Genomic DNA, 72,089 nt, shown 5'->3' on the forward strand with positions numbered 1-72,089 from the left:
TGGCTGCAAGCGGACTCGCGGGAAATTTTGGAGGTGATGGAAAAGTTCTGAAACTGGCTTGTGATGATGTTGGCACGAGGCTATAAATGTCCTACAAATCATTGAACTGTACAGCCATTGAACTGCATGGGTGAACTTTATGATATGGAAGATATATGTTGATAAAACTATAAAGCGTGCCCAGTGCCGGAAAGACGGACAGGTTTTATCTTGCCCCAGCAGCCACAGCAACGCCAACCACAGTGTGTGTGGCCGGAAACCAAGACCAGGGTTCACCCCCCCCCCCCCCCCCCCCCCGCGCCAGAGTTGAGAGAGGGAGCTGGGCAATGCTGCAGACGGCTCTGTTCTCCTGGCCTGAGACAGCCGACTTCCCGAAGGACCTGCCATTAGAAATGAGAGAAGCTTCTCCAGGAGTCTTGCCGACAAAATATTTCCTTTTCTTGCCTTGAAATCCAACTTTTCTGGGCTTCCACAAATAGACCGTGGTTTCTGTGCTAGCTCCCTGTTTCCCCCCAAATGATTACCGATGGCGAGTGGGGTATGGCCGCACCAATTCCTTTTTTTTTTTTAAGATTTTATTTATTTATTTGAGAGAGAGGGAGAGAGAGAGAGCACGAGCAGGGTGAGGGGAAGAGGGAGAAACAGACTCCCCAGCAAGCAGGGAGCCCCACTTGGGGCTCGATCCCAGGACTCCAGGATGGTGACCTGAGCAGAAGGCGGATGCTTTACCAACTGAGCCACCCAGGCGCCCCCCACACCAATTTCTTTTTTTTTTTAAGATTTTATTTATTTATTTGACAGAGAGAGAGACAGCCAGCGAGAGAGGGAACACAAGCAGGGGGAGTGGGAGAGGAAGAAGCAGGCTCCCAGCAGAGGATCCCGATGTGGGGCTCGATCCCAGAACGCTGGGATCACGCCCTGAGCCGAAGGCAGACGCTTAATGACTGCGCCACCCAGGTGCCCCCCACACCAATTTCTTAAACCAAGAAGGGATCACAGGTACCGCCGGGCCTTAACACCATCAAAAAGACCTTTTGTTTGCCTTCAGGAAGAAATTCCCATTTCCCCCAAAAGGACTTCTGAAGTTTTACCAGTACCCCAAATCTCCTCAGCCCCCAGCAGATGACCCATTTTACGGTATCCGGAAAAACGGGAGTTACCTTTCTTCTCTCCTTCCTGCTAAGTCCATGCCATCTTCACACCCGTTCTTTTTTCTTTCTTTCTTTTTTTTAATGAGAAGTTTGTTCCTCTTCATCTTCTTCGCCCAGACCACCCATCCCCTCACCCCCCCTCCCCTCCAGCAACCACCAGTTTGTTCTCTGTGTTTATGAGTCTGCTCCATTTTGTTTTGTTTGTTTTCTTTGTTCCTTTTTGCTTTTTAGACTCTACGTACAAGTGAAATCATATGGTATCTGCCTTTCTCTATCTGACTAATTTCACTTAGCGTTATACCCTCTAGGTCCATCTATGTTGGTGCAAATGGCAAGATCTCATTCTTTTTTATGGCCGAGGAATATTCCATTCTCTTTCTATACCACGTCTTCGTTATCCATTCATCTACGGTTGGACCCTTGGGTTGCTTCTGTATCTCGGCTATTGCAAATAACCCTGCAGTAAACATGGGGGTGTACATATATTTTCAAGCCAGTGTTTCCGTTTCCTCTGGGTAAATATCCACCAGTGGAATTACTAGAGTATACGCTTTTTCTATTTTTAATATTTTGAGGAATCTCCGTACTGTTTTCCCCAGTGGCTGCACCAGTTTGCATTCCCCCCCAACAGTGCACGAGGGTTCCCTTTTCTCTGCATCCTCGCCAACATCCGTTGTTTCTTGTCTTTTTGATACTGGCCATTCTGACCGATGGGAAGTGAGATCTCATTGTGCATCTGATTTGCACTTTCCTGATGGTGAGTGATGCTGAGCATTGTTCCATATGTCGTCTGTTCTTCACACCCATTCCTGCTGCCTTCTCTGGATCTCGAGAGCCCCAGAGGATGACATGGCTATATTCTGAGATTATGTCCTTCCTACTTTTTTATGCAAAAAAGTTCTTTCTTTCACAAAATGGTGGTGAGGATAGTTAGAGGTTGAGGCTTTGTCAGTTTGTTAATGTACTAAACTTGGCAAAATGGAGATTTGGCCAACCTCTGCCCCCTCCCACACACTCACGTACATGGCTACACCTGGTTTTTTTTGGGGAGGGGGATTCATTAGTCCATAAAAAAATGTGGCTAGTATCCACATGATATATCTAAATTTTCTCACACTTTAGAAACTTTTGTAATATTTATCATAAAATAATTTATAATAAAGTCTCCAATATTCTCCATATTTTCTCTCAAAAATGGCAACTTTTGGGGCACCTGGGTGGCACAGTTGTTAAGCGTCTGCCTTCGGCTCAGGGCGTGATCCCGGCATTCTGGGATCGAGCCCCGCGTCAGGCTCCTCCACTGGGAGCCTGCTTCTTCCTCTCCCACTCCCCCTGCTTGTGTTCCCTCTCTCGCTGGCTGTCTCTATCTCTGTCGAATAAATAAATAAATAAATCTTTAAAAAAAAATTTTGTTCTCTGGTGGCCCCGTTCTTTGCTTTCTACCTTTTTTTTTTTTAAGATTTTACTTATTTATTTGAGAGGGAGAGAAAGAGAGCACAAGTAGGGGGAGGGGCAGAGGGAGAGGGAGAAGCAGACTCCCCACTGAGCAGGGAGCCTGACATGGGGCTCCATCCCACGACCTGAGCTGGGGGCAGAGGCTTAACAGATGGAGCCCCCCAGGCGCCCCTCTATCTTTTTTTTTTTTTTTTTGAACTCTGTTTCCAGAATGTATGTGTCTCTGGTCGGATTATGATAGAGGGAACTAGTTTTCCCTGCCCCCGGGGGTTCAGAGTCTGCTCTTTATCTTGCCCAGGCCCGTGTCCCTCCCCGGTGATGAATTTCTGCAGAGGAGAGGCTGGGCGTTTCATTATCCTTACAACGCTGCCTGCGAACTGTCTTGCGCAACAAGGTCTTTAATAAATGTTTTTTGAAAAACAACTTCTGGAGGACAGCAACCAAGCAGAGGGGGTAGAATTCAGTGGCCGATGAAGGCCTAAAACCTATGCCATGTCTAGATTTCAAACACCTGTCAACTGGTTAGTAAAGGAATTAATTAAAGGGACGAGTCTTCAGCAAGATCCCAGTATGTTTCCCCTTTGATTCCAATCAAACATTGACTTTGGTTACTCATTTTCCCGGAGGGCGGCAGCAGGAATCGCTTCTTGGCCCAGACATTGCCAAGAGGGGGCCTTCAGGAGGTTACTCTGTGACGGGGGTAGCAGATGCAGTTTCCCTGTTAAAGAGCGTGAGCCTGACTTCTTCTCTCTTACAGGGGTGCGAAGGGGGGGCGCCTCACGGAGCTGTGGGGAGCAGGGGGAACAAAGGGGAACAAGGAGAGCAGCCAGGAGCCGGGTGAGTAGCCCGAGGAGCAGGGGAAGCAGTAGGGAGTAGGGGGAGCTGGGGGGGGAGCAGGTCTCCTCCCAGCTGTCACCCAATTAGAAAGCCAGCGATTTATCAGAAGGCAAGAAGACTCACAGGGCCAGGCCGAGGGTTCTCTTTGTTCTACCTCTTTTCCCACGCCAGAACCAGAGGAAAAAGACAAAACAAAACATGTTGAAGGACAAGCATTAATGGTGTCAAATAAATACCATCAGGGACAGAGGGTTCTCAGTCTGTGATAAGAGCTGTACGGCTCGGCCTGGGGCTGAACTTCATGGTGCCCTGGGCAGAGGCAAGCCGCTGATGCCTCCTGGAGTGACATCCAAAGCGATCAGACCAGAAAAATGTGAAACAGGGCCCGAGAGACAAACGCATCGCTGTCCACATTTATAGGGAAGCAATATATTATCCCATCAGACACCCATCCTCCTGCCTTCCTCCCTCTTTTGATCTGACCAGCCCCAAAGGCTATGGAGGGAACCCCAAAATATGAGTCACTCGTGACTCCTGTCCTCACATTGCTTCCAGCCTTCGTGGGGCGCTCACCCCTGTACTGTCCAAAGAGAGAACTAGCCGAGTGAGGACCGGAGCCGGAAGTCAGGACGAAGGAAGCAGGGACAAGGGGACAGCTGGCACACAAAATGCCTTGGAACCACTGGCAAAGACTAGATCACCTGCAATAATTACTCCCTTGTAAATAACAAATCACTCACAGGTAGAAGTGTGTGTATGAAGCCTATGCACCAGCATCTGACTCTAAAGGTGTCAGGCTTGGGGCGCTGGGGTGGCTCAGTTGGTTCAGCGCCTGACTTTTGATTTCGGCTCAGGTCGTGATCTCAGGTCATGATCTCAGGGTCATGAGATTGATCCCAGAGTCAGGAGTTAGGCTCTGGGCTCAGGGCGGAGTCCGCTTTGCTCCCTTTGCCCCTCACCCCCCCACCACTCCCGCACGCGTATTCTCTCTCAAACAAATAAATAAATCTTTAAAAATACATATATAAAGGTGTCAGGCTCAATTCTCCAGTTCATAATGTATATTCATATGATTGTTCTCATATTTGAATTGAGAACATTATTTGGATGAAACAAACTATTTGTGTCATCTCTGATGACCTCAGTTGATTTTCCTTTCCCCAGCTGCCCTCCCTCCACCCCATCCTCTGCTCCAGCTCAGGGCACTCTGCATTCCCACCATTTTCTGGAATGTCTCCCTAACTAGCAGTGAACCACAGGGGTGGGTCTCCTTCGTATCTGTACTCGGTCCCCCACCCCGGCCCTATGCAAAGAAGGAGACTGGGAGGGTGTGGAAATCTTTGGAGTGCACCAATCACACCTTCATTTAGTCACTCATCCACTAGCTATATTTTTTTTTAAACTTTTTTTTTAAAGATTTTATTTATTTATTTGACAGAGAGAGAGAGGCAGCGAGAGAGGGAACACAAGCAGGGGGAGTGGGAGAGGAAGAAGCAGGCTCCCAGCAGAGGATCCCGATGTGGAGCTCGATCCCATAACGCCGGGATCACGCCCTGAGCCGAAGGCAGACGCTTAACCCAACTAGCTATATTTTTGAAGATTTTATTTATTTCTTTGAGAGAGAGACAGAGCATGAGGCGGGGGGGGGGACAGTGGGAGAGGGAGAAGCAGTCTCCCCCCACCCCCAGCAGGGAGCCGAAGGCAGATGCTTAACCAGCTGAGCCACCCAGGTGCCCCAATACTTATTTTTATTTTATTTTAAGCAGACTCCATGCCCAGGGTGGGACTCGAACTCACAACCCTGAGATCAAGAGTCGCACGCTCCACAGCTCCACAAACTGAGCCAGCCAGGCTCCCCTCCAGTAGCTATTTCTCTAATGTCCCCCGTACGCCTGAAACTATGAAATAAGGCAGGAAGTTTTGCCCACTCACTGCTTACAGAGGGGGGATAGGTGAGTTTGTGGTAAGTATGCCAGGTCTAGGAAGCCTGGGGAGCACAGTGTGGGGGGGAGGCCACAATCTGGACTCAGCCTGCCCAGGAAGGAGTCCGGGGAGAGTGGGATCGCAGCCAAGATCTGAAAGCTGACTAGGAGTTTGCTAGATGCATGGGGTAAGAGGCTGGGTACTGGGAGCCAGAATTTAGAGGACAGGGGCCCAGCTGACTCTGTGCTGACTCTGTGGCCTTGAGCAAACAAGTCACCTGGATCCTCTGAATCTCAGTTTCCTCATGAGTAAAACGGGGACAAAATAGCCACCTCGTGGGTTTGTCGCGCAGGTTAAAGGAGAGAACGGTGGCTAGAGCACCCGACAGAGCCCGTAGCTTGTAGTAGTTCAGTAGACATCTGAAGGGGTAGAGCCCGCTTCTCCCTCTCCCTCGGCTGCTCCCCCTGCTTGTGCTGTCTCTACCAAATAAATACATGAAATCTTTCCAAAATATTTGTTGAATGAATGAATTTTGATTAGGAGGATCTAATGCATTCCATAAATGTTGTAGGTGGTCCTCTCCTGCCCCAGATCGAATCCCGAACTCATGTGTGGTAATGTCATTGAACTATTTGAGAAAAATAATTGGGTTTGGAGGAAGGGGGGTGTCACCTACCACATCACTTCAATCCCTCCACAATATAAGGATTTTCCCCTTGAGGCCCCTGACCAATCCGTGGCTCTGTGAGCCTCAGGCACACGTGCACACCCGTCGGGGCGTGAGTGTCCATGTAAAGTATATACACGCATTTGTTTGCCCGGGTTTCTGGAGATCGCTCGGCCTCGTGGTTCAGCTTGCCCTCTGCAACGTGGGGATGGATTTCGGTTTCCTATTTCAATGAACAGGGGACACAAACCTACTTGCTGCTTAATCAAAATGTGCGTTGGAAAGACTCAGCCTGAAATTCAATGTTCATTTGGGCAGGGAAAGAAAAGATCCTTTTCATAACATCGCATTAGAGAATGTCTTTGAAAGTCTTCAGCAGAAATCACATGTCCTTTTTTTTTTAAAAGATTTTATTTGTTTATTTGAGAGAGAGAGAGAGATAGTGAGAGAGGGAACACAAGCAGGGGGCAGGGAGAGGGAGAAGCAGGCTCCCTGCCCAGCGGGGCTCCATCCCAGGACCCTGGGATCATGACCTGAGCCACCCAGGCGCCCCAAAATCACGTGTATTTGTACGAGGAGGGATTTCCCCTCACCCGATGCCGATGAGTTGCTGATGGAAATTATGATGCATTTTAACATTATGGATTTGGTTTGAAACCAAGCAAAAATTCCGACTACTCTTTGGCAGCAGAAAGAGCTCTGTAATACACTGAGTGTATGTGTTCAAATAATCAGGCAATTTTTACACTTTCTCTCTAGATCTTGAAGAATGCTGTTTCTACATTTAAAATGATACAGCACCTTCATCTGGTTATTTGGACTATTAACTAGGTATTCAAATGATAACATTATCATTTGCCCATAATACACCTTATAGTGAACATTTTCCCTAGTGAAGCCTCATAATTGCTTAAAGAAACCTTTCCTGGGAGCACCTGGGTGGCTCAGTCGGTTAAGCGACTGCCTTTGGCTCAGGGTTCTGTGATAGAGCGCCCCCCCCCCCAAATCGGGCTCCTTGCTCAGCGCGGAGCCTGCTTCTCCCTCTCCCTCTGCTGCTCCCCCTGCTCGTGCTTTCTCTCTGTCAAATAAATGAATAAAATCTTTAAAAAAAAAAAGGAAAAGAAAGAAAGAAAGAAAGAAAGAAACCCTTTTCTGTTTTTGGACTTTCCAGTAGTTATCACCACAATTTCAGAGCCAGCAAAAGCTACTACTGAGTGGGAATCTGGGGAAAGAGAATTGAAGCTGGTAAGTGCTGAGTGTCACACTGGGGTTCCCAGCCCCCGTGGGACTGGGGGACCAGAGCATCTGCCTCCTTGCGCTAGTTCCGGGCCTACCAAGGACTGGTCTCCTGGCTGCCACAACAAGATCTGCCCTTTAGAAACATTGTGGGGTTCACTCAGCCCTGCTCAGGGAGAGGAGAATCCCAGTTTAGTTACTATTGCGGTGTAACTGCAAAACTTCGAGGCTTTGTATTACAACCGGGGATTTGCTCACGACCCCCTAGGTAGGCACCTGGAGCTGGGATCAGCGGGTGGTGCCTCTCTTGGATTTTCCTCTGCTCCATCCTGTGCCTGCAGCCAACGGGAGGGTCTGGAGGTTGGTGCTGGCTGTCATCACGGGTGTCTCAGTTCTCTGCCACCCCTCTTCCCATCCTCCCGCAGACCAGGCCGGCTTCCTCACGCGGAAGCCGCAGGGCCCTCCTCTAGGGCCAAGGCAGAAGCTGCATGCTGTTGGTCAGAACGAGTCACAAGGCCGGCCTCGGTTCAAGGACAGAGGTATTTCCTCTGGATACGGGAGCCGCACAATCCCATTGCTAAGGAGCATGGCGACGGATATGGCGGACTGTTGGCGGCCATAGATGAATGGGCTAGGGCTGCCCTTACAGAATAGCACAGACCAGTTGGCATAAACAAGAGAAATCCTTTTTTTATTTTTTTCCCCACAGTTCTGGAGGCTGGAAGTTCAAGATCAAGGTGTTGGCTGGTTTGCTTTCTGCTGAAGTCTCTCTCTTTGGCTTGCAGTTGGCCTTTTCTCTGTAAGCACACATCTCGGGTGTCTCTTCCTCTACTTACAAGGACACCGGTCCTATTGAATAAGGGTTCCACCCTTTTGACCTCAGTTATCTCCTTAAGGTCCCTCTCTCCAAATACAGTCACATTAGGGGTTAGGGCCTCAACATACAATTTCGAGGGTCACAGTTCAGTCCATCGCGTCATCTTGGCAAACAATCTACCCAGATGTATTTGGTTATAAACCGATTACGAGATATTTTATTCCAATTTGTTGTGTTCATTTCAACACATGGCTCCTTTCTTGTGGGAAAATTTATCTTTGGGATGAGGCTCAGAAGCTGCCTGCCCACTCACCACACTGTAGCCTCGCCCCTATTTTTATTCTCTTTGAAACCCAAAAGGCTAAGGCTAAGGCGTGTAGGGGTTTCACGGCAGACATTCAGAGCCCTAAGGCAGGAAGAGAGATTCTGTTTGGTACCTGGCCTCACCCAGTGCCAAACACCCTGCAGTACCGCTATAATTCTTTTATAATTCAAATTTTACACAGAAGTTCATCTGTCTTTGATAAGACTATTATGAATGAATCAGGGAAAAAAGCTTTGAAAGGATGAATTTTTTCCCTTTAAAAAAAAATCCCTGCCCCCCAAATGTCCCAGCTGCACTGCGCTGCCCCACCCCACCCCACTGTGTAGCTAGCCCCCATGCCCAGCCTCCTGAATATTTGTAAACATTGACAAAGTTATCTTTCAGTCACAAATAAAAAAATCAAAGGTGAAAAAATAGCTGTAAGAGATTTTGCTTCGATTTTAAAAGACCATCGGGTTGGCCAAAAATAAATACATTTTCAAGCTTCCTGACTAACTTGCAGGACTCCTGCAAGTTATGCTAACACTACGCATATGTGCATATTTATCACCCAACTTCCTGAAAGCTCCATTGATCATAAGGTTGTAAACACACACGCACTGTGTTTTCCCATAGTTGCCAAACGTAGCAAACTTAAAACAACTTTTTTCCCCAAGCTGCTTGTAATCAAGATCTAAAACTGGGGTTGCCGGTGAAGAAATTCGTGTCATTGAAAGGGCTACCGACACACAATACATTTTTTGGAGGTTTTCTTTCAGCATTTTATTGTTTTCAAACTGGCTCATTCTTTTGTTCATAAGGTGAAGATTTTCTTTTGTTTCCCTCCGCCTTTTTCAATTGTATCACTTTGGGGTGTGTTTCTGGAAAGAGACTATAGAGATATTGCTTGTTGGGCTACGCCACACTATAACCATCAGGGCTTGATCCCAGACAAATACGACGCACCTCTCACCAACCACGGCCCCTGGGTGAAGGTACGACACTGAACTATGTGTGGTACAAACCCAGCCACCATCAGAAACATTCAATGATGACAAAGTGCCCACACTTTAACCGAACCTTTGATTTGTTCTACCCAGCACCCCAAGCGCCCATACACACACTTAAAATAATGATCAGAGCTGATGGAAAGGCCAGGTTGTTTTCAGCAGTGGAGACAGCGCGGGGCATAGATTTGGAGTTTCCAAGCACACTAAGGGAAATTTGCCCCCACCCGGTGAAGGCAGGAGGCTCAGAGCTCAGGCTTCCTAAAATTGAGGGCATCACGTGAAATTATCAAGTTACGTGCCTTTCAGCGTGTGAGTGACCCAGGACAGTGAACTGAGGTCCCACTCCTCCATGTACATCATCTATATCCCTATGAATCATGTATTCAGTCATTTATATGTATTTTATAATGTACATAATATATACTTATATTTTAATTTACATACATACAAGGTAAAAATTACCAACTTTGAAGCAGGTAACTGGCTGTATCACCTACGATGTGTATGAAATAATACATACCGATCGCAACAATCCTGTCCCCTCTGGCCAGGCCTAATGCTCCAAAACCATCGCTTTGTGCATCGAAAACTGGGGAAAGTATTTCTTTTCTTTCTTTTTTTTTTTTTAAAGATTGTATTTATTTATTTGACAGAGATAGAGGCAGCCAGCGAGAGAGGGAACACAAGCAGGGGGAGTGGGAGAGGAAGAAGCAGGCTCATAGCAGAGGAGCCTGATGTGGGGCTCGATCCCATAACACCGGGATCACGCCCTGAGCCGAAGGCAGACGCTCAACCGCTGTGCCACCCAGGCGCCCCAAGTATTTATTTTCTTAAACACACTTTGTCAAATCCCTCGCCAGGAGGGCCTTTAACTGCTGTAAACTTTGTACCCATTTGTCAGAGGAGTAAAATTAATAACTTGAGTACACTGAATCCAAAGACCATAAGACGTTCACTCTGCAATTTATGGTATTGGGAGAGCCAGACAGCCCACCTGTGCCCGTCCTACTGCGGCTTAATTTTTATTAAACTAACTTCTGAAAGTACTTCCTAGACCCCAAACTCAAAGAACGCCTTTTATTTTGTGTTAACTAGAGAATGAAGGAATGCAAGAACCCTTGGGTGCAGGCACAAAAACCCTACTGGGTTTGTTAGGAGTTTACAATTTCGCCCCGGTGGGTCATCTCACTAACCCTCGAGGGGAAGCACCACCTTCTGCCCCTTCTAACAGGTGAGCCCCTCAGACCCCCGGAGGTGGTACTCGAACCCACGATCCGATATCTCCAAAGCCTCGCTCCAGCGGCCCGGCCCCGCGGTCTGCACCCACTGCACATGCCCCGAGCGCGTGACCAATGGGAGCCCGGCGCACGAGAGCGGAGGCGGGCTATGCTCTTCGCCGAGGCCCAGGGAGAATTCGGCCACCGACCAATCAGAGCCCACGGCAGTCTCCGAGGCTGCTCTCTGCACCCCTGAGCCAATTGGGGACGCGGGTACACTGACAGCGGCTTCTAAGGAACGAGGGGGGCGGTGAGAGTGGTTAAGATGGCGGATGTGAGAGATGCTGCGCGCGCGATCCTAGCGTGAGGCCCGCCTGAGGCGGGTGGGAGTCAGGAGGACGGGACGGGAATCTTGGGACAAGCAGGGTTGCGACATTCCCCTCTCTTAGGGATCGAGGCAGCTGTCGCAATCCTCCCCCACAAACAAATGGTGTGTTGCAAGGTGGTCGTCCCCTTCCTAGTGGTAGGATCCTGGCCGGACTGTTCCATTTTGCCTTCCTCCCCACGCCCCGCTGTGGTCCGTTTCAGGCTGCGGCTTTAACCCTCCTGGGGGTTCACACGGTCAAGGGTGTGGGCTGTCCTTGGGACCCACAAACCGGAAAGCGGATACTCCTGGAGTCACACACATGGGGGATTTGGACCCTCAAGAGGTCACACACACGCGGGGGTGCGCAATTCTGGTGTCACAGACTAGGGAAGGGACACTTGGGGTCAGAAACATTGCAGTCCAGGGAGGTAGCGAGCACGTGTCTAGGGAGAGTTGGTGACTTTAAGGGGATGGGCAGTGTAGGGACTACAAGAGGACCTTTGGCTCCCCGGCTGGCCCAGGTTTAGCAGCCGCAAACCTAGAAGGGAAGGGGAGGGCTGGCTGGCAACGTTTTTCTGCTCAGGTTGGGGGAGTAGGGCAGGAAACAAGTGGTGGGTGGGACCTCCAAGGTTGCCAGGGAGGGTTCCAGGAACATGTCACGGCCCTGGAGGAGTCCGGCTGGGGCCCACGGAATGCATCTCTGAGATGGTCTTTGCAGCAAGGGAAAGTAGAGAAAGGGCAGTGGGAAGGTGGTCAGGTGTTCTGGGTCTCTGACCATCCACCAAGGGCGATGGGATCTCAAAGTGCTACGGAGGAGGGTGAGGAGAGGGTTGGGGCGCGGGTGGGGGAATGCTGGGCTGAGGGATGATAGTTCATTCATCCAAGTTACTCAGCTATTTCAGAAAAACAACAATAATGCATAATTATAACATGTCCTAATCACTTTGCGCGAATTATCTCGTTTAGCCTTCCCAACAACCTGAACTGCCATTATCTTCACTTTATGGATGAGAGAAGGGAGGCACTGAGAGGTTCCCAGACTTTAAATGGCTCCTAAGTGGGGACGCCTGCGTGGCTCAGTCGGTGAAGCGTCTGCCTTCGGCTCAGGTCATGATCCCAGGGTCCTGGGATGGAGCCCCTGGGAATAAGAACAAGAATGAGCCCGCATCCCACCCCCTGCTCAGTGGGGAGTCTGCTTTTCCCTCTCCCTCTGTCCTCCCACCCCCACTTGTATACACACACTCTCAAATAAATAAATAAATAAATAAAATCTTTAAAGAAAAACTCCAGCTCGTAAGTGGCACAGCCAGAGCCAGGCTGTACGTCTCCAGAATCTGTGGTTCTAAGCACTGAGCCATTTTTTTCTTTTTTATTAAAGTAAGCTCTCTACCCAACGTGGGGCTTGAACTCATGACTCTGTGATCAAGAGTCACATGCTCTACCAACTGAGCCAGCCGGGTGCCCCTCCACTGAGCCATTCTTATCTTTCCAGGTGTCTCTGCTTTTCTGTGCGCCCCTATCTTCATTCTACCCCTACCAGAACTAGAAATCAGCCCCTCTCCAGAGCACCCCTAAAAAAGCACCCATTTGCCCGTAGCCTCCATGAACGGTTTAGACACCTCTGTGCGAGAGGCTGGCCCCTGCACTGCCTGAGTTCCTTTCTTCCCCCTTGCCCCAGGCAGGGGGAGATGAAGATAGGGCAGTAAATCACACCACAGACAGCTGGACTGTAGGATGGTTATTCCACAAATACTGATTGAACTGCGTGCAGGGTCTTGTGCCAGGGTGGTGGGCATAGGGCAACGAACAAGACAGACAAGGGTCACGTTCTTCCTGGCCTGGGGGTATGTTTTGGGAATTCCTGGTTGGCCGACTTCGGTCGTCATGATGATGGGGGTGCTCTGGCATTGAATGGGCAGGGGCCCAGGATGCTGGGGGACAGCCCCACACCGCCAAGACTTGGAATGTACCTGAATGTCATTCCAGGATGGCCAAAGGATTGGGTCAGAGTGTTGGGAACTGCTGTTTCCTTCGGCGTGTCCCTAGGGAGCTCCGCTCAGTCAGGGGTACAGAGGACCACAGGAGGCAGGGGGGTAAGGGGAGGAGAAGGATGGGATGGCAAAGGAAATGTTGCCATCTTGGCCACAGTTTGGTCCTAGAGGACAGCAGTAGGACCCTACGTGTGCCTCCATCTCCTCCGTGGACTCAGTCATGTGGTAGGACCAAAGTGTGGAAGACACCCCCATGTCTTCGACTGTGTCTTATTTCCTACTCAGGGCTTGAGGTGTGGCAGTCAGGATCTTGTAGGCAATATCCTCTCAGAATAAAGCAAAATAGGCACAGGATATAAACAGGAAATGGTTCTCCATCTGGTGGCCCTGGGGTGGGGTCGGGGGGTGGGGGGGGGAGGGCAGAGGAGGTGGCCGAGGGACATCAGGATGGTCTGTTATTGGCTATATCCTGGGTCTTGGGGGTTTCTGGGTATTTACTGGCTTACTAAGAACTGAGCTCGAAGGAACTGCTGCTCCCAGCTGTGGTGGACTGACTCATATTCGACCTACCCTCCTGCTGAGAACCATAAAAGCTAAATTAAGGTTCTTGTTCTTGCTTTTAAATCTATTTGAAGGCCCTGGAGAGCAAATTACCTTTGAGGTCATCACGTCACCAAATACCGTCATCCAGTGCAGAAAAGCAAGAATCGATGGGGATACATAAAAGTGAAATAAGCCAGCTCCCAATTCTTTATGCAGGTCAACAAAGTAATTCAATGATCTGGATAACATGAAAAATGATGACTAAATCCTATATTCCTATATTCCTATATTCCTATATTCCAGGGTGGGGAAACTCATTCCACTAGGGACTAAAATATCAAAACTCTAGGTTTTTTAGTTAGAGAAGAATTTTAAACCTGTCTGCTACTTAGAAGAACAGGAAATATATAACTTTTTAAAAAATGATTTATTTATGGGCTCCTGGGTGGCTCAGTCGGTTAAGCATCTGCCTTCGGCCCAGGTCAGGATCTCAGGGTCCCGAGATCGAGTCCGGCACTGGGCTCCCTGCTCCACAGGAAGCCCGCTTCTCCCTCTCCTTCTGCCTGCCTCTCCCCCTGCTTGTGCTCTCTCTCTCTCTCTCTCTCTCTGTCAAATACATAAATAAATAATCTTAAAAATTTTTAAAGATTTATTTGAGAGAGAGAGAAGCAGAGGGAAAGAGAAACTTCAGCAGACCTCGAGCTGAGCATGGAGCCCCACACGTTGCTCGATCCCATGACCCTGCGATCATGACCTGAGCAGAAACCAAGAGTTCCACGCTCAACCGACTGAGCCACCGAAGCACCCCGGAAATATATGACTTTTAAATGTTAATATAAAAAGTAACTAGCAAATGTAGCAGAGGCTTTAAGGCCCCCTGGTGCAGACTTAAGGGACACAGATCTAGGGGTAGAGAAAGAAGGAAGAGAAAGGTGGAAAACAAAAGACAGAGAAGAAGCAGAAGAATTTTCTCTGCCCCCATGTGGCACTTGAGAGATGAGGAATCATTTCTCACTTATTTGGCCTCCACTCCACCATTCATGAGCTCAGTGCTCTTGGGCAAGTTAGCTTGTTTCCCTGGGCCTCGACTTCCCTATCAGTAAAATGGGGATAAGAGTAGTGTTTACCTCATGAGGTCATCTGTGAAGGTGAAACGGTTAATAAATGTAAGGCACTTAGAAAAAGCTCGGAAAACACTAAATCCAATTAGACACTAATCCCTCAGGGATTCCTTCAGTAAACATTTATTGAGTGTCTAGTTTATGCCAGATACTGGACAGAGGTTTGGTCCTCGGCAGGAGCACAATGAGCCGTATTAAAATGAATGGATGCAATGACTTTTTAAAGAACAGAGCAGGGCCTTGCCCCAAGAACAGGCTGGAAGGCGCTCCAGGCCCAGACGTACAAAATTGCCTGCGGAGCTGTGGGTGCCAGAAGCCGAGTTGTGAGGAGGGGAGGGGAGGGAGGTTGGAATTGCCATGCCAGAAGGAGCTTCAAGCCAGGTTTCCAGGCAGGACTGTGGGTCCCACCTTGAGACGTGCTGTTGCCCTTCAGGTACCGGGGATGGCAGTCGCACCCCAGACTGCTGTATGTGGCCAAGAGCTTCATGTCCCCAAACGGTACACTGAGGCCAGGGAGGCGTGAGGACTGAGCTAGCATCCACTTGGGGGAATAGTCTGGCATAATCTGGTCAAGTTGGAGATAGGCAACCCCCCCCCCGGATTCCCCTCCCAAGTGTACGTGGGCCCGTGTGGACCAGGAAATGTGTAAGGGAGCAAACACGGCAGCGTCGCTCCTCACACCAAAGGCCAGGAACCGCCTAAACATCTGTTCACAGAAGAATACAAACGAACAAATCGTACAAACAATGGAATACTGTGTAGCAGTGAAAAGGGACAGCCACTGTCACAGGCCGATACAGATTTTGCCAGAGAGAAGGCACGGAGCACAGTGATGGAAAGTGTGCGCTCTGGACCCAGCCGGCCTGGCGTGCAATCCGGGCCCTGCCACTTGCGGGCTAGGAGCTACTGGGGAAATCAGCGTGCCTCCATTCCCTCACTTCCCACTATCAAATGGACCCCGTAAGAGTGTATGTCCCATAGGCTGTTAGGAGGATTTAAATGGGTCAATATTTACAGAGGTCAGAACGCTGTCTGGCACACACATTCAGTGCTTACATCAATGTTGGAAAAATGTTGGATGCTGTGTAGGGAAAAAAGGCAAGACTGAAGAATTCAGACTTTTATTTTTTTTAAAGATTTTATTTATTTATTTGCCACAAAGAGAGAGAGAGCACGAGCACAATCAGGGAGTGGGGGGAGAGGGAGAAGCAGGCTCCCTGCTGAGCAAGGAGCCTGACCCAGGGCTAAATCCCAGGACCCTGGGATTATGACCTGAGCCAAAGGCAGACGTTTAACTGACTGAGCCACCCAGGCGCCCCAAGAATCCAGACTTTTAAAGGTTCAAAAGCAAAGGGGATTAAACAAGACATTGCCTAGGCATTTGTATACGCTGTGAAGGGATGAAAAGCAGACAGTGATTTGGGAACTGCGGGGAGGGAGGGGTAAGGGATGGGGAAGTGAGCTGGGTGCCCGTGCGTTGTTGGGGGGTCTCAGGAGAGGGCTGGGATCCCAGACACTCACAATGTCATTAGAGGAAAAGTTTTAGCACAGTAACCCTTCTGCATGAGGGGCCTTGGGCCTTAGGCCCAGACCAGCTGGATGCTTTGGGGACAAAGGAGGCCACCCAGCCCCAGGACTGTTCCCCACCATAGCGTCCTCCAGCAGAAGTACAGCAGTGGCCTAGCTCTTGCTCCCAGCCAATGAGAGAGAGGAGGGTCTGAGCCAGTCAGAGGGAGATGGGCCTCAGGGAGTAAGAAAGAAGGAGGAAGACATGAGCTGGTCCAAAAGATGGATCTTAACTAGTCAAATGGAGGAGGGCCCCATTCTGAGGGAGGAGGGTCCAAGCCTGTCTTAGGGAGGGAGGAGGAGGCTGGGCCCACCCAGGGGCCCCTGAAGGACTTGTTTCCCTTGTGGTTTTTTGTACTTCCTGTTCCCCTGCGCACTGCGGAAGTTCCTCTTCTTACCCTGCACCCAGAGCCTGGCCGGAGAGGACAAGGGCAGGAGGCACCATGAGTGGGGGCCCTGTGGGAGGCAGGTCTGGGGGTCGCGGAGGACCAGGGGTTCAGCAGAACATACCCTCCACACTCCTCCAGGACCATGAGAACCAGCGACTCTTCGAGATGCTGGGTCGGAAATGCTGGGTGAGCTGGGGATCTCCTGGCCCTTCCTGTCTCCCTCCCTTTCCTCCTCTTCCTCTCCTCATCTTCTGCCTCCTCATCTTCCCCATCCTTCTCCTTTCCTCCCTTTTCTACCCCTCTGCCCCTCTTCCCTCCCTTCTCCATCATCTCCTCTCCTAAAACCCAACTTACCCCCATTCACTGATCTCAGGAAGATCTTGATTGCGATGTCTATCTACTTTCCCTCTGGCTGCGGCTCTTGCTTTGGAGCCAGGACAGCCACGGCCAAGGAAGAACTAGACCCTCTGGCTGACCGGATTCCCCTGAGCCCTGCTCTCCCCTCCCAGACATTGGCCACCGCTGTTGTTCAGCTGTACCTGGCACTGCCTCCTGGAGCTGAGCACTGGACCAAGGAGCATTGTGGGGCTGTGTGCTTCGTGAAGGATAACCCCCAGAAGTCCTACTTCATCCGTCTTTACGGCCTTCAGGTGACCCCCATCCCCCCGCTGGACGTGCAAACCAGTTTTCAACCGCAAACCCAGATCTGCGTCCAAAGCCCCACGGCCTCAGACAGATCAGTGAACCCCTGAGCCCCAGAACCAAAGACTTCATCCAGACGTCAAACTCTGGTTTGACTTTCTTTGTCTTTGATGACGGACCCCAGAACCCCTATGTCAAGATCTATAACCCCCAGCTATTAGTGTAGCTCCTAAATCTAATCTGTTTCGTGACCCCCCCAAAAAAAGAGCACTGTATTTTTACCTGAACCTCAAATCTGTTCTAAACTCAACCTTTTGGGTCCCAGAAATCCCCCATCAAAACTCCTGGACCCTAGCTCCAAGCCATAGCTCTGCCTCACAAACGTCAAATTGCATATACCTAGACTGAATCCCCCATCCCCAAAACTTTCAAGTCTGTGTGTCTGAGCCTCAAATCTCAACCCCAACTCCCAGTACTAGAGCCCTACCTGCCCAAATGAAGGCTCCCATAAAGGAAGGGTGTAAGATGGAGTCTATGAATGGGCTCACTTTCCTAGGACTGGAGTCCTAAATCCTCATATTCAAGCCCCCAAGTCCCACATCTAGGGCCTTGAACCCCAAATCCAAATCTCTGACTGCAATGTCTAACTCCCATACTGTACCCCTACCCTCCACACCCGACATCTAGACCCCCAACTCTCTGACTATAAGCTGGAAGTCTCTGATCAGACCCTGGGGCGCCAAATTAGGACACCCTTTTTCTTGCCCAGATAACAGAGGCCTGCCACCCAGGACATGCCTCCGTGCTAATGTGCTCCCCCTCCCCCACCTCTCCAGACTGGTCGGCTGCTCTGGGAACAGGAATTGTACTCACAGTTGGTCTACTCCACTCCCACCCCCTTCTTCCACACCTTTGCTGGAGATGTGAGTGACCCCTCAACCCCTCGGCCTCAGGTGGGGTGTGGGGAGGAGATGGGAAAGGTGCGGGGGGGCCTGCAAGGCTATTGAGCCCAAGATGTATGCAGGCCTGCCAAGCAGGGCTGAACTTTGCAGACGAGGGCGAGGCCCAGGCCTTCCGGGCCCTGGTGCAGGAGAAGATCCAAAAAAGGAATCAGAGGCAAAGTGGAGGTGAGGAGGCCTTCGGGGAGGAAAGGAGGTTGGGCAGAAGTGTGTGCGAGAGTAGGGAGCTAGAGAAGCCCCTCTTATGGTTCTGGTTCCCAGTCCACCTGTCTCTTCACAGATAGACGCCAGCTACCCGCACCACCAGCACCAGCCAATGAAGGTGAGTCCTCAAGTTCAAGGAGGGTAATAAGGGAACCTGAGTCAGGGTTGTAATAGCTCTCTACCCATTCCATCTTTCCAGAGAGAAGAGGAGGGCTCCCACCCTTGCCCCCACATCCAGGTGGAGACCAAGGAGGTGAGTGCTGATTCTTCCCTGCATCTCTGGGTGGACAGGCAGGTGAGGGAGTAGATGGATAGATGGGTGGGGAGTGGGTGGATGGATGAGTAGTTGGGGGAGTGCAGAGATAAGTGGGCAAATGAGTGGGTGGATAGATGGTTGAGTGGAGGATGAATTGATGGGAAGGTGAAAACATAGATGTATAGATGTGTAGGTGAATGAGTATGTGGATATATGGATGAATGGATTGATGGATGATTGACTCAACTAACGAATGAGTGAATGCATTGAACAATGAATAAATGAATAAGTGACATAACATTTCAATTGGTGAAGAAATCAATGATTGACTGAATAAATGAATAATTTAACAAATTAATTGGTCAATGAGCTGTGAATGGATGAATCAATACTTAAGTGATAAATGTGAGTGAATGAATAATAAATGAGTTGGTGAAGGTAAGAATGGTTTGTGGAACCCACCCATCCACTTCTCCATAAACCCTATTTGGACCCCTCACCCACTCCCTTCATGACCATCAAACACACACACAGATTCCCCCAACACTGGCCCTGTCTCTTGCCCCTGTGCTTTGGTTGGTAGGTAAGTAGGTCAATGGCTCAATCACCCTGTTCTCCCCACAGGCCTGGCATCTGGCCAACTGTCCCTGGGGCTAGTAACAGTGGACATCCAGAACCCGGACATCACGAGTTCACGATACCGTGGGCTCCCAGTGCCTGGGCCTGGCCCAGCTGAGAAGAAACGCTCAGGGAAGAAGAAGATCAGCAAGGCTGATATTGGTGCACCAAGTGGATTCAAGTGAGAAACCTCTCCCCACTAGTCCCACAGATCCCTGTTGTGGGGGACAGATGAAAAGATGGATAGGAAGAGAGCTGGGTGGATGGAAGGATGGGCAGATGGATGGGTGGGTGGGTAGGTAGATGAGTGGATAGGTGGGTGGGTGCAAGGCCAAGACTAGCAAAAAGCAAACGAGGCACCAAGGTTGCAAAATTTACAGAGGCAGTTACTCTGAGGGTCATGAAACTGCAATTCATGACTCGGAGAGTGAGGGCCTCCTTAAATTTTGCACCCTAGGCACCTCACTTGCTTCACCTTGGTCCCACCCTGGGTGGGCTGGTGGGTGAGTGGATGGGTGGGTGGGTAGATAAATGGTTGGTTGGATGAATGAATGAATGAATGAACCAATGAATGAATGGGTTGGTTGGATGGATGGGTAGATAGGTAAATGGGAAGTAGGAGGGTAGACGGATGGGTGAGTGGATGAGTGTGTGGACAGACGGATGGATATCTGGTTGGTTCACAGAGAAGGTGGATGGGGATGGATAGGTGGCCAGATGCATGGATGAACGGACAGTTCAGTAGATAAATAGAAGTGTGTGGTTGAATAGGCAGCAAAAGAGTGGATGGATTGAAAGGCGGGCACATGGGTAGATGGACAAGTGTGTGTGAAGACAGGTTGGCAGACCAATGGGTAAACATGTATGTGGGCAGATGAGTAGAAAGACAAATACACGATAGATCGGGGGTCTGACAGGTGAATGCAAATGGCTAGGTGGACAAATGGATGGGTGGACGGTTGGTAGAAAAAGGGATAGATGGGCGCTACAAACCATGGACCCCTTCTAATTCCCTAACTACTGCTCTCATTCAGTCACTCATTCATTCACTTAGGACTCATCCATTAATTCTGGCCCCTCAGAGTCCCTCTGGGCAGGGGAGGGCAAGAGGGCTTCACTAGGAAGGGAGGGAAGGAAGGTCAGTGGGGCCTCACTGGGAACTCCTCACCTCCCCCAGACATGTCAGCCACGTGGGGTGGGACCCCCAGAATGGATTTGACGTGAGTAATTCTGAAGACCCCTTGACCCACTTAACTACCCACCTACCCTTCCGTAGTCCCCTGGCTCAGACCTACCCCCAGACCCCACCCTATCTACACTTCTCTCAGATACCCATTTGGGGCAGACCCAATGCTAACCCGTACCCCTCCCCTATCCGCCTTATTCCCCCACCCCTGCCCTGGCCTTTTTCCTCCTGGGCAGGTAAATAACCTGGACCCGGACCTGCGGAGTCTGTTCTCCAGGGCAGGAATCAGTGAGGCCCAGCTCACGGATGCCGAGACCTCCAAACTTATCTACGATTTCATTGAGGACCAGGGTGGCCTGGAGGCTGTGCGGCAGGAGATGAGGCGCCAGGGTGAGCGCCCCCCTTCTTCTCCAGCCCTAGTAGCTGGTTCCTAAGAGATACACTGCAAACAGTCACTCAGTCGTCATGGAAACCCTCATACTGCTTGAATCAAGAGGTGGTCATTTGGGGCGCCCATGTTACAATGAGCAAAATGGAGACTCTGAGGAGAACTGTAACAATAGCTCTGTGTTATTTTCCTCCCTCAGAGCCGCTTCCACCGCCCCCACCACCATCCAGAGGAGGAAACCAGGCCCCCCGGCCCCCTACTATGGGGAGCAGTAAGGGTCGTTCTGGTCCACTGCCCCCTGTACCTTTGGGAGGTGCTCCACCCCCACCCACTCCCCGGGGGCCCCCACCCCCAGGCCGAGGGGGCCCTCCCCCACCTCCTGCTCTGGGGCCCACGGGGGCCCTGGCTCCTGGTGGAGGTCGGGGGGCACTTTTGGATCAAATCCGGCAGGGAATTCAGCTGAACAAGGTGAAGAACGGCGAGATGGAGGACTGGGGGGCTCTGGGACTCGGGGGTGCTGGGCAAGTCAGGATATGGTGGGGGGCAGGGCTGAAACTGACGGAGGTCCCAGGCTTTTGGGTTTCAGTGACAGGGCTGGGAGGCCGGTGGGGAGAGGTAGGCTGGGAATCCCGAAGGGGACTGGAGCGGATGGGAGGGGAAATAAAGAGGAGGGGGCAGGAAGGAGTGCTCCTATCACAGGCCTTGAACCCTTTGTGCTGCACCCTGCTTGCTGCAGACGCCCGGGGCCCCAGAGAGCTCAGCCTTGCAGCCTCCGCCTCAGAGCTCAGAAGGGCTGGTGGGAGCCCTGATGCATGTGATGCAGAAGAGAAGCAAAGCCATCCACTCCTCAGGTGAGAGCCCGCCCTTTGCCAGTGTGGCGAGCCCGGTTCCCAGGCCAGGGTGGGCCTAAAAACAAGCACACCGGTTACCATCAATAGCAACAGTCACCCCATCATGACTCTCGTATCAGTCTCCTCTTAGTGTTAACACTGTCATCCTGGAACAGTAATATAATTCCCTCTATCTTTGACAATAACATTAACATTAGTGCCACGGTATGTCCACAATAGTAATCGTAATCCCATATGCTCCGGAGTGCTAATATTAGCCCATGGGTGATGATATTCTAGAGAACCCCACCTTGGACAATAATAACTTGAACTCCGTGTGTCAATAGAGGAACACAAGCTCATAATGTGATAATAATATCATAATCAACCCAGTGTTTCTGTAATAATGTTAACAGTGAATCCCCTGATGTGGCAATGATATTGCCGTTATATGACAATTAGATGAGGGTAACCTGAACCTCAACCTACCACTGACAGTATTAACGTTAATCCCACGGTATGTCCATAAGATGAGTATGAATCCATTACACGACAATATTTGAACAAACCTCTTCTGACAGTGAGATCATCAATTACCCATTATGGGTCAATAATATTAACATTAGCATGCTATGAAACAGTAATATTGTAATATATTCCGCCTTTGCTAGTAATACTTAAATTCACCCCATTAGGTAACAAACCTAACATTAACCCTTGTGTGACGGTAATATCCCAACTAACCACATTTTTGACGATGATACTAACTTCCATTCCAACTCCAACGCACACCCTAACTCTCCCTCCTCTGAAGGGCCCCTTCCTCATCCAACTGCACGGGCCCCCAGGAGAGCTCAGCCCCCCAGAACCCTGAGTCTTGACCTCTCAGACCCCAGGAACTCCACCCAACCCACGGCCTTTGAACCCATCTGCCCATCTTAAGTCCCACTTTCTCTCTCCCTCCAGACGAAGGGGAGGACCAGGCCGGCGACGAGGATGAGGACGATGAGTGGGACGACTGAGTCACCCTCCCCACCAATTCTGAGCCTCCTCCCCTGGCAGCTGCTGCTTGCTGCCCTCCACTCCTGGCCTCCGGGCCCCTCAGGCCCTGTTTCTTCCCCGCCGACCCTTCCAATGCAGTTATTTCAGACTGGTCCCCAACATTCAGCCTAGCAGTAGCCAGGGCCCCATTTTATACAGAATTTCTCGGTTCTCCTCACACAAGGATTTTGAAACCAAAATAAAATAACTGTCTTTTTGTTTCTCTAAATCTCAGTTGGTTTATATTCCAAATGTGGACATTTGGGGTCCTTTATCCCCAAAGTCTCTTTTATTCATCTATCCTATTTCATTTATTTATTTATTCACTCATTTATGCCCTCATTTATTTCTTTGTTTCCTTCTGCCCTTCTTTCTTTTCACGAACATTTGTTGCCGGGCTCTACTTTAGGGGCTGGAGCTAAAGTGGTGGGAAGAAAACCTAGTGAGGTCAACATTCTAGTGGAGGAGACAGATACGAAACCAGGAATCAAATAGAAACGAAAGATAGTTACAGACTGTGACAAGTGCTGTGATATGCTGAGGGGGAACGGCCTTCAGATGGAACATTCAGGGAAAGCCACCAGGAGGATGTGACAGTAGTGCAGAACCTAAGGAGAGAGGTGTCAACCTGTAAATCTTTGGGGGGAGGGCATTCCAGGCAGAGGGAACCGCCTGTGCAAAGGCCCCGAGGAGAGGAAAAGCTTGGTGTGAGGCTGAGCATGGTGAACGAGCAGGAGTGATTTATTCACTTACTTATTTAAGAAAAAAAAAAACAACAACATTCATTCAACACAATATTAGATCAAGAGAAACTCAATGGTCAGGCTTACTCACTCTCCACGCACACAACTCACACACCAGGTTCCTGATGGGCAGGACTCCTCTCAGTTTTAAAATCTGGTTCTACCCAGTTCTCAGCATAAACCAAGTCCTGGCCAGTGGCAATGGCAGAGACAAAAAGACTGAGATAGATCTGCTCTAGAACCTGGGCAAGATACCCCACCTCTGAGCCTCAGTTTCTTCATCTATGCAACGGCGGTAACAATATGTAACTGATTTCCAACTGAGACCCGTTGGGTCCCCCCTCCTCTTCTAAGAATTAGTCACCAGAAAGAAAAAGGAGTAACTCAAAACTGTCCCTGGTGTTTAAAGCTATTTCCAAGGGAGTGATTAGAAGCTCTTGCACATCAGAGATTTAGCAGACGTGTCTACTCCTTCCCATTTCTGCAGTCTGGTGGATTCAAGACCTCAGGTAGGAGGGGAGTGGGGAGAGAGAGAGCAGTGAGGAGGATCCAGAGAGGACGGGCTTCATCCATCTGCAAGACCAGTGGAAGAATTTCGAACCATCCGAGGTGCGGTCTGGGGGTCAGGGGAGGGAGCAAAGGAGAGCCAGGGCCAGGGTGGAGGTGTGGGAGATGGGAGCTGACTTTGCTCCTTAAGAATTCCCCTACAGCCAGAGAAACTGAAAAACTATCACTCGCCTGCCTCCCCACTCCCTGCTAGGAAACCCCAGAAATCTGGTGTGCTGGGACCCCCTCAGTAGGCTTTGTCCTGGAGAAGACCTTATATCGCACAACCTCTGAAGCCCCAGGAGCGCTGCTTACAGCAGGCCTGGGCTTGGCAGAAAAGTATTGACCGTGGACAAGTGGCTTGACCTTTCTGGGCTCAGTTTTCTCGATCTTAAAACCGAGACTAAAAATCCATACTCCACAGGGTTGCGGAGAGAATTCAAGTGTCTGCAAAGTGCCTGGGAGGCATCTACAAACATTAGATGCTGCTGCTGCTGTTCTTCCTACTACCGGTTGATCCTGAGTCACCACTGATCATAAAATGCACCATTATTGTATGTATCACCAAGAAAGACAAAAAAGTACTGCGAATTAAATTATGACTCACCAGTGTTTGGGAGATGCAACCGGATTTCAGGATGTTACAGAATTAAGTGTTCTTGGAATCTGGCTAGGATGTTCCTTTAACCTGCGTTCTGGTTCCACGTGTGTTTTGCTTGTGAGAACTCGTGACACTGATCACCCACGGTCTGTGCCCTCTTTCTGTGTGTGTGGTACACTCGAATACGAGGTTTACATTAAAAACAGGTCAAACCTGTACAGCATGCAATGGATAAGACCTTATATTGGCTCAAGCACTAGGCAAGGCAATATATACCTGGCACTAAATTAATGCTGAATGAACAGACAAGTGGCTGGGAGTGGGACACAGGAATTATAGGGTGGCCTCTTACTTTTGAGGTCTCCAGGACAGATGCTAGTCTGGAAAGATTCATTTCTGGACGAGTGGGAGATACCCACCCCATGTCACTCATCCGAAGTTTTACAGATGAAGAAACTGTCTAAGGTCACATAATTTAGTACATGGTGGAGCTGGGATTTATACCCAGGTAGCTAGGCTCCAAGATCCAAGCCTTTTTACCCACTACATTATATATACTGTTATATATACTGTTTGGGGAAGACCAAGGTATAAAAATTAATAAAGGGAAGCCTTACTAAAATGGACTCGGGATGCTAGAAGGGGAGGCTGGTAGAGGAAACTTACTGCTCCATGTCCATTATAGCAAAAAGTATCAATGACAGACCCAACAAAAGTATCCAACAGGAAAGAATGTCAGTTACAGGCCCCCAACAGGGAAAGATAACACATTGTATCTCCTAGAAGAAACTGACTACGCCTGCAACTGAGCCACTGCAAAACCATCATCACTATGAACTCTTGCTTTTCTCCAGTAGACTTTTGTTCCAAACAACCCCTCCCAACTTCCTCCTCCATAACATAATGTTCCTCTCCTTTGTTTATTGCACTTGCATATGGTTTTGTCATAGCTTGCTTGTCCTGCATTGCAACTCTCAGCTATTCCTGAATAAAGCTATCTTTTTCCGGTAAAATAACTGGCAGTTTTCTCTTTAAGGTTGACAAAGGGATGTTTGCCCAACACCCACAGACCCCTACATAAGCCCCTCCAGCTTCAGTCATGCCTTAAGCCATTCTTATGGGTTGGACTGGACTCCTGGGAATAAGAGGGTTCTGCTTGTCCAGGGAGACTGGGAGCATGCGAGGCCCAGTGTCTGACTGTGTTCTCGAAGGAATAAGGGAGGGAAGGGGATGCATGGTGGAGCATATGCTGCTAGTTGGTCCATTCATGGTAAGCAGGAGGTAATGGGACTTCAGACTCACTGGCCATTTCTCCCAACTAGTTCACAACTAGGCTGGCAGGCAGGCAGACAGAACAACCATTTGCTAAACTGTATAATCATTTGGTTGACTACATAACCCATGGACCAACAGGGAGAGGGGGGGTTTGAGGAACGGATGGTGCCATTTCCTGATGCTGTGAGGTACTGAGGATCTAACTAAATTATGCCCTCCTGGGACAGGCTGGGGCTGCTGGTCTGATGGTGTAGAAGACAGGCAGCCTCCTGAGGGACTGCCAGGCTGGCTGACTGATGGCCCGTGCTGTTGCTGCCTGCCTGGGTGGCGGGATGTTGTGAATGGCTGACTAATGCTGGGAGTCGCATCTGGCCTGAGGGAGTGTGTCTGGATGTTACACTGTCTGATGATGTATAAAGGAGGGTTATCCTGAGGGAATTTCAGGCTGACTGATGGACAGATCTGTGACTGCCTGATAGGCAACTGTATCTGGTGAGCGACTGTCCACCCTGGCCAAATCACAGCATGTCTGACAGACCGTGTGGTCAGTCAGATGCTGAGAATAGCTGCCTGGCTGATTGACAATACGATGAAGGGCAGTGAAGGAGTCACAGGCCAGCTGACCCATTGAAATATCAATGTAGCCACCTGACTGGATGGCCCTACCAGGTTGGAATCACAGCGGCCCTGAGGGGGCCCCATGGGTGAGAGGAGACTGACTGGAGGACTGACCAATGGTGGGCACGCCTCGCCTGAGAAGTGACAGACCCCTGACCCACTGTCAGGTGGCGTGGAGGCTTCAGTCGCTGTGACTATTTGCTTTGAGGGAATAACTGCCTGATCATGGCGTGAAGGAGGAGTAACCTGAGAGAATTAAAGATTGGCCAACTAATAGTGGATAGCATGTCCGCCTGAGACGGCGACGTTAGATGCTGACAATGACAGCCTGTCCTGACCTAATCACGGCCCGCCCGAGGCCATGGCCGGTGGCTGTGCGATGGCTTCCCCTGGGGGTTTCAGAGCTGCCCCCGGAGCACGAGTAGATGGAGAGACCGGCTGCTTGACTGTGAAAAAGGGGCAGTCGGAGGGAATGACAGACTGGCTCGCAGCGTAGTTGTTAGCGCCGTCTGTCTGCCTTCAGAGACTCGCAGCTGGCCCGAGGCTCGAAGGGGTGCTGCTGCTGACTGGCAGACAGTGCGAATGGGGGGGCCGGGGTCTGACTAAACAGTTGTCTGTGGGGCTGGACCCATTGTCTGATTGGAGTCTGGGGACTGGCTGAGCAGCTGTACGTGGCGACGGTCCATCTTGGGAGTCACGGCCTGCTTGGGGTTAAAATGTGGTGACGACTGACTGACGGCGGTAATTGGGGGTCTGACAGGACGGAGAATCCCCCGTGCGGCTGGCTGACAACGTGATTGGCTGACAGCGTGACAGACAGACCGGCGTACGGGCAGGGCCTCCGGCAACCTTAGTTGCCGCCGCCACCGCCGCCCAGACGCACTCTGGGAAAGCTCCGGCGAGCACCCGCCTTCTGGACCGAGCCGGGTGGCGGGGAGGGGTCCGGTCACGGCTCGCCGGTTGGTCCGCGCGGGCGCTGCTCGCGGTGCCGCGCGGCCAATAGGCTGCGCGTTCTCGGCCACGCCCGCGCGAGCTCTCTTCTCGCGAGGCCGGTTAGGCCCGAATGTCGTTAGCCGTGGGGAAAGATGGCGGAAAATTTAAAAGGTGAAGCAGTGGCGGCAGCGGCGCGGGCCTGCTGGCCGGGCTGGGTGGGCTGGAGGGGTGGCGTCGCGGGCTCGGGGCCCCGGCGTCCGAGGCCACGGAGCCGGGAGCCGGAAGCCTGGCGTGGAAAGGATGGGGCTCAGGGAGCCCGGGCCTGGCGCGCGGGGCTGGGCGGGGCTGAGGGGAGGGGGCGCGTGCCTCGGAACGCGGCGGGCGCGGGGCTAAGTGGGGACGCGGGAGGGGGGCGCGCGCCTCTGATCGCGACTGGTCGGCGCGCGCACGCGCGGGGTCTTGTCGGGGAAGCCGCGCCCGCGCGCGGGAAAATCGGCCGCCGGTGACCGTTACCCGGTTGGTGTCCACGCGAGACGCCGGAAGGGGAGGGAAGGGAAGGGGACGGACCTCCTTTTCAGAGTGGGGGGACAGAGGACTCTTCAGGGTGAGAGTACCTCCTTTCCGCGTCATGGGGAAAGGGTTTGCTGTGGAGAAGACTCCCCCGGGAAGAGGGGAAAGGGGCTTCTCTAATAGGAGAGCTGGACTCCCTCGTGTGCAGGGGAAGAGGGGTGACTTTTCCAGTATGTTGGGGAGGGTGGGCTCCTGTGGGGGAGAAAAGGTTCGGGGAGGATGGGCTCCACAGTGTGAGGGGGACCTCTCAGGGGTAGGAATCCACCTGTGGTCAGTGCGGAGCCAGCAGCTGGAGAGGTTAGTTGGGACCACTTAGTGGGTTTCAAATGCAAGTTAAGGGGTTTGAAAGGGAGAGGCATCATAGGGAGAGGAAAGCGTGGGCACAGACTGAGTCTCCAGTAGGCCTGCCTAAGTGGAGGGGGGGGTTGTGCACACGAAATAATTTTGCAAAGCTCTTGTACGTTTTCAGGTTGACATCTACAGTATTTCATTATGAGTTCAAATGTTTGATTTTTGTAATGGGAGGTATAAAATATTTAAAACAGGGTGAGGACTGACTGCATTTGGAATAAGTGTTCTATGGAATGATTTGATAAAATGGCTTCTAAAGCACATTGTGCCTTGAGTCAGAAGCCTTTAAAAAAAAAAAATCCGCATCTTGAAAATTTCTGATAGCCCCAGAAACATTCCAGGTGTGTTTAAAAGAATAATCAGTAACCTATACTGTTTTGCTGCTTCCCAAATTCAGAGCTTACTCCTTTGGGTGGGCTTTACCCTTCACAGAAATGTAGATGAAACAGAAAGCCAAAATGCAGTGTGAAAAAATATACCTTTCAGGTTTAAGGCGCCCAGGCTAATCATTCAAGGAAGCTTCCTGAAATCAAATACCATTCCACAATCTCTTATTCCTAATTCTGAAATCTAAAAAGCTCTGAAAACTTAAGTTTGGCACCATTCAGTAGCAAAACTAGATTATAAAGTGGGACTATCTTGCCTCTTTATTTCTCCTATTTAATGTAAAAATTCAGATTTTTGGTGCAGAATTATTAATGTGTTTGATTATGGCTTGATGCCCCTGACCACACTGAGGGTATTAGGTAGTGTCTGGGGCATACCTAGAACTACACTTGTAAAAATCCCCCCGCAAAAAATCTGAATTCCTAAACACAAGTAGCCCCAGGAGTTTCAGATAAGGGATTCCAGACCAGTCTTTCCAGTTAAGCCTTTGTTTGGTGCCTACGGGTTGTAATCCCATCCCCACCAGTTCCCCTGTGGCAATGCACCCTACTGAGATGGGGGTTGTTCTCTTTATTTTGCAAAGTGGGGAGAGGGATGATTAGGTCCTGAACCCAAGGCAGGTTTGGGGCAGTTTTAGGAATAGCGTGGAGGGAGTTGGAAGCTCTGGGAATAGATTCCTTTAGGACAATCCATGCCACAGATCCCACTTCGAGGTCTACTGCTCCAGGGGTGGCCTTGGAATGAGCACTGGGGTTGAAGTGGCACATTTTTGTTGTTGAAGGGTCTCAGCATTGGGAAGTCCTGTGGATTAAATCTCACGGACTCTGAGGCAGTCCTTTGGAAGTCCCAGAGAGGATTTGGGGTCCCCTTTGACCCGTGGCTTCACCAGGATGCCCAGTAAGTTCTTTCTGGTCTCCTTGTTCTAGGATGCAATGTGTGTTGCAAGTCTTCTTGGAATCAGCTACAGGACCTGTGCCGCCTGGCCAAGCTCTCCTGCCCTGCCCTCGGCGTCTCCAAGAGGAATCTTTATGACTTTGAAGTCGAGTACCTGTGTGATTACAAGAAAATCCGCGTGAGTCTGGGGTGACTGTGGCCAGGGCAGGGGTGTCTCAAGGAAGCTGTCTTACTACCCCCTTGCCCCCGCCCCCACTGCCAACGAAGTGGCTTTCTCAAGGGGGCAGGAGCCAGAATGAATCCCCAAATAAGTCTCTCTTCCCACCTCCATAGGAATACAAACCAGTTGCAAAGATTGAGGTGCTCAGCCCAGGAAGGGAAAAAATGATAGCTAGCAATTATTGAGCATTTTCAGTGTGCTGGGCACTTCCTCTCAGAAACTCGTTTAATCCCCCCTGCAACACTGTGAAATGGGAACTGTTACCATTGCCAGCAGGATAAACAGGACAGACTGGAGCCAGTATGGTTGGGTTCACATTTTGGTCCTGTAGCCCTGGGATACTTACCCACCTTCTCTGTGGTTCATTTTCCTCATCTGTAAAATGGAGATGACTAGTAAGTAGTATGTAGCTCATACAGAGTTGGGAGGGTTAAATTAGTTAATAAAACATAGACGTTACTTAGAACAGTACCTGCTACATACGGAATGCTAGAAAAATGTCAGCTTTTTTTCCTCTCATTTATAGATGAGGAAACTTGAGGGTCAGCAGAGGTAAATAACTTGCCTGAGGCCCCTGCAGCCAAGGAGCTGCAGATTCAGCATTGGTATCCAGTGCGTCTCCCTGTAGAATCTGTGTGGTTAAATTGTATTCTGTAGCTGCCTGCTGAGTGGAGAACAGACTGTAGGGGGCAAGGGTGGAACTGGGGAGACCGGTGAAGGGGGCCTGCTATCCAGGCAAGCAATGACAGGGGTGTCAGTGACTATGGTTTGAAGTGGTTGGATTCTGGACGTGGTTTGAAGGTGAAACTGACAGGATTTGCTGAGGGTGGATGTGGGGACTGAGAAAAAGAAGTCAAGGTTGTGACTCCCAAGAGTTGGGGCCTGAACAGGTAGAAGGAGGGAGCTGATGAGAGGGAAGACAGGAGGGAGTAGGTTAAATTAAAACTTGGAATTTAGGCAGTAGTAAGGGGGAGCATGGGATTGGAACCTAGGGATCCTCAGGCTAGAGCCCATGCTTTGTAACCACCGCATGGAGTCATTCCAGAAAAGGCGCGGGGAGTGGTTTGGTTGTTGTCCACCGGGTTTGGGATGGAAGTCACACAAGGGCGGGGCCCGGGGTATCCCCACTTATGGTGCCCCCATCCCCTGGTACCCCCAACAGGAACAAGAGTATTACCTGGTAAAATGGCGTGGGTACCCAGACTCAGAGAGCACCTGGGAGCCACGGCAGAATCTCAAGTGCGTGCGCATTCTCAAGCAGTTCCACAAGGACTTAGAAAGGGAGCTGCTCCGCCGGCACCACCGGTCAAAGCCCCCCCGGCACCTGGACCCAAGCTTGGCCAACTACCTGGTACAGAAGGCCAAGCAGAGGCGGGCGCTCCGGCGCTGGGAGCAGGAGCTCAATGCCAAGCGCAGCCACCTGGGACGCATCACCGTGGAGAACGAGGTGGACCTGGACGGCCCCCCGCGGGCTTTCGTATACATCAACGAGTACCGTGTGGGTGAGGGCATCACCCTCAACCAGGTGGCGGTGGGCTGTGAGTGCCAGGACTGTCTGTGGGCCCCCGCTGGAGGCTGCTGCCCCGGGGCATCCCTGCACAAGTTTGCCTACAATGACCAGGGTCAGGTGCGGCTGCGCGCCGGGCTGCCCATCTACGAGTGCAACTCCCGCTGCCGCTGCGGCTATGACTGCCCCAACCGTGTGGTACAGAAGGGCATCCGCTATGACCTCTGCATCTTCCGCACGGATGACGGGCGTGGCTGGGGCGTCCGCACGCTGGAGAAGATCCGCAAGAACAGCTTCGTCATGGAGTACGTGGGAGAGGTAGGGAGCCGGGACCCGACGTGAGTGTGCGTGCGCGTGTGTGCACGGGCAGCTCTTCCCACTGTGTGTTCCCATCATGCGCGCCCAGCTCGCCTCAGTGTGTGCCTGCAACTTCCCTGCTTTTCCTGTCCGGGGAAAGGTGGGGGGCGGTTAACCTGAGTGTGACAGGGGCATCCTGGCAGGGGCGTGCATTTCAAGCTGGTAGTTGAAAGAACGGCGAAATACTTCTGGACTGGGTTGACCTCATAAGGGTAGCTGGCAAAGACGAAAGCGGGAACTGAAATCCAGGCAGCGTTTCTTTTAACAGGCCATGTGCTCTGCGTAGGGTTTTGGCACCTGGAAAGGCACTACTTCTCATTTCGCAAGGGTTCAGCTTACCACCGAGCAGTGTCTGACCAGGAGGAGCGCCTTTTACCAATCTGAACACGAACACTCTGGAGTAGGACGTAGACGTGCCTGACATTGGCTGCCTCTTCCTCCAGACTTGCAGGACACTGGGGAAAGGCCGGGTATACAGTTGACCCTGGAACAACATAGGGGGGGTTAGGGGCGCCGACCCCGTGTAGTCAAATCTGCCTGTAACTTTTGACTCCCCAGAAACTTAGCTACTAGTAGCCTCCTGTTGACCTTACTGATAACATAAACAGTGGATTGATACGTATTTTATATATAACATGTATTATATTCTTACAATGAAGTCAGCTAGAGAAAAGAAAACGTGAAGAAAATGTTGAGAAAATAACACTTACAGTACCATACTGTATTTATCAAATCTGCATGTAAGTGGGCCCGCATAGTTCAAACCTGTGTTGTTCAAGGGTCAGCTGTGTTCGGCAGGCTAGCCGCCATCCCTTACAACCCCCAGATCTTAGTGGCTTCACACATTAGAAGTCTCTTTGCTCTTGTGTAAGTCCAGCGTGGGGATCTGGGTAGTGTCCTTCCATATAGTGGCATGGCGCCCAGGCTCCTTTCCTCTTGTGCCTTTGCTGTGCCTTAGTGCTGCCCTGATCCTCGCTCAGCATTGCTGGCAAGTGGGCTGAGAGTCGGGGTCAAAGGAGGGGTTGCTCATGGGCCAGGCTTGGACACAGCGCCCATCACTTTTGCCCACACTGGCTGGAACCGAGTCACTGACCTTACCTTGGTGCAAGGGAGGCTGGGAAGTGTGACTCAGCCATGCGCCTAGGTGGAAAACAAAAGGAGTGTGTGTGTGTGTGAATAACCAGCAGGTGTCTATAACGGCAAGTGTCATGTTCTAAGGTAGGATGTGGTGTGCATTTGGTGTGGAGCAGTTCTTTTTATGTAGGACCATCTCCTGCATCGGGGAACAATTAACATCCCTGGACCTTGACCGTTTAAATCCATGAGTGTGTTGTCATGGTGACAATCCCAAATACGTTCATATTTCTAGAAGTCTCTTAGGGCTGTGATACGGTTGGGAAGTGGCAGAAATTGGCCTAAGGGACGCACTCCTGAAGGTGTCCACACTGTAGTAATGACACTGGTATAGAGGAGTGACTCCTGATGATGAACCATAACGTCGAGAGAGTCCTAGCCCCCGGGGGCAGAGCCGGTCTAGAGGCAGAGCAGTCCATGCTTCCGAGGACCCTGACCATCTAGACGGGAAGTCCACACTCAGATAATCCTAACAGTCTGGTGGAAGAAATGTCCACACATCAAAGGACCTGCCAGTCTGGAGGAAGGAGAAGGTGGCCACACCCCAGAGAGTTCCTGGCAGTCTGGGGCAGGGGTCCTGACAATTTGTGGGAGGAGATGTCTCCGTCCCAGAGTGACCTGGAGGAGGAGTGAACTCCACACTCCACATGACCCGGCAGTCCACCTTAGGAAGTGTCCATACCCACACTGTCCTGACAGGAAAAAGAAGCGTCTTCACCCCAGAGTGATCGGGACAGTCTGAAGGAGATCAGGTCTACACCTAAGAGAACTCTGACAGCCTGGAGAGTGTCCACACCCTCAGTGTCCTGACACTCTGGGGGAAGTTTCCAGACTTCAGAGGGATACTAACAGTGCAGGAGATGTTAACAGCCTAAAGGGATGTCACCAGTCTGAAGGAGGACGTGTGCACACTACAGAGCCCCTGACAGTCTGAAGGAGGTGTCCAGCCCCCACAGGAGCCCGCGAGTTCTAGAGGGAGTCCAGAGAAGGGAGTGTCTCCAGCCTCACTGTACTGACAATCTCGAGGAGAAGCTCTTTATAACACAGAGGATCCTGACAGGTGGAGAGGGGGGAGAGCCCACAGCCCCCAAGTATCCTAGAGGTCCCTGGTCAGGGTGCTGTTTGGCTGTTCTTCTCTAGTGTCTATACTGTTGCATGCTGTAAACATTGGGGCTTTCATGGCTTTTCACCCCTGTCCCCACTCTTCCTGCTCCACACACACTTCCCTGAAGCTATTTCTCAGCCTCCTTCCTGCCACATTCTGTGATTTCCAGGCCCCCTTCTGACACTGTCAGACCTGTGGGACCTCCTGATGGTACCACAGGCCCCCAGATGCTGCCAAAGCCAAACTCCTTTTCGTGCATCCCTTGTGAGGAGGCAGCACAGCCAAACGGTCAGGAGGTTGGAGCCAAGCTCCGCCACTCAGCAGCAGTCACTTACCCTTCTTTGTGTCTCAGTTTTTCAGTCTGTAGAATGGGAATGGTAATAGCACCCACATCATTCACTTGTTAAAAGAATTAAATGAGTTATGATGTGTGAAGCACTCGGAAGAAGCACTTGAACAGTAAGTCCTCAATAAATGTTAGCCATCACAGTCCAAAATTCAGAAAATCCAAAATGCTCAGAAAACCCAAAGTCTTTGGTAACCCCTTTGGCTAGAAAACCCAACCAGACCTGATCTGGGTCAATTTGCTGCCTAGTTATCCCACGTGGGGTGAATATTCGTAGATTTCATTATAGGAGTATTCATTTACTCAGTTACATGGTGCTGTCCCAGACCCTCCCTAGTGTTACATAATCAAGGGCATGCACCCCCGTCTGGTCGCCAAGCTATCCTTCTACAATCTGGACACAACGTCCACCTTCCCAACCTCTGCACCAACCGTCCCTCCATGCGAGCTGCCCGTCCTCTCCTTTGCACCCTTCCGTGTTCCATCAGAATATCCATCCTCACCCAGCAGAGAACAGCCTAGCTTATCCATTCTAAGACCTGCACTTGCTTCATATTTTACCAACAGCGAAATGAAGGTGTGTCTCACTTAATTAGTTTAATTAAATGATGGTGCGTCATCATTTAATTAGCAGTGTTTCCTTTTTCAGCAAAGGGCATATAAAAATAAGGGAGCGTGTTTGGCTGGGATAAGAGTGGTACATAACCATTCCTAACAGTGCTCAGTGTCAAGAACAGAAACCTCTTTCACAGCCCTGATTGCGCTGGTGCTTTACAACGGCTCCTGTCAGGTCGGTGTTACCGTCATTGTCATCCCCATTCCACAGAGGAGAGCCGAGGCCCAGAGACCAATAGTAACGTGCTCAGAGTCACCAAGCTACTAAAGTGGGTAAAAAAAGGCCCAAGTGTCTAAAACTGGTGTGCTGCCAGACCTGGTGGAGGGTTTTTTGTTTTTTTGGCTGAGGAAATAGGCAGGAGAGAACATTCAGGATCCCATATCCAGATGGGGCCAGGGCAGCAGCTGGACTCCGAGTCTTCTGGGTCCTGTTCACGGTCAACACCCTTTCCAGGCTGCCAACCTATAGCCCATCTGTCTTCCCTGGTCATTCTGGAGAGCTGCTGGGGAGCAGGGACGTGGCCTACTCTGTTCCTGAATTTTCCTTACAGAGTGGGGCTGGAAAGATGGGAGAAGGAGCGGTTTGTGCCCTGGAGGGCTCACCGCGTGACTCACTCTCGGTGACTCGGGGAGCAGGTAGAGGCGGGACAGGCGGGAAGCTGGAGAGCAGGGAGGATGTGGAAAGAGCACGCTGGCTCAGACACCACCCGGCATGCTCGCCGGCCAACGGAGGCCGCCCTTTGGGCCCAGGCCTTCCGAGAGCTTCAGGGAGCGAGCAGCCTCCTCACGGCCACTGGGGATCCCACTGGCGATCGGCAGGTTCAGGAAGGCTGCAGAGAAGGGAGGTCTGCTGTGCGGACGCCACAAGGAGCATGTGTTCTCGGGAGGTGGCAGGAGACTGACCTTGATGTCTTCCTCCTCAGAACACTTCTGTGGCTCCTGTTGTGTCCCTCAGGAGAGAGTCCCCACTCTTCAGCCTGGTGGCAAGGCCCTTTTGTGACCCGGAGCTTGCTTTAAGTGGTGTGTTGCTTTTTTGCTGCCCCTGGAACCCTAAGCACTGGGTTTTCTGATCAGCATCTTGCTCTCCGGGTATCTGAGTCCATCTCTCTGTCACCAGACTGTGACCCCAGAGGGCCAGGACCAAGCCTGGTTCCTCTTGTCTCCCCTGACCCACCTGGGACTGCAGAGGGGCCCCCAGCCTGGTCCCCTGTGTCTCCCCCTGCAGACACAGGCCCGTGAGTGCGGGCACCAGGCACAGGATAGGCCTCCTAAAAATCTGCTAAATAAAACAGTGAACAGACAAACATGAATTTGGAGTGTGGGTGAGCCAGATTTCTCGGAAGGGAGCCGGAGTGTGGGGCAGTGAGCCCTGTGGTCCGAGGGGTAGACCTTGGTCTTCTCAAGGTGCTGATGTGGATTTGGCCGGGAGCGGAGGCTGGAGGTGCTGGTGTAAGAGGCAGGGAGGAGACCGTGAGAGCTTGGCCATCCTGGTAGAGGAAGTGGAGGGTGGTCGTGGCTGGCGTGAGGGTGAGGGAGGAAGGAAGCCAGGGCTCGTCGGGGTTTGCGTGGTGTGGCAGGGGTGGTGGTGGCCAGCAGGTCTCTGATGAAAAGAGAGGGAAGAAGGGTTATGTGGGGGAGAGAGTGTGGGAGTCGCCTCTAGGACCACCGCGGGACAGAGGATAGGTCACTGGGCTAGGCAGCAGAGTGAAAACAAAGGGTACTTTGGCATTTCTGCTTTGCACTGTGCGGGCGCTTGCCTCCGAGGGGTGGGCCGCGGTAGCAGGAAGCCCAGGAGTGGAGAAGGAGATCTGCCCTGGTCTGGAGGCACCCTAGGCTGAGGAGGGGGCAGTCTTGGGTCCCATGGGACCCTCCCCCAGAGTCGGGCATAGTTGGCTCTGCTGGGGGATTATCAGAAGTCTGTGGTGGTTGGCCCAGGGGGAAGAGGGCACATGAGGGGCAGAGAGGCGGGGGCTTTCTGGGACAGCCAGGGACCCAGCTGGGGAGAGGAAATGCCTGTTGCTGTCTTAGATCCCAGTTGCTGGCACCGTGCGGCATCAGGGTTGAGGGAGAGCTCTCCCCCGTGCTCTTGCCACCTTTCTTTCATCTTCTGTCTGAGATTTTGGCCTTCGCTTTGTTCTTGCCATCCCAGACTCTCAGCAAGGGTCTTGATCTCTCTGGACTAGGGTCTTTCATATTAACGATTCTGTCAGTTTCTAAGTCTCTGCCTCCAGCTCACTTGCCTGAGTCTGTCTCCCCTTCCTTCCATCTCCCTTTCCCATGGGTCCAGGCTGCTTTCTCCTCTCCGGGTTCTCCTCGCCGCCTGGTGCGCAGCCCAGCGCTGGCGCCTTCTCTTGTGCTGGGGTCCCGCAGCACCTCGGGCTCTCTTGCAGCCTCTCTCTTTCTCCCCCAAACAGCCACTGCTCTCTGTGAGCCCTGGCTCCTTTTCTTGCCCTTGATCTCCTCACCGTGTCTCCCTGCGGGTCTCTTCCTCTCTCACTGCTGGACCTTGTGGGCAGCCTCTGGGCACCATTGCGAGACACCGTGCCATCTAGAGGCCTGAGGGGGGATGGGTGGCAGGCGGCTGTGGCCCAGCCCCCCTCTCAGGACGCTGACAGACCCTCTGCACTGCGGCCCCCACGTGTCCATACCTGCTAGCCCCGCTGAGCCGGCCACAGCTCTGCTCGTTTGTTCTTCCGGCCCAGGGGGGCTCAGGTGGGAGGGTCAGGAGCTATGCTGGTGGTCTGAGCCTCCTTGGCCATTCTCCCCTGCCCCTTGGCCCTTTCCCCAGATCATTACCTCAGAGGAGGCGGAGCGGCGGGGCCAGATCTACGACCGCCAGGGCGCCACCTACCTCTTCGACCTGGACTACGTGGAGGACGTGTACACCGTGGATGCCGCCTATTACGGCAACATCTCCCACTTTGTCAACCACAGTGTGGGTACCCCGCAGGCGGGCGGGGGTCGGGAGGAGCAGGCTGGGGCCCCTCCTCACCCACCTGCTGTTCTTTTTCGCCTAGTGTGACCCCAACCTCCAGGTGTACAACGTCTTCATAGACAACCTTGATGAGCGACTGCCCCGCATCGCTTTCTTTGCCACAAGAACCATCCGGGCAGGCGAGGAGCTCACCTTTGATTACAACATGCAAGGTGGGGGTGGCAAGGGACTGGGGGCAGGGGCACACAGTGACATGGGACACGAGGACCCCTCCCCGAGGAGCTTTAAGATGCTCTTCCTGACTCCTAGTGTCCCATCTGGACTCCTGGACCTCTGCCTACCTCTTGGGGGTCCCCTCATTTCCAACCCTGGGCCCCGGCCCTGAGATACTCATACAGACTTCTCCCAAGACTCCTGGGGGAGGATGTTTGGCTTAAGAGTTAAAACACCCCTCCTGACTCATCTGAATTTCCCCAGTCCTCCCAACCCTCCCCACTCCTAACCCCCTGGCCTCGCTCATTCCAAGCATCCGGACACTCCTGTGGCCTTCAGCCAATCCTCTTCTTGACAAACTAGCCACCTCTGAGACACTTAAGTGCGGGGAATCTTTGACAGGAGAGTTCAGGTGCCCCTCTGGATGTGTAGGTGACCATTCCTGACTTCTGTCTGACTTGGTCCTTCCCCTGACAGCCCCCTGCCTCCCTCCCAACCCCTGGCCATCTTCCCAACCTCTGAACACCCCTCCAGTGCTGAGCCCTGGCCCTATCCCCAAACCACCAACCCTACAACCCCCTCCTGACCCAAATCCCAGATGTGCTCCTAGCACCCAAGATTCCTGGGTCTCATGGTGAAAAGGGCAGCGGGACACTTCACCTTGGCCTTCTAACAAGTCCCCTCCCCCCCCGCCCTCCCTGGCTGTGACTCCACAGTGGACCCCGTGGACATGGAGAGCACCCGCATGGACTCCAACTTTGGCCTGGCCGGGCTCCCCGGCTCCCCCAAGAAGCGGGTCCGTATTGAATGCAAGTGTGGGACTGAATCCTGCCGCAAATACCTCTTCTAGCCCTTTGAAGTCTGAGGCCAGACTGCCAGTGGGGGCCTAAAGCCGCCTGCCCCACCCACCCACCGCTGCCCTCCTGTTAAGGAATGACTGCCAGGGCCTCCTGCCTGCCTCTACCTGCCCCCACCTGCCCCCACCTGCCCCGTGCTTGGGGATGTGGGGTTGCGGTGAGGACTGACTGACTCTAGGAGTCCCCTTTCCCCGTCCCAGCCCCATCTGTGGGTTGCACTTACAAACCCCCACCCACCTTCAGAAGTAATTTTTCAACACCAAGACTTTCTGCGGTTGAGATTCATGGCCTATCAAGGAGGTCCAAGGGGGGAGCCCCAGCCTGGCCCCAGAATGGAAGGATGTTTATTTTTGCACCTGTTTCTGCCTAGAGCTTGAGGGGTCTGTTGAAGGCCCTCTCCCTACTGCCCCAAGGGTGTGGGGAAGCAGCCTCAGGGCAGGCTGACATCAGAGCCCCAAGTTCCTGGCTCTCTTGTTTCCCCTACCACAGAAACTTTGTGCAAGTGAAAGAAAGGGGATCTCCAGGGCTGGGGCTGCAGCTGGTTTCTGCTCCTGCTCCTGTGCCAGCTAGTGTTGGGCCTAAGAGCCTTAGGGTCTCTTTTTCAGGGTTGCACATATGAGAAGTGGACACTCCTATGCCACTGGAAGAGGAGTGGGTGCTCATGGCCCCCTGACCAGTGAGCAAGGCAGTCTGGACTTTGCCAGCCCTTAAGGTGGGTTGGGTCTGAAGTCTGCCTCTGGGAGCGCATATAGAAAGGCACACAGGGCTCTTGAGAGAGTGGAGGGTCCTGGGAGCCCTGACCTGGGGCGTGACGACTGCTAGGACTTCTTAGAGCTGGCACCAAGCCCTAGCTAGGCTGTAGATAGCACTTAGGACAAAAATGTGCATTGATGGGGGTGTTGATGAGGTGCCAGGCACTGGGCAGAGCACCTGATCCACGTGGATTGTCTCAGGGAAGCCTTGAAAACTGCGGAAGTGGACCCCAGGAAAGGGCACATGTGGCAGAAGGCCAAGTAGAGGCGAAGAATGGCAGGGGTACAGGCCTGGTTTACCCGTGAGGGTGTGGTAAGGTGAGAGAGAAGCCTCTGCCGCCTGCCATCCCCAGCCCCCAAGCCCTCTGCACTCACCTGGGGTCCACTGGTCTCAGAAGTGACCTGCCCACAAATAGACACAAGGCAAAGGCTCTGATGGCTGCCTTGCCCCTTGCTTCCCCAATGAGGTCTTCTCTAGGAAGCCTTCCCTGACTACCTGTGCTCAGAGTGCCCCTACGTGAGACTGTGTGCCCTGCCACCAGATGCCAGATCTGTGTGTGTGTCTGTGTGATTGTTTGTGTCCGTGCTCCCTGCCCCCAGACTGACCTTCAGGCATGGACTGACTCTGATTCCCCTCTTGTACACCCCTCGGCCCTACCCAGCCCGGGGTGGGCATCAATAAAACAAGTCAATGACTGAACAAACCAAGGTGTGGGGATTGCAGACCTTGGGTAGGCGGGGGTTGGGGGCACGAGAGGGTGGGCGCTGGGGTGCCCAGGAACATTTTCCCTCAGACCGCAGCCATCTGCCGTAACGCTCCCCACAAGGAACCACTTGCACCATCGTCATACATTGTGACCTAAAAGAAGCTTGCTTTTTGAACTTTTAAAATGTACTGAAAAAGCAAACTAAATCTGGGGCACCTGGGTGGCACAGTCGGCCGAGCGTCTGACTCTTGGTTTCAACTCAGGTCGTGATCTTGGAGTCGCGAGATGGAGCCCTGTGTCGGGCTCTGTGTTCAGTGCAGAGTCCCTCTGCCCCTCCCTGCTGCTCACTGGCGTGCACTCCCTCTCTTTCTCTTAAATAAATAAATCTTAAAAAAAAGAAACGAAATCTATTGCTGTCTAAATGAACAAACCATTGTCACTTGTCATAAGTAAAAATAAGAGAAATACAGTAGAAATACAGAAATACGACACAATTCGAGATGGACCCTCCCTGCTCTTAGAGGCTTTGAACCCAAAACCTATCTACTGCAAAGAGAAAAGTCTCTGCATATTGGGGGAAGCTTTTTCTGCAGAGATTTATTGAGTGTATGTGTGTGCCAGGGTAGAAAGCAGAGACCAGAGATAACATTTCCAATAAACTTGTTTTCGTCGCCCCAGAGTTGGAGTGTGAGCCAGTGTCCTTTGCTTTGTTCAAGAGACGTCATGTGCAGTGAACAGATACCTATTTTGAAGACCTCACACACAGGTGACAGAATCCTAAGTGGCTCAGAGACATCACAGGGCACCTAGGACACAGGCTTCCAAACAGCTCATAGACCTCATGATACCCGGATATTGACCCTAGACCACTGAGACCTCACTTCCTGGGATACCTATCTCCGAGCAGCTCCGAGACCTCGCACCTGGACACAGACCCCAATTAACTCAGAGGCTGCACTGGAACTATGGGACGGACTCCCCAAGAGCTTCAAGACCTCGAACGCCACCTCATACGCTGGGATACAGAGCCCAAACCACATCAGAGAATGAGCTTTCTGGGTTAGAGATACACAAACATCTCACAACCTGGGATACTGCTACCCAAGCTATTCGGAGCCTTCACACCCTGATCGTCAACTCCCAAACTGTTTGGAGACCTCATATCCTGGGGCAGACCCCCCAAAATGGAGATGTGACACCCCGGACACAGACTGCCCAAATGAGACACACTCAGAGCACAGCTCCCCAAATGATTCTGAATCCTCATACCTTGGACACAGACCCCCAGGCTGCCCAGAGACACCCTGGAAAGTAGAGCACTAAACATCCCAGAGACCTCTTCCTACGACAGAGTGCCACAAACAACTCAGAGACTCAGGTCTTAGACACAGACCCCAAAAAGCCTAGAGATCTCACAGTCCAGAAACAGACCCTGTTCAGAGAATTCCAAGCCTGCCAAACCAGTCTATGTACAGCCCAGTGACCCCACGCCTTCTGACACAGACCCCTAAATAGTTCAGGGTCAGGTCAGGACAGCCTAGGAAAGACTGCCGAACTTCAGAGACCTCCCACTTTGTAACTCACGCACCCAAAGACCTCAGAGACCTGAAAATCTGATTACAGGCCCCCACAAAGCTTCACAACCAGGGATAAAGACCCACCAATTTCTCAGAGAACTTACAAACTGGGATAAAGATGGACAGACAGTTCAGAGACCTCACACCCTCTTCTCAGACCACCAGACCAACTCGGAGACCTCATGCCTCAAACATGATCCTGGAGAGCTCCGAAATCACATACTCTGGAACACAGGCCTTAAACCAGCTCAGACATCTCGCACCCTTGACACAGGTCCCTGCTCAGAGATGTCACGTCCCGGACACAGATTTCCCCCAAATAGCTCAGAGCCTTCATACGCTGAGACAGATCCCCAAACAGCTCAGAGGCTTTCCACTCTGGTTCACAGAAGAGCTCAGAGACCTGCAAATCTGGACACAAATCCTCTACATAGCTCAGAGACGGCACACTCTGTAATAGAGACCGCAAAGAACTCAGGTCACACATCCTGGACGCAAACCCCAAACAGCTTAGAAACCTCATGTCCTAGGCTCACATCCCCGAACAGCTCAGAATCTTCACTCTCCACAGACCTCCAAATGATTCAGAAATATCACACCCTGAACTCAGACCCCTAAACCATTTATGGAACTCCCACTTTGTACTCCTAGCCAGAAAGATTTCGGACACCTGACACTCATGGACACAGATCACCAAAGAGCCTAGAAACCTCACCGTCTGTTCAAAGTCTGCCACAAAACAGAGGAGAGACCCAGTAACTGGGACACAGACCCACAACAGCTTAGGGATCTCACGTTGTGGACACAGGCTCTCAAATGACCCAGAGAACTAAGCCAAGAGACAGACCCACAAAGAGCTCAGGGACAGCACACCCTCGTGACACACGCCCAGACAGCTCAGCGCCTCCCATTATGGGACAGAAACCCTCAAAGAATTTATTAACCTCTCGAAAGCAGAGGTTAATACACAAATAGGCCAGAGACCTCGCATATCAGACATACCAGGCCAAAACGCTCAGAGTTAACAAACCTTACACCCTAGGACACAAACGCACCCCCGCCCCCAGCTCAGAAACCTAACAGCCTGGACAAAGACTCAAGAGATGTCATTAGTAACAGTACCCCAAACCGCTCAGAGACCTCAAACCTTGGAAACAGACCCCTAATAAGTCAGAGACCTCATACCCTAGGAGTGAGACTCTCCCAACAGGAGCTACCTCACCCGTCGAAATAGACCCCAACAGTTAGGAATCTCAACACCAAGGGAGACAGAGGTCAGAGAGCTCACACTCTCGGTCACAGAGGGTAAAGCACCTCAGAGGCCCCCAAAAGTATAAAGACATCAGGAGAGAGACCTTAAACTCGAAACAGATCCTGAAACTGCCCCTATAAATCAGTCACACCCGAGGACAAAACCCACATCATAGAACTCATTCGCTGGGACATGGGCTCAAAACAGGAGCGGGGAGCACAGATACTCAAACACACCTGAGTTCTCATATGAGGGTCACAGACCCCAAACAGCCCCAGCACCTCCTACCCGAGAGGAGAGACATCTAAGTAGTTCAGAGATGCCATACTCTGCACAGACCATCACAGAGTTGAGAGATTTCACACAAGGAATGAAGACCTCCAAACAGCTCCGAAAACTCACCAGCTGGGCACCCACCTCCTGCCTGTAAAGCTCAGAGACCATGGTCCTGGAACAAATCCCTGATGAGTCTGATGTATTACACTCTGGGACGGAGACCTTCCGAAAGGAAGAGACTCTGCACCTGAAAATATCCCCCAAATATGTCAAGAAACTCTCACACCCAAAGAGCTCAGGGACCAGTATTCTGAACACAGGGCCAAACAGCTCAGAGATCATACAGTGCAGACACAGCCTCCCAAACAGCTCCGTGAACTCACCCCTGCAATGTAGACCAGAAAAAGTTCAGAACCCTCGGATCTAGGATTCAGAAATCCTCCTGAGACTTAGAGTGTAGACCTCAAAATATAATTCAGAGAATATACTGGCTGCAGAGCATCAAAGAAATCAGAGACCTCAAATCGTGGGATGTATACACCCAAACAGATCAGGGACCTCCCATCCTGGACGTACACACAAAATGATTCAGAGAATTTAAATTCTAGGAAATACACGCCCCTAACAAACAGACCTCACATCCTGTGACATACTCACAAAAAGATCAAAAACCACACGAGCGGAGATAGACACTCATGAGTATTTCAGAGAAATAGCATCCAGGGACGTATACCCACAAACAGAGCGGAGACCTCAATCCCTTGAGACATATGCAACATAAAAATGTCAGGTACCTCACAGGCCAGGACACATGCCCACAAACATTTCTGAGCACTCATATCCTGGGAAATAAACTGAAGAATGGATCGGCGACTTCATGTATTGGGACCTACACCCACAGAGAGACCAGAGACTCAAACCTGGGACATAAACGAATGACCTCAGAGACCTTACATGCTGAGACAAAGCAAAGGCAAAACGTGGTGACCCAAGGCACAGAGCCACGAACAGATCAGAGACCACACACTTGTGACACACGTACCAAGAACAGACCCTCGCATCCTGGGATGCACAACCACAAAGGGATCAGACAACTCCTATCTTGATGTGCACCCACAAACACATGTGACACCCTGGGGCATGGACCCTCAGGGATGTCACGCCCTTGGACAGATACCCGCAGACAGGTAATACACAGAGAACTAGATGAAAGACCTCTTATCCTACAACATAAATCCAAAAAGTGGTCAGAGAACTCACATCTTAGGACATACACCCACAGTCCTAAGAGAGCTATCATATCCTAAGAAGCACCTGCAAAACATCAGAGAGCACACGCCACGGGATGTACGCCCACGGAGAGATCAGACACTGCCCACTGGGACATGCACAGAAAAAGGGCAGAGAGAGGCACCTTCCAGGAAATACACTAAAATATCCTAGCGAATGCATCCACAAAAAGATTAGGGACCTTAAATGTTTGACAACACACATAAAGAGATCAGAGATGTCACATCCCGGGACACAGAGTGACAAAATGCTCACAGACCTCACATGCTGGGAAACAGGCACAGAAACAGATCAGAAACCTCACATCCTAGGACACACGCCCTCGAAGAGTTCACAGACATAAAGTCCTGCAAAACGCACCCCCAGGCCATTCACAAACCTCGCATCCTGGAACACACACAACGAACACATCAGAGACCCCATATCTGGGCCTCTCCCTGCAAAGAGAATACAGATCCTGAGACACACGCTCAGAAACATGTCGGTGACCTGAAATCCTGGGTAGACAGCCACACACAGGTCAGAGACCTCCAGTCCAGTAATGCATGTGGACACACAGCTCAGAGAGCCCACATTCTGGAGCATACAAAACAAAAAGACCAGAGACTTCAAATCCACAATCAAGTCAGACACTCCACACACTGAAAAATGCACCCAGAAGATACACCAGATGGTAGACGTGACATCTTGCGGTATAACCCACAGAGAGATCAGAGGATTCACTGTTTCAGCTTCAAATCTCTTTCTTTCTCTCTCTCTGACCTCTGCTTCGGCCACCACATTGCTTTCTGTGATGACTTCCATTATCCCGTGGCCCCCTGTCTCAATGTCCACAGTCACTTAGTTTTCTGTGATTCCTAAAGGTCTTACCTCCCTCACATAGAGACCCTTGTGATTCGAATGGGTCCTCCCCAGGAATCCAAGATAACCGCTCCATCTCAGGGTGCTTACTTAATACATATCTGTAAGGTCCCTTTCTCTAGGTAAGACAACATATTAACAAGGCCCAGGAATGGGGTGAGCACGTATTTGGCACTCCGTTATTTAGCAAGATGGAACACACATGCACAAAGAGAAAGCTCACCTCCTGGGATTCAGGTACGTGAAGTGGTTGAAGGCCGCACATCTGGAGTTCCACGCCTCCAGAGAGATCAGAGACCTTCCACCTTGGGGCATCCACGCAGACTCTGAGAGAGCTACACTCTGAGACATTCAGATGTACGCTTAGAGTCCTCACACTCTGGGAATTAAGCCTACAAAGATAGAAGAGGCCCCACTCTCTGGGACATACACACCCAAAGAGAACAGGAACCTGATATGTTGGGATACATACCTACACAAAGATCAGGGACCCACATTCTAGGACCCCCTAAACAGACCAGACCTCTAACTCTGAGACATACACACCAAAAAAGCAGAAAAGCAGCCCATATTCTCTCTCTCTCTCTCTCTCTCTCTCTCTCTCTCACACACACACACACACACACACACACACACACACACATCAGGGACCTCACAAACTGGGACACAGAAACTCAAAGAGAGCAGACCTCATGCCCTTTACCAACACACCCAAGGAGACGACACACTCCCAATATGTGACATACACGCACCATCGGATCAAAGACCCGATCTGAGAAGTAAACCCAAACCACACCAGACACCTTCAATCCCGCAACATGAAGCAACGAACAGGTTACAGACCTCACACGCTGGCAAATGCATCCAGATAAATTTGGACACCTGAAACCTTGGGGCATACAGTCCCGAGGAGATCAGAAAGCTCAGATCCTGGGATACAGGCCCACAAATAGAGATCCTCCCATTAAGAGGTGAAAGTCGTCACAGACACAGAAACACTCCCAGAAACATCAGAGCTGGCAACGTGAGGCATGTACGCACCGCCGGTCAGAGGTCTCACATCGGAAACATACACCAGGATGAGCTCAGAAATCTCAGACCCTGGATGTATAGACCTTAACAGATGAGAATTTCACTTCGTGGCGTATATACCCACAAACAAATCAGAAACGCTCGCAACTGTCCCCATAAGACATCAGACATCTGATGACCTGGAACATAACACCCACAAACAGCTCAGAGACCTAACACTCTGGGATGCACATTCACAAAACATCACAGATCTCACATCCTGGGTCATGCACCCAGAGACAGAGCAAAGAACTCACCTGGATAAAAACACCAGAAACCTCATACCCTTGTTCATTCACCAGTGAAAAGATCAAACACTTCACGTTATCAGACAAATACCCACAAACAGATGAGGGAATTTCCGTCGTGGGATAGACACCCTGCTTCATTCCTGCTTCGGTCACCAGCGAACATACCAGTGGCTTCACACCACAAGACAGGGACAAACACATGAATCTGGAAGTCTCACGTGCTAGGACATAAATCCCAGAAACAGACCAGGTATTTTCAAGCAAAAGGAAATACACGAAGAAGAACTCGGAATCCTTACCCCATGAACGCACCCACCTCGACAGTTCAGAGAATTCACATCCTGGGCACTGTATGCAAACTCAGCTTCTCCTCTCCTAGGACCATACACCCCAAAATGGCTGGGCCCACAGATTCTGAGACACAGGCTATTACAGAGATCAGAAACCTCACACCCTGGTTGATACACCCGCACATGGATCAGAGACCTCCCACCACCAGACACACACTCACAAACAGAGGTGTTCACATCCTTGTATATGTGGAGACCTCACAGCCTGGGACACTGCAGGCCTTTCTCCCCCCACTCCCTGCCCCCCCCTTTTTTTTTTTTAAAGAGAAGAAGGTTACAGGGCGCGCCTGGCTGGCTCAGTCAGTAGAGCATGTGACTGGGCTAGAGCCTACCAAAAAAAAAGAAAGAAAGAAAAGAAAAGAAGGCCATGTTTGTCCCATTTCTTTTTTTTTAAGGTTTTATTTATTTATTTATTTGAGAGAGAGAGACAGCCAGCGAGAGAGGGAACACAAGCAGGGGGAGTGGGAGAGGAAGAAGCAGGCTTCCAGTGGAGGAGCCCAATGTGGGGCTCGATCCCAGAACGCCGGGATCACACTCTGAGCCGAAGGCAGATGCTTAACGACCGAGCCACCCAGGCGCCCCTGTTTATCCCATTTCTTGAAAGCGCAGGCATTTTATCTCCTCAGGGCTCTGGACCTGCTTCTGTAACAAATCACCCTGATCTTATTGCCGTAAAACAACACAAAATTTATTATCCTATATTTCTGCAGATCAGAAGACTGACAAGGAGTCTTACAGGGTAAAAATGAAGGTGTCAGCAGAGCTGACTTCCTTCTGGAGTTCCTAGGGGAGAATCTTTAGGACTCCCGCCTTCCTAAGCTCCTGGCTCCTTCCCCCAGCTTTGAAGTAAGCAGCCTGTCATCTTCCAATCTCTCTCTCTCTGCCTCCATCGATCTCCACCTCTGTTTCTCTTTGATCTCTGCTTATGTCATCATCACGTCGCTTTTTCTGACTGCGTCTCTTCCTGTGTTCTCGGACTCTTGCCTTCATGTGTCCCTCATATAAGGACACGTATGATTACACTGGGCCTACCCCGATAATCTGGGATAATTTCCTCATCTCTGCATGCTTAATTTAGTCACATCTGCAAAGTCCCCCTTTTCATGTAAATTAACGTAATTATAGGTTCCAGGGATTAGGAAGCGGACATCTTCAGGGTATTGCTATTTGGTCACCAGAGACATGTATGGCCTAACAGCTCACAGACCTCACATTCAGAGTCATACGCTTCTGCCAAGTGAGACCCCTTCCACCCTCTAATATACATCCAAAAAGAACAGACAGACAGACAGACAGACACACACACATTTGGGGATTTAGACCAAAAAATGCTCAGAGTCCTTGGAATTAAACTCAAACCCTAAGAGAACCCACCATCTAGGTTTCAAGAACACCCTCGAACAGGCCAGAGGCTCCACACTCTGGCTCGCTGACCAGTGACTACATCAGACGCGTCACACTGCCAGACACCACCCACCAACACGTGAGGAAATTCACATGTTGGGACACACACGGACAAAGAGATTCCAGACCTCACAACTTGGGACACATAGCCACAAACATATCAGAGACTTCAAATGCCACAAATAGTCCAGAGCCCTCACACCATGGGACATACACCATCAGACAGATCAGGGAGTTGAAATCCTGGGATATGCATGCACGAACAGATTAGAGACCTCACAATCTGGACACACAACCACAAAGAAACCATAGGCTTCAAACTCTGCAACATGGACCCACAAACTGATCAGAAACCTCAAGCCCTGAGTCATTCATAACAAACAGATCATAAAGCTCGCACCCTGAGATATAACCCCCAAATGATGCAGAGGGCATATGTACCCAAGGTGCACACCCACACGTGGACCAGGGACCTTAAATCCTGCAACGCACAATCACAATCAAGTCAGACACCTCAGAGGCTAAGAAGATACCAGAAACAGATTGTAGACCTGAAATCTTACAACGAAGATCCACAAACAGATCCCAGAGCTCATGTGTCAGAACATTTACCAGCACACAAATCAGAGGCCTCAAGTCAAGGGATGTACACCCACAAAAAGCTCAGAAACCTCACACGGCCTGGACCTATGAGCCTAAATAAATCAGAGATCTAACATGCTGGTATATACATATGATCAAACAAATCAGAAACCTCCTACCACCGGAAGCACCCGCCCAAACACGTCAGAGACTGTACAACTGGAACACAAGCCCACAAACATCTGGCGGACCTCACATATCAGAACGTATTCCCCAAATCAGCTGTGACACCTGACATCGTAGGACGTGTGCACACAAACCGGAGACCTCACATTCTAAGACATGTTCCCACAAACAGCTCAGAGACCACCAGTTCTGAGACATACCCCCCAAACAGTGCGAAGCCTCTCGTTGTGGTTCATATACCCGCACACAGATGGGAGACCTCCCGCCATCAGACACACGCTCACAAACAGACGGGGGAGCTCACATCCTGGGATGTGTGCGGACAACCAGATAGAGACCTCACGACCTGGAACACTCTATTCATTTCCTGTCGCTGCTGTAACAAGTCACAACTGTTACATGAAACAACACACATTTACTGTCTTACCTTTCCACAGGTCAGAAGCTAAAAAAGGGCTTCAAAGGGCCAAAATCAAGTTGTTGGCGGAACTGTATTGCTCCTGGAGGCTCTAGTGGGAGGATCCATTTCCTTGCCTTCTACAGTTTCTTGAGCTGTCTGTATTCCTTGGCTCGTGGCCCCTTCCTCCAACTTCAAAGCAGTGTTTCATCCTCAAATCTCTCTCTGATTTCTATTTTTTCAAAAAGATTTTATTTATTTGACAGGGAGAGAGACAGCCAGCGAGAGAGGAAACACAAGCAGGGGGAGTGGGAGAGGAAGGAGCAGGCTCCCCACGGAGCAGGGAGCCCAATGCGGGGCTCAATCCTAGGACCCTGGGATCACGCCCTGAGCCGAAGGTAGACACTTAATGACTGAGCCACCCAGGTGCCCCTCTGATTTCTATTTCTGTCATCACATCTGCTTCTCTGACAGACTGTCCTGCCTCTCTCCTGTAAGGACCCTTGTAATTACACTGGGCTCACCTGAAAAATCCAGGACAGTCTCTCCCATCTCAAGACAACTACTTTATCACCTCTGCAAAGGACTTCTCTTTTTTTGCAAAGGAACTTTTAACATGTAAGGTCCCATAGTCGCATGTTCCAAAGATTAGAACATGGACATCTTTCAGCGACCTTTACCAACCTAGATATACACACATGAGGAATTAAAGACATCCCATCCTGGGGTGCCTGGCTGGCTCAGTCCATAGAGCGTGAGACTTCTGATCTCAGGATCGTGAGTTCAAGCCCCATACTGGGCAGAGAGTTTACTTAATAAATTAAAAAACTAAAACATCCCATCCTGAGATATGCACCCATAAGTAGGTCAAAGACCTCACATCCCATAGAGACCAGACCTTCCACCCTCGGATGTATATCCAAAAGCAAAAAAAAGAGTGAGGCACACGTTCTGTGTCATATACCCACACACAGGGTAGGGACCTCTCAAACTGGGACACATGAGCACAAGCAGAAGACACCTCACTCCCTTCCACCCACAGAGAGATCAGAAACTCAAATACCGTGATCAGAAAGGCAAAAACTGAATACAGACCTCATTTGAGAAATCTACCCACACACAGATGAGAGACCTCACAGCCCAAGACACATACTCACAGATCGGAGATCTCAAGTCTTGCAACCTATACCTACAATCAAGCAAGAGACCTCATAGTCTAGGAAAAACACCTCGAGACTGATTACGTACTTGGCTTCTTCAGAAAACACCCGCAAGGAGTTCAGAGAGTTCATAGCTTGGGACACAGATGCACAAGAAGACCAGATTCTCGAGCCAAATGAAAGACACCCTCAATGAGCTGCACACCTCACAGCTGGATACACACATCTGACCAGACCAGAGACCCCTCATCCTGGTACATATATAGCCAAATGAATCAGAAATCTTGGAAATACCCATGAAATATCAGAGATCTAACAACCTAGACATGGCTCACAACCAACCTCAGAGACCTCACACAAAGACACACACAAAATCAGCAGAGGGACCTCACATGCAAGGACACGTACTCACAAACCGACCAGAGACCACCCATCCCGAGTTGCACACCCCACAAAACCCACAAATTGATGGACACACACACTCTCAAATAGGTCAGAGACCTCTTGCCCTGGTTCATACACCCACACACAGATCAGAGGCCTCCGCCATCAGACACACAAAACACATTCCTAGGATGTGAACAGACAACCAGACAGAAACATCACAACCCAGGACGCTGTATTTGTTTCTTATTGCTGTTGTAACAAATCACCACAATTTTAGGGTCGTGGAAAAACACGAATTTATTTATTATTGTACATTCGTGTCGGTTAGAAATCCAAAAATGGGTCTTACAGTATTAAAGTCAGGTAGGAACAGAGCTGTGTTCCTCCCGGAGACTCTAGGGGAGGATTCATTTCTTCCTTGCCTTTTCCAGTTTCCAGAGCGCCTGTATTCTTGGCCCCTGTTCCCTTCCTCCACCTGCAAAGCCCTCCATGCTTCGTCTTCAAATCTGTCTGATTTCTGCCTCCATCACCAATCTAATCCCTGATTAGGGCTCCCTGTTCACAAGTCCTTCACTGTACATCTTCGGAGCCCTATTATTTAGCCAAGTACAGATACATATGCACAATTGGAAATTTCACATCCCAGGACATAGCCCCATGAACAGCTCAAGGACTTCACAAGCTGGGACACACACCCACAAACATCTCCATCGTCAGACCACTGTATCCGACTTGGTCTGTGTCGTTACTTTGCGTTCAGTGACAATAGCCATCCTGTCCTCCTCATTTCAGGACTCTTGTGATTACACTGGACCCACCTAGAAAATCTAAGAAAATCTTCCCGTCTCAAGATGGGTAATTTAATCACACCTTCAAAGTACCTTTTAACATGTAAGGTCACATCTTCATGCACGGTTTCCAAGGATTAGGACACGGGCATCTTCAGGAGGCCTTAAGTTGGCAGAGTAGAGACATACACAAACAATAAGAGACCTCGAGTCACAAAACACACACCTCCAAGAAGCTCAGAGACCTAAAACCCTGGGACATATGCTAGAAACGGCTCCCATCCCTCAACTGGAGTCATACATCTAGAAAGAGTCAGAGACCTCCTTCCCTCGGACATACATCTAAAGGGAGCAGAGAGACACACATTCTGGGACAGACACCCACAAACAGGTCTGGGACCTCAAAAATTGGGACACATACCCACAAACAGAACAGACCTCATACCATTGACTAACAAGCAAAGAGACACCCCCCAAAAAGCCCACTTGCATAGTGTGATATAGACACACAAATGGATGAGACTTCATCTGAGAAATATACCCAGAAATGGCTCAGAGACCCCAAACCCTGCAACGAGAACCCACAACACATTAGACACCTCATATCCTGGGAAATACACTCAGAGTAATAAAGATGCTTGACAGCTTGGGGCCCACACCCACAAGGAAATGAGAAAGCTCAAATCCTGGGGCACATACCTGCAAGCACATTAGAAGCCCCCACCCTGAGACACATCCCCACAAAGAGCTCAGAAAACTCAGACCCTGGATATGCACACTGGAACAAATAATAAACTCCACATCCCGTTACATGTTTGAGGATACAAATCAGAAATCTCATATACTTGCAAACAACGCCAGAAAGCATCAGAGGTCTAACAAGCTGGGACAGGCACCCTCAAACAGCTCAGGGTACTCGTGCCTGGGATGTACATCCACGAATCGCTCTAAGACCTCACATCCTAGGACAGGTATTCTGAAACAGATCACGGAATTCACATCTTGGGAAAACACCCTGAAACATACCAGTCCTTTTAGCCTGGTTCACTTACCAGAAAACAGATCAGAATCTTCACCCCATATACCCTCCCACGCACTAATGATCAGAGAGCTTACATTCTGGGATGCACTTCAACAACCAGATTAGGGACCTCGCAACCTGGACAAGCAACCACAGAGACTACAGACCTCAAACCCCGCAATATCTACCCGCAAAGAGATCAGAGACCTCACCCTCTGAGAAATACGCCAACAAACAGATTGGGGAGCTCACATCATGGGATATACTCCAGAATGAATCAGAGACTGTATACAACCAGAGATACCCACAAATAGATCAGAGATCTCAAACCCTGCAACATGTGCTTCCAGGTACGTCAGAGACCCGACATGTTATGAAAAAAGAGCCACAAACAGACCACAGAACTAGTATCTGGTGTCACATATCCCCGAAGAGATCAGAGAGTTCCCACCCAGAGATACACACTCACAAGAGATCAGAGGATTTGGGCCAAGGGACATACCCTCATAGCAAGCTCTTCGAAACCTCACACCCTAGACACTCATAACGAAACAGATTAAAGACCTTATATTCTGGCATATATACCACCAAAGAAAGTAGCAAATTCATCATCATCCGAAATACATCTGAAACACATCAGAGACCTAATAATCTTGCACACAATGCACACACACCGTGAAGACCTCACACGCTGGACGTGCACCCCAAATCCGCTCAGAGACCTCACGTCCGAGGACACGCACACACAAACAAGCTTAGAGAGACCTCACAGTCTGAGACGTATGCCAACAAACAACTCGGAGACCACAATGCTCGGACAGCCTCAAGTAGGTCAGAGACCTCACACCCTGGCCCATCCACCTGCACAGGGATCAGAGACCCCCCGCCATCAGACACGTGCTCACAAACAGATGGGGCGTTCACATCCTGGGATGTGTGCTGACAACCAGATAGTGACCTCGTGACCTGGGACACTGTATTCGTTTCCTATCGCTGCTGTAACAAGTCACTGCGACCTTAGTGCTATAGAACAATACCCACTTACTACCTCAGAAACCCAAAAATGAGTCGTAGACAGATAAAAACAAGTTGTCAGCAGACCTGCCTTCCTCCTGGAGGCTGCAAGACAGACTCCATTTCCTTGCACTTTCCAGTTTTAGGGGCTTCCTGTATTCCCTGGCTCGTGGCCTCTTCCTCCATCTTCAAAGCCAAATCTCTCTCTGATCTCTCTTCTCTCGGTTTCAGTTGTCACACCTCCTTCTCTCGGTTGGCTTCCATCTTTACATCACCAGCTCGGACTCCACGCATATCACTCTACCACGACCATTTCTTTCTTTCTTTCTTTTTTTTTTAAGATTTTATTTATTTATTTGACACAGAGGCAGCCAGTGAGAGAGACAGCCAGTGAGAGAGAGACAAGCAGGGGGAGTGGGAGAGGAAGAAGCAGGCTCCCAGCAGAGAAGCCTGATGTGGGGCTCGATCCCAGAATGCTGGGATCATGCCCTAAGCCGAAGGCAGACGCTTAACGACTGAGCCACCCAGGCGCCCCATCCCATGGCCATTTCTGACTCTTAACATCCTGCCTTCCACGTAGAAGGACCATAGTCATTACGTTAGACCTACCTGGTTAATCCAGGATAAACTCCCAATCTCAAAGTGTTTCGCTTCATGAAGTCCTTTTTCCCAGAAAGTTAACATAGTCACAGGTTCCAGGGATTGGGACATAGATATCACTGGGGGCCAGTATTCAGCTAAATGGAGCACAGACGTGATGTACACAGCACTGACTGACAGAGACATGACATTCTGGGAAATACACCCACAGACCAGTCAGAGAACTCACACCTCATATACGCACCCACAAACAGATCAGGGACCTAACAGCCTGGAAAGTCTAGCCATAAAGAAATCACAGACTGGGGGGTGGGTTCCTGGCTGGCTCAGTCAGCAGAGCATGCAACTCTCGATCTTGGGGTTGTGAGTGTGAGCCCCACGCTGGGGCTTAAAGAAAAAAAAAGAAGAAATCACAGACTTTAAATCCTGCAACACAAACCTACAAACAGTTCAGAGACCTCATACGCTGCGTGGTACATCCAGAAACAGACTACGGTTCCTGTGCCCGGCACACGCACTACCACGCGAGAGCCCTCAAAACCTGGAACACAGACCCATAAAGAGTCCACATATGGCGCTTGCTGTCATTCACTCTGAAACAGATCAGAAACCTCACAACCTGGGATACACCCACAAGTCCATTACAACCCTCACTCCCTGGGACACACACACACACACACACACACACACACACGGAGCTCAGACACCTCACACACTGGGACACTCACCACCAAGCAGATCAGAGACCTCATGTCCTGGAATATACAACAAACAGATCAGAGAACTCACATCGTTGACAAAATTCATGACCAGACAGCACATACTGACACATTCAGGAAGGAACAGAGAGGAAACTTCACAGCGTAAACACAACCGCAGAGAGGTCAGAAACCTTACACTCTGGGCATACATACCCTAAAAGATCTAGAACTTTACATTCTATGACATATACCCACAAACAAATCAGAAACCTCAAATCTAAGCAAATAACGCCCCTAGCAGATCAGAGAACCTACAGCCTGAGACATGTACCCGTAAAAACTAAAGAAATGTATTCTGGGGACGCCTGGGTGGCTCAGTTGGTTAAGCGTCTGCCTTCGGCTCAGGTCATGATCCCAAGGCTCCTGGGATTGAGTCCCGCATTAGCTCCCTGCTCAGCGGGGAGCCTGCTTCTCCCTCTCCCTCTGTCTGCTGTTCATGATCTCTCTCTCACACACACACACATGCTCTCTCTCTCTCTCAAATAAATAAATAAAATCTTGAAAAAAAAAGAAAAAATGTATTCTGGGATGTACATCCACAAATGATCAGAGACCTTAAATCCTGGGAGTTAGACCCACAGTAAGATCAGAGACCTTACGTCCTGGGATATGCACCAAAAAAACTGATCAGAAATCTCACCTCCTAGGGGCGCCTGGGTGGCACAGCGGTTAAGTGTCTGCCTTCGGCTCAGGGCGTGATCCCGGCGTTGTGGGATCGAGCCCCACATCAGGCTCCTCTGCTGGAAGCCTGCTTCTTCCTCTCCCACTCCCCCTGCTTGTGTTCCCTCTCTCGCTGGCTGTCTCTCTCTCTGTCGAATAAATAAATAAAAAATCTTAAAAAAAAAAAAAAAAAGAAATCTCACCTCCTGGACAAACACACCCAAATAGATCAGAGACCTCACATGCTGGGGCGTATACCCACAAACAGCCAGGGTCCTTACATTGCGAGACATATATGTATAACCAGATCAGACCTTACTCTTAAATTGGGCCCTACCGCTCAAAAGAGAGGGGAGAGCACCTATCTTGGGAATATACCTGCAAATAAATAGGAGGCCTCACACCATGGGACATACTCCCCTGCCCAGGTGAGAGACCTCACATGCTTGGAAACACACACGGAATAGATGAGATACTTCACACTGTGGGTCACGCACCCTCGAAGAGATCAGAGACGTGACATCATGCGTCATGGGATATAACGCTTACAATTGGCATTGCTGTCCTGTTGGCAAAAATTAACTCCATGAACGGATCAGAGACCTCACACCCGGGGACATATAACCACCAATAGATCAGAAACCTTACATTTTCTCTATACACCCATGTAAGAGACCTCATGTCCCCGGATATACAATGATAAATAGTCACAGGCTTGCATCCCCGAACATCAACGATAAAAAGACATACACCTCATATCTCAGTAAATAACCCCCCAAGCAGATCAGAGACCTCACACCATGGGATGCAAACCCAAAAAGACCTCGCAGACCTCACACACTGGGACATACACCCACAGACAAAAAAGAGACCTCACACCCATGTTCATGGAACCACAGACGTATTGGAGAACTGACAACCTTAGCATATGCCCATGAAAGACACCTCACATGCTGATAAGTGTAGTGACAAGCGTATCACAGACCTCAAATCCTGGGGCTTACATGCACAAACATCAGTGACCGCATGCTCTTTGGACATATACCCACAAACATTATCAGAGATCTCCCATTCTGGTGAATACATCCACAGAGAGATCAGAGACCTCACAATGGGGACATCCTTGCAGAGGCAACGCAGACACACAGTATTCTAGCACACATAGCCACAAACACAACATAGACCAGACACCTGGGAATTATAACCATAGGAGTGAAAGACCTCCAGCTCCTGATACAGTTATGAGATCAGAGACCTTACATACAGACACATATCAGGGGCTTCTTACTTTGGAACAAATACCTAGAAACAGATTGGGAAGCTCATACACTGAGAAATACACCCACAAACAGACCTTGACATACACCCATGAAGACAGACTCACATACTAGTATAAAACAGCAAATAGATCAGAGACCTCATACCTTGGGATATACATCAACAAAGGGCTCAGAGACTTCAAACCATGGAACATACACACCAAAGAGATCAGAGACCTATACGCTGGGTGAGATAGCCACAAACATACTTGAGAACTCACATTATGTGAAATCCCCCCACCCCAAACAGCTCAGAGACCTCACTCCCTGGGAAGTACCAACACAAAAGTATCAAAGAACTGGTCCCCTTGATCTATACCCATGCAGAGAGACCTCACATATTGGGACATACACAGGGATAGACAGCTCTGAGACCTTTTGTTCTCAAACACACTTACCAATCAACCATAGATTTCATTTTCTGGTACAGACACCCACAAAGAGTTTAGGGAACTTACATCTTGGGAACCACACCCACAAACATTTTAGAGACCTCACAGTCAGAGACATACACCCACAAACACAGCAGAGACCTCACACACTCTGGGACACACACCCTCAGACAGAACAGTCCTTATACCCTGCAACACACACCCCACAAATGGGCCAGAGTGCTCACACCCCCAGAAAACATAACCGAAAAAGCTCAGAAACATACCAACCAGGAAAATATATCCACAAAGACCTCAGAGACCTCGTATATGGGGAAATATACCCACAAAGATGTCAGCTCACACACTGGCACATGTACCCCCAGAGGCCAGAGATCTAATATCCAGGGACATAAAACCAAAAACAGATTAGAGACCTCATACCCTCGACATGCATCCAGCAGAGAGACCTCACATCCTGAGAAATACAAGGACAATCAGATCAGAGACCTCATAGCCTGGGACATATACCCACAAGCGGATCAGAAACCTTTCCACCATTAGACCATACACCCACAGAGCAGAAACCTCACACCCAGGACATACACATCCAAATAGATTAGAGAACTAACATCCTGGAATATACGCTCACAAACAAATAAAACACCTCTCCTCCTGGGAAACCCACACCCAAACAGACTGGAGACCTCATAATCTCATGTACACAAACTCAAAGAGTTCAGATCCCTCACACCCTGGTACACACACCCATGAACAGAGACCTCGTAAACTGCAACACAGAGCCACAAGCGTATCAGGGACCCCATATTTGGGACACACAGCCACAAACAACTCAGGAACTTCACATCTTGGGACATATACCCATAAACAGTTCAGAGAGCTGACACCCAAAAACAGATTTGCCCCTGCCCTCAATACCAGAAATATCAATATCTGGACATAGACTCTTGAACCCAGCAGAGACTTTATATGCAGGGACTCACTGGCCCAAACTGCTCCAGCACCAATCAGCCTGGATGCAGATTCCAGTCACCTTCCTGAAACTTAAAACTCCATACACTTCAAAGAACAAATGGGATCCTCCAAAGAGTTCATGGCTGTGAACACTGAGACACCCAAACACCTCACACTGACAACACAGACTGCAAGGGAGCTCAGAGACTTCAAATTCTGGACCCGAATACAAAGTATCTCAGAGACATCCTATCCGGGGATTAAGGATCCCAAACAGGTATGATCCCATTCTAGACATGAACCCAAAACAGCCCAGAATCCCCACACTCTGAGACACAGATCCCCAAATAGTTCAGAGACCTAAAAACACACAGAGACCCCCCACAAAGAGATCAGAGACCTAAAAATGTGAAAGAGGAGATTCCCCAAATACCCAGATATGGATACAGGTCACAAAAAGCTCAGAAATCTCAAACCCTAGACAGAGACCCTCAAAAAGCTCAGAAATGCCACAAATTGGGGCACCTGGGTGGCACAGTCGTTAAGCGTCTGCCTTCGGCTCAGGGCGTGATCCCGATGTTCTGGGATCAAGCCCCACATCAGGCTCCTCCGCTATGAGCCTGCTTCTTCCTCTCCCACTCACCCTGCTTGTGTTCCCTCTCTCGCTGGCTGTCTCTGTCAAATAAATAAATAAATAAATAAATAAAATCTTAAAAAAAAAAAAGAAATGCCACAAATTAACCAAACTCAGCAGCTTAAAACAACAGCAAACACCAACCATCTCACACAGTTTTGGGGAGTCAGGAATTCAGAAGCAGCTTAGCTGCATGGTTCTGGCTTTGAGCCCCTCAGGCTGCAGTCATCAGAAGGCTCGGGTAGGGCCGGAAGCTCTGCTTCCAAGCTGGATCATTCACATTGCTGGCAATTTAGTGATGGCTTTTGGCTGGGGTGCCTCAGTTCTCTGGTACATAGATCTCTTCACGTGGCTGCTTGAGTGTCCTCACAACATGGTGGCTGGCTTGCCCTAGAGCAAGTAATCCAAGAAAGAGCAAGACAGAAGCCAAAATGCCTTTAAAACTTTCCTCAGTATAAGTATTGCCTTGCTGCACCCCACAAATTTGGTAAGTTTTATTTTCATTTTCATTTAGTTCAAAGTATTTTTTGGGATGCCTGGGTGGCTCAGTTGGTTAAATGTCTGACTCTTGATCTCAGCTCAGGTCTTGAGATCAGGGTGGTGAGTTCAAGCACTTCACTGGGCTCCATGCTGGGCGTGGAGCCTACTTAAAAACAACAACAACAACAACAACAACAACTATTTTTTGACTTCTCTTATGACTTCCTCTTTGACTCACTGAGGCCCTGCACCTCCCCCAAAGCCTTTCTCCAGAGCTCAGACCCTGCCTCTTGCATAAAAGTACAAACCTGGGTGGCTCAGTCGGTTAGGCGTCTGACTCTTGATTTTGGCTCAGGTCATGATCTCAGGGTCATGAGATGGAGTCCCGCACTGGGCATGGAGCCTGCTTGAGATTCTCTCTCACCCTCTGCCCCTCCCCTCACCCCTCTCTCCCTCTCTAAAAAAAAAAAAAAGAAAGAAAACCTGTCTCTCTTATAACCTGATTTACAGTTTTCCCAAAAAGAACAATGTTTTTTCTCACTGTGCACCCTTGCCTCATGACGCACAGCCTATTATGTATGTTCTCAAAGGAACAGCTGAAGTAAAACTGTGGGTTTACTAGAGATGGAAACACAATTCTGGAGAATATTTACTCTTTATTGAACCCACCAGACATTTATATTAAGCAATACACGCGCATGACTCCCATGTTCCAACTGAGACAGTCTCAGACCCATACTGTCCCCTGGCCAGAGATGGCATTCACCTGTATCACAGCCCCTTCCCCCCGAATTTTTCTTTTACAAGGGATGTGTGATTAGGGGGGAGGGGGCCGAAATCAGAAGAGTGCAGTTCTGTGGACGGTCCTACATTGTCCTACTGACTCAGAGCAGTCTTGCAAAACCTCAGTAGGTCAAATTAAGGTTGAGAAAGGTGCTCCAAAAAGCTGGACTCTCCTACCACCCAACCAGGACTTGGGGTTCCAGGCTCCGAAATAGGTTCTACCAGGCCCCAGATACCCATGGGTACTGGGTACGGACGAGGCCTGAGGGGAGACAGTCTCCAACCTCCATCTGAGCAATGGCCATCCCAAGACAGGGCTCTCCACTCCGGAGCCACAACCACCACCTCTCCACGACACCGTCCGCACAAATGGTATCAAGGGAGACTCTGTGACTTCCAGAACAAAGGGCAAGACAGAGGTGCTGAAGGAAGTGGCCACTTGTACTTCATGGTCTAGCCAAGGAAGCTGGGGAGGCTGCCAATCCATGTGGAGGAGTCCACCACCAATCATATGGCTTCCATTTCTCCCTGCTTTTCTGAGCTGGCATAGAGCCAGGGCGGCGCGCGTGCCATGGACATCTCACATCCGAATTTTGGCAGGTGATGAGATCACTCGTTCCTCATACAGCACCCCAAAGAGCTTGGGGCTTTCAAACACTGGGGCAGAGACCTTGAGACAGACGAGTGACTTCACATCCTGAGAAACAGACCCAAACACTTCTCAGAGAATCCCACGGACTTCAGGCAAAGACCCCCAACCTCTCCAAACACTTCATACCCTGAGCAAGTAGTTCTCAACCAGAGGCAATCTGCCCGCCCCCCAGGAACATCTGGCAGGACCTAAGGACATTTTGGTTGTCACAGCTGGAAGGGGAGAGGTGCTATTGGCAACGAGTGGGTAGAGATCAGGGATGCCACTTGTCAGTGCCCTTTAGCTGAAGACCCCCCAGAAACATACCTATAATTGAACAAGTAGGGTTCATTATTCATTTCTGCGAGGGAGCATGCACACCACAGGAGCTGGGAGATGTCTCAGTAAGAGGGTGTCAGGAAGAACCAATTAGGGGCGCCCAGCTGGCTCAGTCAGAAGAGCACATGACTCTTGATCTCAGGGTTGTGAGTCTGGGCCCCACATTAGGTACAGAGATTACTAAAAAAAATTTTTTTTAATTAAAAAAAAAGTAAGAACCAATGATAGGATCTGGGCTTCAGTTAAGTGGTTTGGGGGAAGATCGAAAGAAGGGGGGCTCCCTCTAGATTGGACACTGTCAGAAAGTGAGGGCAGGGGCGCCTGGGTGGCTCACTCATTAAACGTCTGCCTTCGGCTCAGCGCATGATCCCAGGGTCCTGGCATCGAGCCCCGCATCGGGCTCCCTGCTCCGCGGGAAGCCTGCTTCTTCCTCTCCCACTCCCCCCTGCTTGTGTTCCCTCTCTTGCTGGCTGTCTCTCTCTCTGTCAAATAAATAAATAAAATCTTAAAAAAAAGGAAATAAAGTGAGGGCAGTTTTATGACTGGGTATCTCAATAAATCTTATCTCTAGCAAGGACAGACTAGAGTGAGGGCAAAGCTGAATTTGGTGTTAAAATTTTTAAAAAAGCAGCAGTCACTCGTTTTAACCAAGAGAGGGGGAGCTTTGGTACCTTGTAGGTGGCACAGTGACCGGTTTTTGTCCGTGCTTAGACAACATGATAAAGTATCTTTGCTTTGTCTCATTTTATCATGGTCTCAGAGTAACCTTGTCTGAGGTTAGTATTCTGTGAGGCCGTTTATGTCTAGCAGGAGCATGACATGGCTTAGCTGTACGTACCGGAACAACTCTGGGTGTTGGGGGCTGCTCCCTCCTTCCCTCCCTCTTTCCTTTCTTGCTCATGTGAAACATCTTTTACAGGTTGATTCATATCCCCCCCTCACTCAAATTCATATGTTGAAGTCCTAACCCTTAAGACCCCCCAGAATGTGACCTTATTTGGAAACGGCCATTGCAGATATAAAAACAAGGTCATATTCCTGGAGTAGAGTGGGCCCCTAATCCACTAGGACTGGCATGTTTATAAAAAAAAGGGGGGGGACATTTGGACACAGACACACACGTGCAGAACACCGTGTGAAGATGAAGGAAAAAATCGGGGTGATGCAGCAGAAGCCAAAGAACGTCAAAGCCTGCCAGGAAACTACCAGAAGCTAGGGGAGAGGCGTGGACAGATTCTCCTGCTCAGCCGTCAGAAGGAAAGCAACCTGCCAACACCTGGATCTCAGACTTCCAGCCTCCGGAACGTGAGACAATAAATTTCTGTTGCTTAAGCTCCCCCCCGCCCGGTTTGTGGTACTTTTTTTGTTTTTAACAGCAGCCCTAGCAAACTAGTACAACATCCTACAATGCCCTCCATAACAAAGACTTTTCCAGTCCAAAATGTCCATAGTGCTGAGGTTGAGAAACCCTGCCCTAGATACAGAATTCAAAAGTATCGAGTGACCTCATTATTTCTGACAGAGACCAATAAAAGCTGGCTGAGAGTACACATAGCTCTGAACTTAGACCCCCAAAGCGCTCAGAGACCTCCCACCCTGAACACAGAAGGCCAAACAGCTCAGAGAAGCTATGCCCTGAAGAGACCCCAATAGATAAAAGACATCATTCTCTGGGACAGAAACCACCAAGGAAATAAGAGACCTAGCATCCAGAAACATACACCAAGTGCTCAGACACAGTACAGCATGGGACAGAGAACCCAGGAGAGCCCTGGGTCCAGGAAGCTCAGATATTTCACACCTCGGTCCCAGACACAAAACAGGTGAACAACAGCTCATGAACAGTAGTAACCATTTCCTGGTTTTACAGTCGTCCTATGGTTATGTAAGCTCTTTACATTAGGGGAAGCAGGGCTAAGGGTATGCAGGAACTCTCTGCACTCTTTTTGCAATTCTAGGTCTAAAATGATTTTAAAATAATTTTTAAAGGAAAAAAGATTAAGAGATGTAAAAGGGTATTTAAGTTTTATAAACTTAACACATTTTGCCAACAAGCTCAGAAAACAGTATGAAGCCCCTCCAGTGGTCAGAGAAGTGCCATTAAAACAAAAGGAAATTCAATTTTAAGGAAAAAAACCCCAAACAACCCTGCACATCCAGAGACAAAGACCCCCAAACAGCTTAGAGACTTCTCACCCTGAGACAGAAACCCACAACACCTGGAAGACATAAATCTCTGTGACACAGACCTCCACACTGTGAACATCATGTTATAACTACCCTACGATGTGAGTTGACTGCCTTCAGAACCACTTTCCTCCTACTTACGTACACTCAGCCAAACACCTCCCCTGCCCGATGCCTAAAATCCCATCATTAAAAAGTTTATCCTTGGAGTTACATCTTGCCCCCTTCAAAAATCCCCCTTTTAAATGCCACATTTCCCTCCATCCCAGAGCATGAAGTCATGCATTTATGGTGCATTTATGGCCCACCCCCTCTCCTTACTGGTCCACAAACGCACACATACACCTGCACACACCCTTAATCAGGCCTGGTCCAGAGGGGGCAGGAAGCCTCCAAGTCATCCTCTCCGGGGGGAGGAGGGGATGTCTTAGAGGAGGATCATAAGATCACCTTGAACCTTCTCTGCAGAACTCAGACCTACAGGTAGCCTGAAATACAGATGTCAGGAACCCCAGTGAAGAATTTTTCTCAGTGCTGCTGTGAACAGTGAGTGGGTCCTGAAATCAATATAATGGGACACAATAAGCACTGTTTTAAAAAGAGTAAGAACAGGTAGAAGAGAATAGAAAAGGTTACCCGACACATTCTGTGCTAGCCAATAATGCCAGCTTCTTTACAGGTGCGCAAACTGAAGTTCCCAGACGGGATTCGAACCTATGGTCTCCAGTAGCCAAAGCCCTGCCTCTGCAACCGCGAACGCCAACGCAGGGGCCATAGCGCCTGCGCCAAGTCAGCAGCCAATAGCAGCACGGAGCCAGCCGACTTGCTCGTAGCCTATAAGTAACCTTGGTACCCTGGAAGAGCATGGGTGGGCAGTCTTGCCATGACCAATCAGCGCTCAGGACACGGCTTGATCCCGCCCTCCTCGTCGCGGAGCCAATCACTGCTCCGCAGCCTTCTTCCCCACACCACCCCTGCTGTTGATTCGAATCTTCAGAGCCAACCAGACTTAAGATCATGGTGGTGGCCGCTTCCAGACGGGTGGAGGCTTTACGCCGAGGGTGGGGTCCACCATCCCCCTTCCTGGGGCTTCGTCTGGTCGGGGCGGCTCCATTCTCTCCGTCTGGAGTGCGGCGATGCACACGCAGAACGAGGAAACCTTTCACGTCCGTACACATACAGTGGTTTCTTCCAAAATGCACGACCCCCCCACCCCCGTGGTACCTCCCGGTGCCGACTGTTCCATCTCCAGGTCGCACAATGGTATGTCCCAAGCGGCACTGTCTCATCATTAACTCTTCATTTCCACCCTTCAAGTTCCCCTTAGTGTGTGGCCTAGGAAGGGCTGTTTCGTGTCAATGTCCCAGGAATCGTTCCATCTTCAGTTTCCCCCAACACAACTAAATAGACTCTCATGTCTTAGTCCCCCTGCACCCGATCCATTCCAGGCTCCCCCCCACACATCCCCCAACGGGCCGTCCCAGCCCCATACCCCATGATCTAGCTGAATGTGATGCCGAGGTGTCCTAACCCCCTGCTGCGGAGCCCCGGCCCCTAAAAAGGCATTCGTTCTCCTGATGCCACTGATGGAGGTGTGACTTTGTGTGGCAGCATCTATCAAAATAAAAACGAATATCCCTCCTTACTAGAAGCACCAGAGTGTATGTGGATTTCAAGTCCCCCCCGTGTCTCCACAAGCACCTCAAATTGTCCTGCACACATAGGTACTCAAAAGGGAGTTTGCTGAATAAATAACTCTTTGACTTAGCAATTCCTCTTCTAAATATGTGTTCTATGGAAATACGCACGCACTGGTCTGTGTGCAGAAGAATGGGAGGAGAAATCAACTAGAGGAAAAAAGGTAAATTAATCATGGTGATTCACGTTATACCACGGAGTACAGGCTGGCTGTGAAACAGAATGAGACCTCACCACTGGAAGCACACCCCAGATGGCTCGGGGACGTCATATCATTGGACACAGGGCACAGAAGAGCTTGGAGACCTCACAACCATGGGACCCAGAGTCCAAAGCAGTTCAGGGGTCTCACGCTGCTGACACAGACCACAAAACAGCCTAGAGACCTCACACTCTGGCCAAAGGCTGGCCAAAAGCTCCAAGGACTCACATAACAAGACATTGATAACCAGTTATTTTATAGATCTCATCCTCTGGCCACAGACTACTACGAACATCAACAGGAGCCTCACACTCTGAGACCCTAAAGCACCTCAGGGACTTTTCACACTGAGACACAAACCCCAGACAACCTACATACCTCAGACCGTGGACATGGACCCCAAAACAGGTCAGAGATCTCACCACCTGGGATATACATAAAACATCTAGGCAAAGATCTCACACTCTTGACATAGACCACAAAACAATTCAGAGGCCTGGACATAAACCATGAGGGTGACACACCTGTGTCCACTGGAGGGACTGTCTAAAGGACACAGTGTTAATGGCAAGGGGAGCAAGTGGGGGGAAAATGCTCAAAGACATAAGATGAGCATCAGCCTTGCAAAGTATTCCCAGACCTCACACCCAAACAGCTCAGAGAACTATGACATAAGCCTTGTGGCCCACTCCCTGGGATACTGACCCCAGACAGCCCAGAAAGGTGACACTCTGCACATAAGTTCCCAAATAACTCAGGAACTTCACACCCTGGGACAAGACACAGCACCAAAAATAATCCAGTGACCTCAGACTCTGGAAACATCTCTAAACAGCTTATGAGACTTTATACTTAGGAACACAGACATTCAAACACTCAGAGACTCCACACTCTGGAAGAAAGGTTCCAAAACAGTGCAGAGACTTAATACTCTATAACCAAGGCCCCCAAACATCTCAGACACCCCAAAATCTGCAACATGGAGTTCATAACAATAGAAACATCATACCTTGGATGCAGACCTGGAAACATTTCAGAGACCTTACAACTTGGTACACAGATTAAACAAATAGATAGATCAAAGATTTCAGACCCTAGAAACAAACCCCAAATATCTTGAGACTTCATACTCAAGAACACAGACACTCAAAAATGACACACTCAAAAATGCAGACACCTCATACCTTGGAAAAGGGACACTGAAGGGTGGCTGGGTGGCTCAGTCAGTTAAGTGGCTGCCTTCGGCTCAGGTCATGATTCCAGAGTCCTGAGATGGAGCCCCGCATTGGGCTTCGAGCTCAGCGGGGAGCCTGCTTCTCCCTCTCCCTCTGCCCCCACTCATGAGTGTTCTCTCTCTGTCTCTGTGTCTCTCAAATAAATAAATATATTTTTTTAAATAAAAGAGACACCGATACAGCTAAGTGACCTCGCTACCTAGAAAGAGACCCTAATAGATCACACACATCCCTCGCTGGAACGGAGACTGCCAAAAAGATCAGAAACCTCGTGCCTGGAAACAAACCACAAATTACTCAAAAACTTCACATCAGTGGAACTCGGGATCCACCTGAGCTGGGACAACTTGCCCACTAAGGCCAAGAACCCCAAACCACTCCCAGATCTCCAGACACAGATACCCAACACCTCATAGACTTTACAAACAAGACACCAGACCTCCACATCACACACTAAGGGATGCAGACCCGCCAAGAGAACAGAGATGCCGTACCTTGTGACACAGCCACATAAATGATGGGAAACTGGCCCCAAATAAGGCAGGGACATCACTATCAAGCAAGTAATCCCTACTAGGACAGAGACACCACACTCTGGAATGGACATCTCTGCAAGAAAAGAGATTTCACATCCTAAATGGCTCGGCAAGGATAGCACCTCATGGAACCCAGAATCCAAAGAGCTCAGATATGTCACATCTTGGAACACAAAGTCTGAAACAGACACAGACCCCAAACAGCTCAGAGATCTCACATGTGCGGACATGGACCCTGAAACATCTCCGTGGCGTCACACCATGCCATACACGCTCATAAAAACACATCGGAGACGTCAGGCTCTGGGAAATATACCCAGAAGTAAACAAAAGACCTCATTGTTGTCACCAAGATCCACACGAATGTCGAAGACCTCACATCTGGAAATACCTGCCAAGAGGCTCCAAGATTTGATGTAGTGGGATTTACACCCACAAGAGCTAGGAGGTCTCATACCCTTGATGGAGACTCCCACAAAGTTCAGAAACCTTCAACCCTAGACCCACATCCCCAAAGAGTTCAAATGCCTCACATGCTGGGAAACAGACACCCCAACAGCTTGGAAAATGTTCATTGGGGCAAAAAGAAATAAAAACACCTCAGTAATCTCATTCTGTGGACCAGACTCCAAGACCACAAAAATCTCACACCCTTGGACACGGAACATAAAACAATTCCGGGGCTTCATACACTGGATGCAGATCCCCAAGGAGCTCAGATGCTTCATAGGCTGGAACGATGACCTGGAAACACTACAGACACCTCACACCCTGAGACACAGTGTCCCAAAGAGCTCAGAAATCTCAGACTCCGAGCACAGCACAAAACAATTCTGCAGCCTTAAGCTTTGGACACTGACCACTCCATACCCCTCCCCTGCTCCCCAACAACTTCCGCCCAACCACACAGACCTCGTGAGAACAGAAGAACTCAAAAACAAAGAGATTTCACATCCTGCCACACACCTGAGAGAACTTCAGAAGTGGACCCATGCCCAAGATGGCTCCGACAATTCTTATCCTAGAACACACACCCCAAAATGGCTCAAAAGCTCACCCTGGAGCATGAACAGTAAGTACCTCAGAGATCTTATCTCCTGAGAGCTAACCAAAACAACTTGGAGGACATGACACTCTGGACAAAAAACCCCAGACAGCTCAGAAGTCTCGGGCTCTGGAGCCCAGATCCATGAACAGACAGGGATCTCACACAGTCACACAGATGGCTAAAGAGCTCAGAGACCCCCCTCCTTGGAAACAGAGGTCAGAGACATCATAACCTTGACAGTGACAATCAATAGGAACAGACTCTTCACACCTGGAAACACATTCCAAATGGCTCAGAATTTCCATCACGTGCCACGGAACCCAAAACAGCATGGAGACTTCACGCCCTGGACTCATGCCACAAAACAATTCAGAAATCTCATGCCATGAACAGAGATGCCCATGAGCTCACAGATCTCACGCTTTGGGATTCAGAACCAGAAAAAAACAAAAAACAAAACCCCACACTCAGAGATACCACAGTATGGGATACAGACCCCAGAAAGAATCCTTGCAGCTTGCAAACAGTCGCCAGTTGCTCAAAGAGTTCAGATGCCTCACACCTTGGACACAGACCACAAAACTAATCAGAAACTCCTCTCTTGGTAGCAGGTTTTGAACAGGCCCCTAAATAGCTCATGAACTACACAGAAACCAATGAGCGAAGAAACCTCCTACCTGCGACACCAGCATGATAACATTCTGAGACCTCGTCACCCTAGGGATAGACCACGAATAGGTCATAGGCATTACACCCTTATACAGAAACCACCAAAAACGTGAAAGACCGGGCGCCTGGGTGGCTCAGTTGGTTGAGCATCTGCCTTTGGCTCGGGTCATGGTCTCAGGGTCCTGGGATCGAGTCCCGCATCGGGCTCCCTGCTCGGCGGGGAGCCTGCTTCTCCCTCTCCTCCTTCTCGAGCTCTCAATCTCTGTCCCTCTCTTAAATAAATAATAAATAAATAATCTTTAAAAAAAAAGTGAAAGACCTCACACCCTGGACTGCTAAGGGACCTCACTCCCTGGACACAGACTAAAAAAAATAAATCATGATCTTCATACCACAGACAAACATAATCCAGAGAAACTCAGGAACCTCATATGTTAAGACACAGACACGGAACCACCTCCAAGAGCTCACCTGGTAGAACACACCAAGGGATGTAGTAATTCAAAACCACACAGAGACAGAGTCCCCACTCCCGACACCTCAGAGACCTCACACTCTGGGACAAAATCCTACACACAGTTCAAATACCTCAAACCCTTGAGAAAAAAAATGCATAAAATTTCAAGATCTCATACCCTGGACACACATCCCCAAAGAGCCCGGACACCACATATGATAAGGCACAGAGCCAGTAACCATGTGTACCCTCACAGCCCAGTCCACACAATCTCCAAAATGTCGTATTCTAACCGTGGGGAATGGACCCCAAACACTTCATGTGATCTCGTTTGCTGGGACAGCAAGCACAAAGCATCTCAGAGACTTCACACCTCATATCTACATATATCTCGGAGACCTCATACCCCGATACGCAGACCCCCAAATGTTTCAGACACCACATAGCCTGTGCCCTAGACTGATGAACAGTCCAGATAACTAATACCCTGATTGATCACACAGCCCTGGATGAATCAGAGACATCAGCCCTGGAAGTGCGATTTTCCCAAAAGAACAGAAACATCATGCCTAAAAGCATACCCCAAAAGAGTTCCAATAGGAACTTCACACCATGCAAGAGAGATGTCAAAATAGTTCTGAGGATTTACATCCTATGACAAACATCAAAACAGCTCAGAGACTTCACACACAAGTACACAAACTACAAAACCCGTAGAGATCTCATTTCTTGGGATACTGGCTCGTAAATGGCTCAGAGACTGTAGTCACTAGAAATAATACCTTCATAAGTCAGAAACATCACATCTTGGGACTGATACCCCCAAAAGGAACAGAGGCTTCACACCTGGAAATATACCCCAAACCACCTAGGGATCTCATGTCATGGGACACAGAAAGCAAAAGTTCTCTGAGGCCTCACCCACTGGACAGACACACACACACAGTTCAGAGTTCTCAAATTCTCTGTCATGGGTGCCCAAATAGTTAAAATAAATCCTAATTCAGATAAAACCGCCAAAGAGCTGAGAGACCACATATTCTGGGGAATGATCTTCAGATGTTATAAGGATCTCCCACCCAGGATGCTTGGCTCACTCAGTTGGGAGAGCATGTGATTCTTGGTCTCAGTGTTGTAAGTTCAAGCCCCACGTTGGGCAGAGACGTTATTTTTAAAAAATAAAATACTGGGGGCGCCTGGGTGGCTCAGTCGTTAAGCATCTGCCTTCGGCTCACGGCGTGATCCCAGCGTTATGGGATCGAGCCCCACATCAGGCTCCTCCGCTGGGAGCCTGCTTCTTCCTCTCCCACTCCCCCTGCTTGTGTTCCCTCTCTCGCTGGCTGTCTCTATCTCTGTCAAATAAATAAATAAATAAAATCTTTAAAAAAAATAAAATACTGTGGTTTTTTTAAAGAACCAATTGGAAATCCTAGGACCCCAAAATATAACATTTGAAATAAAAAATTACCCGGATGGGCTCATAGCAAAATGGATATGACAGGGGAAAATATCCATGAACGTTAAGATAGATCAATAGAAATTATTTAACTTGAAGAACAAAGAGAAAAATATTGAAAAATGTGAGGAGGACTTCAGGGATCTCTTGGACAATATTAAAAGGTCTAATATTTATGCTACTGGAGTTTCAGAAAGAGGATGATATTGGCATGGAAAAAAAATTGAAGAAATAATGACCAAAACTCCCCCAAATTTGGGTGAAAGACATAAGTTAACAGACTCAAGAAACACAATGATCCCCAAGCAGGATAAACTCAAAGAAAATTATGCCAAGAAATATCATAAATCAAATTGCAAAAAAACACAACACATTATTCATAGAAGAAAAGCAATATAAATCCCAAAGATTTCTCATCGGAAATATAGTGGCCAGAAAACAGTGGAACAACATTTTTAAAGTGCTGAGAATAAGAGTCAACCCGGAATTCCAATCTGTGAAAATGACTTTCAGAAACGAATACAAAATAAAGACATTTTCGGGGCACCTGGGTGGCTCAGTCGGTTAACTTGGGCTCAGGGCCTGATCTCAGAGTCTGGGGATCGAGCCCCACATCAGGCTCCACACTCAGCGGGGAGTCTGTTTGGCCCTCTCCCTCTCCCTCTGCCCCCGCTCATGCTTTCTCTGTCCCTCTCTCTCAAATGAATAAACAAAATCTTTAAAAATAAATAAATAAAGACATTCTCAGATGATGGAACACAAAGACAATATGTCAACAGCAGATGTGCTGTACCAGA

The 72,089-nt window shown here is 49.9% G+C and overlaps 2 protein-coding genes across 2 annotated transcripts; both read left to right on the plus strand.

Annotated features, from left to right (window-relative positions):
- The first annotated feature begins 16,591 nt into the window (after positions 1 to 16,591).
- Positions 16,592 to 22,947, plus strand: WAS (WASP actin nucleation promoting factor). The gene is made up of 12 exons (XM_034649469.1): positions 16,592 to 16,780; positions 17,104 to 17,244; positions 18,073 to 18,159; positions 18,261 to 18,363; positions 18,476 to 18,517; positions 18,599 to 18,652; positions 19,280 to 19,454; positions 20,451 to 20,493; positions 20,696 to 20,849; positions 21,047 to 21,315; positions 21,584 to 21,698; positions 22,644 to 22,947. The coding sequence occupies exons 1-12, from the start codon at positions 16,649 to 16,651 to the stop codon at positions 22,697 to 22,699; spliced, it is 1,371 nt and encodes a 456-aa protein (XP_034505360.1). The 5' UTR covers positions 16,592 to 16,648; the 3' UTR covers positions 22,700 to 22,947.
- A 4,417-nt stretch (positions 22,948 to 27,364) lies between these two features.
- Positions 27,365 to 40,381, plus strand: SUV39H1 (suppressor of variegation 3-9 homolog 1). Its single transcript, XM_002917762.4, has 6 exons — positions 27,365 to 27,605; positions 29,669 to 29,814; positions 31,019 to 31,681; positions 37,709 to 37,855; positions 37,938 to 38,067; positions 38,785 to 40,381. Exons 1-6 carry the CDS (start codon positions 27,587 to 27,589, stop codon positions 38,916 to 38,918), a joined length of 1,239 nt encoding a protein of 412 aa, XP_002917808.2. The 5' UTR covers positions 27,365 to 27,586; the 3' UTR covers positions 38,919 to 40,381.
- Positions 40,382 to 72,089: the final 31,708 nt, after the last annotated feature.

This window comes from Ailuropoda melanoleuca, chromosome X (assembly GCF_002007445.2).
Source record: "Ailuropoda melanoleuca isolate Jingjing chromosome X, ASM200744v2, whole genome shotgun sequence".
Classification (NCBI taxonomy): domain Eukaryota; kingdom Metazoa; phylum Chordata; class Mammalia; order Carnivora; family Ursidae; genus Ailuropoda; species Ailuropoda melanoleuca.

Excerpts from the sequence above, each read along its gene's own strand:
- WAS (XM_034649469.1), top strand. The coding sequence starts at position 16,649 with ATGAGTGGGGGCCCTGTGGGAGGCAGGTCTGGGGGTCGCGGAGGACCA. Across the intron at positions 18,160-18,260 it reads TCCACACCTTTGCTGGAGAT|GCCTGCCAAGCAGGGCTGAA; the intron begins GTGAGTGACCCC and ends AGATGTATGCAG. Across the intron at positions 21,316-21,583 it reads AGGGAATTCAGCTGAACAAG|ACGCCCGGGGCCCCAGAGAG; the intron begins GTGAAGAACGGC and ends TGCTTGCTGCAG.
- SUV39H1 (XM_002917762.4), top strand. Across the intron at positions 31,682-37,708 it reads TCATGGAGTACGTGGGAGAG|ATCATTACCTCAGAGGAGGC; the intron begins GTAGGGAGCCGG and ends CCCTTTCCCCAG. Across the intron at positions 38,068-38,784 it reads CTTTGATTACAACATGCAAG|TGGACCCCGTGGACATGGAG; the intron begins GTGGGGGTGGCA and ends GTGACTCCACAG.